This window comes from Sinocyclocheilus grahami, unplaced genomic scaffold (assembly GCF_001515645.1).
Source record: "Sinocyclocheilus grahami isolate Dianchi unplaced genomic scaffold, SAMN03320097.WGS_v1.1 scaffold17.1, whole genome shotgun sequence".
Lineage (NCBI taxonomy): Eukaryota > Metazoa > Chordata > Actinopteri > Cypriniformes > Cyprinidae > Sinocyclocheilus > Sinocyclocheilus grahami.
The window spans coordinates 3464567-3536655 of record NW_015505196.1 but is presented as its reverse complement, the minus strand read 5'-3'; the positions used below and the strand labels follow the sequence as shown (position 1 = coordinate 3536655).

The window sequence follows — 72089 nt, the reverse complement described above, 5'->3', positions numbered from 1 at the left end:
GTAATTTTGCTTCTCTGCTCCACCTGTGCGCTTATACAGTCCACTCGAATCTCTTGCATTGATTACTCTGACCCAAACCGTTTGGAGGAGGCGCGGAGCGCGCGCGAGCCGAAGTGCATTACCAATCACGACTAACTGATTCATGATTTATTAGAGATTTATTATCGAATGTCGAATTCAGAAACAATCGCTTTAATACATTCGGCAGGCAATTATATAATAACAATAATGTTAAAAAAAGTGGGCAAAATCAGCTGCCAGGCCACCGAGAATTGTCCCGGTTCTCCCGATGGCCAGTCCGCGCCTGATTTCCACAGAGTCTCGCAGAACATGCAGGATTCATATATTGTCTTTTTGCTGCTGAATATTTACAGACCCTAGTCCATATCGCGTTTTGATTCAAGTGTACTGACCTACTTTTGATTTATTCATCCAAATGTTGCAAATTCCGTGACATTCCGCGTTATAGGAGTTCCAACCAGTCCATGTTTTCCGCATCGCGGAAATTATAGGGCCGTATGTCTCATATTTTAAAGTAGTCAGAGCAATTGGGACAGAAATCAATTAAATCTGTATGTGGATGTGTGTAAATATTCAAATGTAACCCCCTATGTAATCGTTAACATTTTCATAAGTAACTGTAATTTAATTACACATTTTTTCTTAGTAACTGTAACTGATTACAGTTCCATTTATTTTGTAATTAAATTACGTAACGCTGTTACATGTAACTAATTACTCCCCAACACTGCTTGGCTGTGAATGTAAGCAATACAATTTCTGATAATTCTAAATAACCTCATACACTGGAAAGACCCGCAATGATTAGACTTATGGTTACCTTTAAAAGCAACTTAAAAGGCACTGGGTTAATTTGTCCTAAATGAAACAAATTAGGCATAGAAAGAAACAGCCTCCCGCTAACTTTTCTGCTTTTAATCTTAGCGGTCTGAAATTGATTCAAGCTGATAAATTTGTGATCGGTTATGATTGATTAGACCGCAGCCAGGAAAAGAAAGGGCTGGCGTCAAATTCACATTTCGTGAAAAACCAGTCACCCTGCATCCATCCATTATCATCCCTCCATTCTCCAGGGAGGGAGGAGGGACAAGAAGAGAAATGAAAGTCAACAGCGGTGTTTAACATCCATCGAAACAGATGCCTCTTCATTAGGGCTTGGTTCAAAGCCAAAATGGCCACCAGTTGCTGGAGGCAGTGCATTATGGGATGGGGACCAGATGCCTCTTCATTAGGGCTTGGTTCAAAGCCAAAATGGCCACCAGTTGCTGGAGGCAGTGCATTACGGGATGAGGATAGAGGGCAGGTACGGTGTGGGGTGATTAAGGCACTGAACAAGCAGCATAATAACTCGGAGAGGTTCCCAGCACTTGCACAGTCAAAACAGAAACATGTGGGCTAATGTTAGGGTTTCAAACCCCTGGCCATATCGCTGACACTACAGAGATCAAGGTAGGCACGGTGCTAAATCATAAACATGTTGCCAGGGATTCCCTAGGGGATTTCACAGAAACTATGGATAGTCTTAATCACTGTGTTTAAAGCCGTAACAACAAGACAGAATCTGACTCCAGAGGAATCTGTTTGAAGCACATGCTGGTAAATTGGACACTTTTTTAAATGCATGAAAACAAGAAACCTTTTCATTTTTTATTATACATCTCTTCACAAACTTCACAATGCATAGTTAACATATACTCTCCAATAAAGTAAATATTATTCTATGCTTGTTAACCCTTTAAAATCAAATGCAGTGTCCTTTTGGAGCGAGTTCATTTAAAATGTTATGACTTTACATTTACGTAGCCCGTCTTCTCTGGGCTTCAGAAAGACGTCGCTGGCAGACAGAAAGGAAACGCACAATCACTTTAGAGGAGCCACGCTGATTAAAAATTTATTTCATATTTTAGATGATCATGTTCTTGAGTTTTGCTTTTGGCGATAAAGTTTGCTGTGACAAAACTGTTAATACAGGAAAGTAAAAAATTAAACAACTACTGCTAATCCACCAAAGTTATTATACTTTACCTTTTATGTATAATTTTTTTTCCCAGTTGCTGTTGCCAATCTTAATTAATTTAGTTAACAACAGTAAAAAATAAATAAAATAAAGACTAAAAGACAGAATTGTAGACACGCAGCAATATAAAATTTTTGTCTAATGGCACAAGCAATATGAGTTGCATCAGCTTTACTCACGCTCCACTCTCCCTTTAAATTTTTAATTTACTCAGCTATATTCAACCAATGACACAAAAAGGCTACAGCAAGAGAAAGCTCAATTAAAGCCAATGCATAAATGTCTAAGTGCGTCAGGAGTAAAACAACACATTCCACAGGGTTAAGTTTCACCCACAAAGATTCTAAAACATGAAATCACATACATTGTTGGATCCCCATGAGGAAAATTAAATAATGCCTTAATGAAAATCTAAAAATGCAAAGAGGTTGAGGGTTAGGGGATAGAAAATACATTTGTTCAATGTAAAAGTGGAAAGTCACCACCATGATAGAAAACATGTGTTGCATATCAGCTATGTAAAAAAAAATGAGAGAAAAAAATTAGTAAGGATGGTAAAAAGACATATTGTGCATGGAATCATAAGTCAACAGAGACAATGAAAAGCAAAAGCAATGGAAATCCGGCGAGTGACATTGCTGGACTGAGAGAGCAGAATCTGAGCTGATGTGGTCAGACTCAGCTCATGCATTGTAATAAGAGTCAACAGCTCTTTTTTTAGTTTGCGCCGTGTGCATATGCGATTTATTTTCTTAGAGACACTTTAGACATCGAGTTGTCTGCAACAAAAAAAAAACTGATAAAACTTTTGAACCTAGATCAAAATAGAGTTATGCCACACTGTAAAAAGTGTAATTTTTAAAGAAAAATATTGTAAATATTCTACAGTAAAAAACATTTAATTGGTTAACGGTTACTGTTACCATACACTGTGAAAAATTGTAAATGGTTTAATTTCATTACATGTCATTTTATTGTAAAACACTAGCAAATTTATGTTTTTTGGAAGTAAAGACTATTTACGTGAAAAAACATAAAAGAAAATTCCCAGAAGTCTCTGTGTGACTCACCACATATGATTATATTTTATATAAATAACTTTATTTCTTTTCATTTTTGTGATCAGTAATGTACAGTAATGTGGTTTGTGTTTAGTTTAGTTATTTAATGCTTTTTTTAGTGTCATGTGTTACTCATCTATTAAGTGTCATGTGTGCATTGTCTATTTACTATATTACTTTTGGCCATGATTTATGGACAACGATGAACTCCATTTCATCATGTAGCTTTGTATTGTGCTCGTCTGTATGATTATGTGGTTATCAGTACATTTTAAGATGATAGGCAGATTTTGGTTGTTTGTAGATAGGTATATTAAATTAACATTATTTCATAACATGAAATATATGGTCCAGTAATAGCAGTAAAAATGACTATGTTTACATGCACCCTCACAATGTGCTTATAATGAGATTTTGGCCATATTTTGATTCAACCGTACATGTAAACAAAACTTCAATCAAACTGATGTGTTTAAGCTCATAATCAGAGTAACCATAATCGTATTAAAATATGTAGCATATGCCACATCCTAATCACAATAAACAGACATGTAAGGCTTTAACTGCACAATTTCTGCTCTGAGCAAAGTGCACATGTGCTCAGACATACACAAGTGATGTGTGTTTTTCATACAACTTCATGAATGAACTCTGTGACATTCAGACATTTTCCTTCAACTCTGAATCACTGAGTTTTATCAACACAACTTGCTGGCATCAGTCTCTGCTCCTTATTTTCATCGAGAGACGGCAAAGAACACGATGGCAGCACAAGCAACCTCAGCTGCAGCGGCATTGCTATCACATTTCGACGTTTGTCACGGCGCCGAATAACTATCCAATGCATCCATAGAAATGTAGTTTACATTTAATGTACGTAGATTAAAACAATGGCCAGTAACACTCCTACTGTACAGTATGTGGCTTCATCATTTGTGCTGTGCATTGGGGTATGAAAATAATTGCGTATTTGCTTGTGTCATTTTCTCAGTAATTTTTAGGAGTGAATTTCTGTCAACCACAGCTGCCAGTTTTATCCTGCATTTAACAGGATATTTTTACAGTGCATCTTAAGAGTCAAATAGCCATTTTAAAAACAGCAGTTATCTCTCTCTCTCTCTCTCTCTCTCTCTCTCCACCTCAATGTCTGTCAGCTTTTTCTCCCCACAGAGACACATGCAGCATTTCTAGCAGACACTTGGTGTGAGTTACGCCATGAATAAACTCACTAAATAAAAAATCATCCCAATCTGATCTACTTTCACTCACTAAACCTTTTCATCCAATCTGGGTTGCCATGGGGATGACCAATTGCATATGGTATGCATGCCTGAGCTTGGGCAAGCTCAGAGCGCAACACAGAAATGTGTTCTACTTAAAGTGCTAATTTTACATATTTAATGCCAGACACAGCCATTTCCATATGAGAGGGAGATGGAGAACAAGAGAAAGAGAGAATAAAAGACAGATTGTGCTTGAGTGTCAAAGTACTCGTCTCTATATTCTATTGGTGCACTTTGTGTCTTTTTTTGGCCACTTATGGCACTCCATTTTTAGCCTGTTCCATTCCTAGAAAATGACATTCTATATTTCTTTTGACTTGTGCCTTTTAAGAAGCAAAACCTGTGAAACAAAAGGAGGAAGAAAGCAATTTAGCCGAAATGAATCCAATCACATCCACAACCAAACCTCAAATGGTAACTTGAAATAAACACAGAAATTAACTTCAACATATTTTAGTGAACTATACCTGCCGCCCTGGCTTTCATGGTTGATTAGGGCGATTAGTGGATTTAACAATGTTATTTTAGGGGAGGTAAAGTGAGATTGGGGCTAAATGGGATGAGTGTAGTGAGGTAGAAGACGGAGGGGCCGGTCCCAGTTCTCTCTGCAAGGAGTTTGGGTGGTACAGAGCGTGTTAATGTGTGTTATTATCTCTATTCCAGCTGGGGCCCGACTCTCTCTTTCCCTCTCTCGGCATCTGCGCCTTATTCATACACACACATTTGATTTACAATGATGGTGGAGAATTTCCACTGATTTCTACGTTTTTATAATGAGCTGATGATATTTTCTATTCCCTAAACCGAACCCTCACAGAAACACAATAACTGGATTTTCACATTTTCATTAAAAGGGACACTTAACCCCCAAAAATAAAATTCTGTCTTCATTTATATCCTCATATCGTTCCAAACCTGTATGACTTTCTTTCTGAACATTTTGAAGAATGTTTAAGTTCAAACAACAGAGGATCTCATTAATGTTCATTTATGGACAAAAAGCACAGAGATGTTTTTCAAAATACTGTATCTTCTTTTCTGTAGCACAGAAGAAAGTCATACAGGTTTGAAATGGCACGATGATGACAGAACCATTGCTTTAAGACATTATTTGAAAGTTTAATAAGACATTTTCCTCATGGCGACTATTAGCTGGTCTCACAATGTAGCTGATTTTAAATTTTGCTATCCTTCCAAGGACTAAAAGTAGTCAAAATCTGACCACACATGCATAGACAAACACAATAAGGGGGCATTTATACAACATGATTTTCAACTAATAACGGGAAACTTTGTATGCATTTTTGGCCATTAATTTAGATGACAATTGCATTTTGCAAAATCACAAATGAAAATGCAAACTTTTGAATACGTGTTTTCAAGTTCAAGTTTTTGAAAATGATACCTTTATCATCTCTGTGTAAACTACAAAAAACACAAATTTGTGAAAACAGCGTCATTACGCGCAATGTTCACAGTGTTTCTTTACTACGAGACATCGCCAACTACTGGCCTGGCAAGCATAATACAGTGTTTTAAGTTATTTTTGCATATCCGTGTGAATGGATGTTGTCATCTATACACGAAAAATGCAAAGGAAAACTTTTCAGTTTTTAGTACATCATCACACAAGTGCTTATGTCTTAGTAGAAACACCTAAGTGATTTACTTGTGACTAATGAGTAAAAATGAGAAATATGGTTCAGCAAAATACTATCCGAAATGTCAGAATCACCTCACATTTTACACTAATGATGTCTAAATGTAAACCTTGAAAAGTATATTTAAAAAACACAGTCTGCTATATTAGTTAGGTCTTTCAAAACAGGTAATGCATTAGTAGTAAAAGCCAAAAACATAATTGTGTGTGTTCAGCCTAATGTAAAAAACAGCATCTGTTTCTACAGTCTCGCTCTGACAGTACGGCTGGGTCCAGATGCACAGATGGTGCACTGCCTTCCCCCGTGTGGTCATGTGGTCGTCTACTTGTTCCTAAAAGGATGCCAACTTCAGACCCACAGCCATACGGTTACACTAAACTGGGGGTCCCATTACAGAAACCCTCTCAGTTGTAGTAATTATATGCTTGTATATGCAGAATGGAGTCTGATTGGCTGATTGTTGAGCTCTTTGTTGTCTTTATACAAAGAACTAAAAAGTTTTGGTGTAAAACTAAATTAACATCTCTTTCCTGGAAGTGCATGTACACCCAGACTAATACAAAGCGGCTGATGCTGACAAAAGTAACAGGACATTTAAAGTACCAAGCCTGAGTTAAGCATTCCCAAAATGTTCCCAATGTTAACTCTCATAAGAGCATTGCATTTGTACTCTTTCAACCTACCTAAACTGCATTATTTTAATGGTTTAATGTGTATATTTCACTCTCCAAACACACTTCCACACTCCTCACCTCTGGAAAGCTTTGCAGTTGTTTAAATCTCCCTCTTTTCTCCATTTCAAAGCTGAGCACGGTGACTTTACACCACATGAATTTCAACTTCAGTGTAATTAGCTCACTATGTACTAGCAGAAGATCATCTGGAGATTTTCTGCTAGCTTACGGGTCACATGCAGGGGATTGGAGGGGTTAGAGTCTCAAAGGCGCTGGAATATGCTTTACATGCTCTGTGGTCTGCCAGTGATTTGGTACTTTCATTCAATGTCTGCATAATGGGCAGTAAAGAGATGGAATGTATTATAATTGTGTAACACTGTGTATCTGTAGTAATAAACATTGTTATCGCAGCAATGCTTATTTTACAACACTTCCACTTTGTGTGTTGGGTTTTATTGGAAGTGTCTAGGGATGAGTGACCCCACTTTCAATCCAATACACAAATTATACAAGTATTGCCAATGTCGGTATCAGACCCCAAAGATAACAAAGGAGTAATTCTCTCCATCTGAAGTTGTGATGAAACGGAAGTAGCAACAGATCTTGTCTTCAATATTGCAACGTACATACGAGTGTAACATTATCAAAAAGGGAAAAAAAATGTACGGGGCAGGGTCTTGGTTGTTAACTGTATGTTGAAATGCCGGCATTGCACTCAAAATAAATGCGAGCTTGCAGACTAAATTTGTGGAGAAGTTTGGCATATGTCAACAGACGGTGTTTCGTTTTCACCTGCAGATCCAGTTATGTCGTTTTGATTAAGCATTACAAAGGTCACATTAGAATAAAAAAAAGAAACATGCATGGACGAATTGTTCGCAATAAGATCTATAACATGCATTTACAAAATAGAGGCTGACTAACATCCAAACGAGCAGCTTGAGGAAATACTTTACACTTTTCACCCAGAGAGCAGAGCAATCAGGCAAACAGATGTGTGACAGCTGAGTGTCTTGGAGCTCAAAGAGGGACTTGCTACATGCATGGCAGAACTGTTTCTGGAACTCAACGTGATGCACACAGACAGAAAACGGCAAGAGAGGGAACAAAGCCCTGTTGCCTGTGCACTGCTCAGTTTAATGCAGCTTGATTCATCAGTTAAATCATCTATATAACAGACAGAGCAAGAGAGAGAGAATGAGAAGCTTGAATAGAATAGAAGAACAGATAAAACAAAGCAGCAAATGGTTACACAGTCATACCGTGTCACGTGACTTTTTTATGCACCATCACACTGATTTCCATTCAAGGGTTATGAAACCCTATTCTGGAACATGGTTAATTCACACAACGAATTGTGACGTCAAAGGTGTACACTGCGAAACTAAAGCAAGTTGTTTACCGACAGACAACCAATCATAAACTCTCCCAGCGCTCGCCTCATTAAATATTCATGAGGTTTGTACACTCACAGAAACTTTTTCTCTCATTAACTTCCTTCATCAACCAGCTTTCGACTTTTCTATACAGTGTAAATAAAGAGAATAAAAACTAGAGGAAGAAGAACACTAATATCAATAACACAATTAAAGGCAGAAAAAAAATTAAGAAAAGTAATATCTCGAGTTGATGAGGCTAGAGTATAGAGAAATATATGGCAACAAAATGGCCTGTTTTCAATATTATCAAAATTTTTGCAGGCCAGAGAAAGAACAAATAAGTGCATACATGATGCACGGAGTGAAAGATTTTCAGGGTTGGTTCAATTAAGGTGAACACATTCCTTGCTTAAGGCTCACCTCCATTACTAACATGGAAGTATTATATATTTAAGGTAACAGAATCCTGCTGAAGATGTAGCTGAGCGTCTTCTCTAGTCTGACCTGAATGGATACCATTGTGCAACTCCTGAAAGAAACAATCAGATAACTGATTCCTTCTATCGTTCACTGATGCGTAGACAATGGCCTCATGAAGAAACGGCAGTCTGTCGTTTCACTTTAATATCCTAAAACCATCTTATTTGCTGAAAAATAAATCATAATTCAATTTAATCACTAAATAGCCGGTAAGCCTCTCAATCAATAGCTCTTTTGATGGGCTAATTTGAACATTAGACATACGATGACAACTAAATCCAGAATCATAATCCTTGCTGACAGGAAAATATAAATCCCCCAACATAACAATACATTCAGGCAGCTATTTTACAAACACGCTGCCTTCAACCATCTTTATTTCTTATTCTCTGGGCCGAAGCACTTAAAAAGTGAGTGTGCAGTAATGCATGGACTAGTTTCTGTGAGTTATGTAAGATAAATATGTGCAATGGAGAGACGCAGGAACACTACAGGCCTGAGGGCAGTATCTAATTGAATTGCATTTACTTCACTTGTCCAGGCGTATGCCTGAGATACACAGATACACACACACATACTCAGAAAAAAATAAAAATAAAATCTGAACTGTTTTAAGCGAATGGTGTAGTTATATGAGGATGGAGTGAATGCAATGGAGAAGGGAAGATAGGAACAAAGAGAGAAGGCAGAGAGAGAAATAAATAGAGGCTTCACACAAATCCTGCCACCTTATAAGGCCAATGACAGAGAAATGCCACAGAGGATGGAGTCCTGCTCCTGCAATGGCCTTTTGGGAAATAGCCATGCTTCATCTGTAAAGACTGAGGTCATGTGACATTTACACTCAGAGTCATTCAAACCGCACTTCTCATTGCCATCCAGCTATCCGTGAAATCCCTACATCTGTTTTGGAGCAAAGATGAGAACACATAGAACCAGTTGAAGCATGGCTACTGTAGTATATAAGAAAATAATAAATTAAAAAGCTACATAATAATTAGTTTTAGGAACAATAAATCTTATATTTAGGCATTTCAACTGCTCAAAAATATTTACCCTCTTCTCAATGCCACAAAGAATGGAAGTTTTTTCTTTTTTTTCGTGGCATGGGTATTTTTTTACATTTATTTAGTGGCCTCTCAAACTCAGCTTTTACATGCTGTTGTCGTCTCAGCAGCTTGAGTTAGGTTTTACGTTTGTTTCACTGGGTTTCGGTGGCCTTCGGGCATCTAAACCATTAAGCTATTCAGAGGAGTTAATGCACCTAGAATGAGTCACTGCATTTCCTTACAAACTGTTCATCTGAGTTAACTTGACAAATGCACTTTGTGGTGGAGAGCAAAAGATTACACAAGAACACAGAGCACTCATTTTCCTTAATAATATCGCAAATTAAAGCTAATGAAAAAAACAACCATGAACTGCATTTTCTTTATATCTTGTAAACCAGGTGGATAAGGATTTCATAAGAGTGTCAAAATGCAGCCAACAAACTATAGGTCAAAGTGTGGCTGTATCATATTCGCCCAATAGACCTGCTGAGCATTATATGAACACCCAGATGACACACTAAATCCACCAGAATTTATAGTATATAACCGGTTTACTATTTCACAATGTGCCCATCTTTGTTTTTAGGACATCCAGTGATAATGCACTTGGTAGGTCATGTGATAACTAATGTAATATACTAAAGTTTACAACATGTTACAAACAGAAGAGTGTATACCACTTAAAATAGTAATAACATCATACATTACTTATTGGAAACGGACGAGATAAAAACACAAGAAGTGCAATCAGTCCGCCAATAATTAAGACAGCTTACAACAGAATAATTCTGTATCTGGTTGAACTTAACTTACTTGGGAAAATATCATCAGAGCCTCAGTTAAATAATCCCATAACAAAAGAAAAGGAGAAATTCCAGGAACTTCTTTTTTTTCTCCTTAAACCAACCACATCTAGGGGACTACAGAGTGTTAAAAAGAAATCATAACAAACAGAGGGAAAAAGAAGGGAAAATATAAACAAACACTGCTGGTTGAAACTACGACTATGAAAAGCCTTAAACTGTCAGATTATTTAGGGGTCAAAGCTTTAACTACACATGCTTTGTGTTGGATGACCTGTGAACGTCATGCCTCTACAGCCAAAATCAAATAAAACAATACCCACATTGCTGAGAAATCAGAGAAATTTCACTAAGCACTGTTGATGGCCATTGTGATTTAAGGATGTGTAACCACCAGTGTGTTTTTGACTAAATTGACTTGCACACACATACACATATACACACATATACACCACCCGAAACCATCACACGCACCTCTTGCTCTCTTTTGTGTTGGACACAGTAACATAACAAAGCCTCGGCATAACTAAATCTGTCTCAGTTAAGCCTCAGGAGGTTTGAACAATACAAGACCAGTGTGTGTGGTCAGAACCATGTTGTTCTATTTCTATTCGTGGTTGTATTAAACACACATCTGTGCAAGTGACCGTTTTCATCTACAGGTGCTTGTATGTGTTTCCATACTTAAGCTTTACAACACCATTTAGACAGAAAGCAAGCTGTGAATTTTACACTTTAATTAGTTAATTCATTTATGTAAATTAGGGAAACCAGACACCACTGTTTTTTGGGGACAGACCTGATTTTTGGTGTCCAATTGTGTAGTGATTATTTTCACTAACTGAGGGGGCTGCAAGCCACACTCATTACTTGGTCAAGTTCCTCTAATTTATGAAGAACTTTGCCTGGATGACAGCAGAGCACTATTACCATCAGTTATCAAAAGAGATACTGTTTTCGATTTCAAAGTAGTCACACATATTCATGTTATATTATAATACTGTTTGCATGTACTGTATAACAGGACCAGAACATGGCGTGGGATTCATTGTTTTGCACACAATTTTAACGAAATTCAAGCTTAAAATAACGTTAAATAACCCACATATTAGTGCAGTCAATTCTAGCTACATGCACAGAGTTCAGGGAGCTTGACTTTACAACAGGAAGAATTGCTGACAACTCTGTCTGGTCTGCAAACTACTTTTCATATAACTCCTCCCTGAACTTCCCGCTGCCCTGTATCTTGCTTTCTCATTGGCTGTAGGTCATCGCCAATGTATGTTTCAGTCAGAACTCATTTCACAGAGCAGGATTTCGAATCCCCGACAGGTCCAGATATTTAGCATGCCAAATATTTCACGGGCGTCGGCGAGGCGCCAGCGATTCTAGATCATGTCTTTGATAATTCACACTGCATGATTGTCACTCGCGTGAACGAGCACCAATTTGCCTCCGATTATGGGCATTTGTCAGCGATTTTGCAAAACCTGTCGGCGAGTGAAAATCGGGGCTAAAATCGTGCAGTGTGAACTCGGCGTTAGGCTTTTACAGAGTAGAAGCCCATCGCACCAGAATGCCACCATTTAATGTAGGCCTATGCAGATTCATAAATATGCAAAGTAGTCCCCGCCTCCACTCAATCACACTAGCATGGACCTGCTCCACTTTCACTCAATTAACCCTCTGGTATTGTTCATTTGGGAGTCACACTTGTGTTGTTCACGGTCAAAACATGGTTTGTCTTTAAGCATATTAAAAACACCAGACAAACATGTAAACAACATTCAAAACTTGATTTTTACCAAAGGGGGTTTTTAATTTTTGACTGGAATTAAGACAAGGCTGTGAGGGATAGAAGTCAAAGTCCCTTTAAGGCAAGTCATTTCACTTGGCGGCCATCTTTGAAACGCCTCTCAGGCCGCTATATTCAGTCATGCAAATACAGCTCCTGTCTCTTTGAATGGGAAAACATTAAATTCTCCAAAGCTCTCTCACCAAGCGTACGATTTAATTTCATATTTTTAATTCACCAATGAAATCTGACAACAACTGTCTCATAAATTCAGTTTAAAAAGAAACACTCAAAAAGTGTTAAAAAAGCCTATTTTACAGACTAGACCAGCCAGTGCGCATGTACGCTTTTCAAAAGCATGCGTTCTCCCATTCATAAGTAATATGATTGCGTCTTTGTATATCTAGAGTTTCTGATACTGTTTTGAACAGTTTTGAAAGTTGTGAGTTATGAAAATTATGTGACCTCTCTTGTTACCTAAAGTTTATCCCTCACAGCCTTGATTTATATGATTAATTGTGACTATCAGTATGTCTTTCCATCCATTGAAATTCTAATCAATTAACAGGCATAATTAGAACACTTGTCTCTCAGCATGAATTTGTATTTGTGTGCAAGTTTCTACGTGTCTTGCTTCTGCTGACCAGCATGTATTAGCATTAGCTCTGCATCAGAGCTCAGCAGGACCTTCACTGACGCTGAGAGAGGGAGAGAGGGGACCAAGAGAGAGACAGAGAAGGCCCCTGTAATTACTGCCACTGAGCAGCAGGACTCAATTGAAGACGACACTAGACCTTTATTACAAAATCAAGTGCTGTTTTTGCAAATTATGCTGGTTTGGCTGAACACAATGAATCAGACCCATTGAGACTTAAATCATTCACAAAGTGCAAAGGGCTCGCCAAACTCTGCACTGAACAATGGCCACTTTTCTTTTCTTTTCCTCCTTTTACACAGGGTGGGTAGAGAGTTTTCGGATGATGAACAAACCGCGTCTGAGTGACTGGAGTTAGGAAAGCTACTGTGATGTGAGGAATTCGGGCTCAGATCCAGACTTTTCAACATTTGCTTGTACAGAGAATAATGTCCTTGCCCAGGGGGATTATAATGAAAAAGAAAACAAATGACACATAATTGCTTATTTATATAAATATCCAAAAGTCACATATTTAATTAACATAGTTAATAACAAATCAAAAATGTGAAGAATAAATATTGTCATTTCATATTTAATTTCTAAAGCTGAATCAAAGCCAGTTTGCTTGTGAGATATTGCTTATTTCTGTCTTATGATATGAATAAAACATGCTATGTTCATATGTTAATATTCTCGATGTATGTCTAAAATATTTTTTATGTTGATCTAATATAACTTTTTTAATGACTTTTGTACATGTGAGTGATTTCAAATACATACTATTGCATGACTGGCCTATAATTCAAAATATTCACTGAGCTGTAGTGAGTTCTGACTTTCTATCTGTAAGCAAACAGACATTAATTCAACATGGCAGCCGTGGGATGGCCTCTGCAACTTTCTCAGCCTCCCCAAGTAATTGGTGACCCCTGAACTCTGGCTCACATGAGGGAGCAAGTGTGTGTGTGTGTGTTTGTGTGTGCATGTCTGTGAGAGAGAGAGAGGGAGAGTGAGAGAGATTTTGAGCTCTCTGTATAGCCGTTATGCACAGCTTTTTCAATAGCACATAATCTGTCTATTGTGTTATCAATAAACAAGTAATCAAATTTCAACAAACCTAACAAAAGTTGTACCAGCGTTTGGGTCACACTTTATTTTAAGGTTCAATTCTCGCTATTAACAAACCATTAACTACGACTTTTGCCTTAATAAACTCCTAATCTGCAGTTTATTAATAGTTAGTAAGGTAGTTGTTAAGTTTATGTATTGGGCACGATTAGGGATGTAGAATACAGAATATATACAGGAGGATATACAGAATATGTGCTTTGTAAGTACTAATAAACAGCCAATATGTTAATAATAGGCAACTAGTTAATAGTGAGAATTGGTCCCTACACTAAAGTGTTACCAAAGTTTGCTATTATTAGATTATTAGCTAGTTTGGTGTGTTAATGTATGTCTAACTTCAATGAAAATATTTGACACTTTCCATGAATAGAGGGGGAAAAAAGAGCCTAAAACTTAATTTTTTTTTTCTCTCACTCACTCTTTTCAACAAATTAGTAGTGAAAAGAGGTGCTTAACCCTTAAAAATGTTAACTGTAAACCTCAGGAGCTCATACATAAAAAACTATTTCAAAATTATATAGAGCTCACTCGCGTGAACGAGCACCAATTTGCCTCCGATTATGGGCATTTGTCAGCGATTTTGCAAAACCTGTCGGCGAGTGAAAATCGGGGCTAAAATCGTGCAGTGTGAACTCGGCGTTAGGCTTTTACAGAGTAGAAGCCCATCGCACCAGAATGCCACCATTTAATGTAGGCCTATGCAGATTCATAAATATGCAAAGTAGTCCCCGCCTCCACTCAATCACACTAGCATGGACCTGCTCCACTTTCACTCAATTAACCCTCTGGTATTGTTCATTTGGGAGTCACACTTGTGTTGTTCACGGTCAAAACATGGTTTGTCTTTAAGCATATTAAAAACACCAGACAAACATGTAAACAACATTCAAAACTTGATTTTTACCAAAGGGGGTTTTTAATTTTTGACTGGAATTAAGACAAGGCTGTGAGGGATAGAAGTCAAAGTCCCTTTAAGGCAAGTCATTTCACTTGGCGGCCATCTTTGAAACGCCTCTCAGGCCGCTATATTCAGTCATGCAAATACAGCTCCTGTCTCTTTGAATGGGAAAACATTAAATTCTCCAAAGCTCTCTCACCAAGCGTACGATTTAATTTCATATTTTTAATTCACCAATGAAATCTGACAACAACTGTCTCATAAATTCAGTTTAAAAAGAAACACTCAAAAAGTGTTAAAAAAGCCTATTTTACAGACTAGACCAGCCAGTGCGCATGTACGCTTTTCAAAAGCATGCGTTCTCCCATTCATAAGTAATATGATTGCGTCTTTGTATATCTAGAGTTTCTGATACTGTTTTGAACAGTTTTGAAAGTTGTGAGTTATGAAAATTATGTGACCTCTCTTGTTACCTAAAGTTTATCCCTCACAGCCTTGATTTATATGATTAATTGTGACTATCAGTATGTCTTTCCATCCATTGAAATTCTAATCAATTAACAGGCATAATTAGAACACTTGTCTCTCAGCATGAATTTGTATTTGTGTGCAAGTTTCTACGTGTCTTGCTTCTGCTGACCAGCATGTATTAGCATTAGCTCTGCATCAGAGCTCAGCAGGACCTTCACTGACGCTGAGAGAGGGAGAGAGGGGACCAAGAGAGAGACAGAGAAGGCCCCTGTAATTACTGCCACTGAGCAGCAGGACTCAATTGAAGACGACACTAGACCTTTATTACAAAATCAAGTGCTGTTTTTGCAAATTATGCTGGTTTGGCTGAACACAATGAATCAGACCCATTGAGACTTAAATCATTCACAAAGTGCAAAGGGCTCGCCAAACTCTGCACTGAACAATGGCCACTTTTCTTTTCTTTTCCTCCTTTTACACAGGGTGGGTAGAGAGTTTTCGGATGATGAACAAACCGCGTCTGAGTGACTGGAGTTAGGAAAGCTACTGTGATGTGAGGAATTCGGGCTCAGATCCAGACTTTTCAACATTTGCTTGTACAGAGAATAATGTCCTTGCCCAGGGGGATTATAATGAAAAAGAAAACAAATGACACATAATTGCTTATTTATATAAATATCCAAAAGTCACATATTTAATTAACATAGTTAATAACAAATCAAAAATGTGAAGAATAAATATTGTCATTTCATATTTAATTTCTAAAGCTGAATCAAAGCCAGTTTGCTTGTGAGATATTGCTTATTTCTGTCTTATGATATGAATATATGTTCATATGTTCATATGTTAATATTCTCGATGTATGTCTAAAATATTTTTTATGTTGATCTAATATAACTTTTTTATGTACATGTGTACATGTGAGTGATTTCAAATACATACTATTGCATGACTGGCCTATAATTCAAAATATTCACTGAGCTGTAGTGAGTTCTGACTTTCTATCTGTAAGCAAACAGACATTAATTCAACATGGCAGCCGTGGGATGGCCTCTGCAACTTTCTCAGCCTCCCCAAGTAATTGGTGACCCCTGAACTCTGGCTCACATGAGGGAGCAAGTGTGTGTGTGTGTGTTTGTGTGTGCATGTCTGTGAGAGAGAGAGAGGGAGAGTGAGAGAGATTTTGAGCTCTCTGTATAGCCGTTATGCACAGCTTTTTCAATAGCACATAATCTGTCTATTGTGTTATCAATAAACAAGTAATCAAATTTCAACAAACCTAACAAAAGTTGTACCAGCGTTTGGGTCACACTTTATTTTAAGGTTCAATTCTCGCTATTAACAAACCATTAACTACGACTTTTGCCTTAATAAACTCCTAATCTGCAGTTTATTAATAGTTAGTAAGGTAGTTGTTAAGTTTATGTATTGGGCACGATTAGGGATGTAGAATACAGAATATATACAGGAGGATATACAGAATATGTGCTTTGTAAGTACTAATAAACAGCCAATATGTTAATAATAGGCAACTAGTTAATAGTGAGAATTGGTCCCTACACTAAAGTGTTACCAAAGTTTGCTATTATTAGATTATTAGCTAGTTTGGTGTGTTAATGTATGTCTAACTTCAATGAAAATATTTGACACTTTCCATGAATAGAGGGGGAAAAAAGAGCCTGAAACTTAATTTTTTTTTTCTCTCACTCACTCTTTTCAACAAATTAGTAGTGAAAAGAGGTGCTTAACCCTTAAAAATGTTAACTGTAAACCTCAGGAGCTCATACATAAAAAACTATTTCAAAATTATATAGAGCCTATTTTCTTTTCTCTTCACTTAATATAAGGTTTGCATTTTAGCAGCCTTTTTATTTACTTTATTTTTTTTAATAAAACAATTTGTGGGGCTATGCTAATTGTATTGTAAGACAATAACCTATTCCCCTCATAAGAAAATTAAAAAATAAATAAAAATATCACAAATGAAGAAAAAGCAGGCTCCAATGAAGCCAAGAAAATTAGATTTTACTCAAAGAAACTAACAAAGGTAAGAAGAAGATAATTTTTACCAGTCTTGCTCAACTTACTGTTTAGAAACGCATGGTATAGGCTATTTAAATGACAATTTTTTTCTTAGAAAAAAATTATCAGATGCATGGTTTGTTATTAGCTGATAAATGGAAAGCTAAGTCTAAGCTAACTCAGTTACGCATTGGTCTGTTTATTGACTTATTCTGTCATGTAAGAACACAATCATGCGTACAGAGTACTCAGTACTCAGTGACTTTCATACAGCAAACAACAGTTCATATTACAACTGGCTGATTTTAGAGCACCACAGTCGTTTTCTCTCAAGTGCACCAACTACTGACCTCAACAGAGAGTGAATGACAGGACCAGTGCCATTGTCTGTCAGACTTTAGCATAAGCAAGTTAGCGCTGATCTGTCTGAGCTGCTTATAGTGCACTACACTCTCACTGTCGCTTTATGCTGTACAAATCAATTTGTCTCCACTGATGGAAAATAATTGCAAAGCAAACAAATTATCTCTGCCACATTGAGCACACCTCACCGCCGGGAATGCGAGAAAGAAGAAAGCAGGAGAGCAAGAGAGCTCTTTTACATGGATGCATAGGCCTAAACCACAGATTCCACGCTGACATGTTCCAACTGAAGCTGCATTGTTTATGTACTGTGCCTCCAATTATGGGGAAAGCATCCAGGGAAAGGTTTGAATTGCTTGCAAATCAAATGGGAAAATAAAAACTGAGAAAGCAGAGATTAATCTAAAGTTGGAGGAAAAGCGAAAGAGAAAAATGAGAGTTGATATCCTCACTGAGTGCTAGAAAAAGAGAAAGAAAGAAAGAAAGAAAGAAAGAGATAATTACAGATGACATAGGAAATTGAGCAAAAAAGTATTGTATTCTGTTAGAAAACATCTCAGAGATGAGCATGTGACAAACTGCCAGTAAATGGGAATGGCCCATTTAGCTTGAGGATAAATGTGCAAACATTTAGTTCATTAGTTTTCTGGATGAATCATTTGTGGTCTCAGCTCTTACAAAGAGGTTTTATTTAAGAAGCCACTCTATCATAAGGATGAACTGTGGGATGAAAAAAAACTAAGCTATAGAGTGCTTGCAGAGTGGTCCATTATTATTATATTACATCAATATAATTATGAAGAAGTTAATTTTATGCTTTTTTTAATTGTCTTTCATTCACAATTAGATGGCTGTCCATTACAGTATATGGAGGAAATTTTGTTTTCAATATTGAAAGCAAAGTAATAATTTGAGCACAATGATTAATTCCAAACTCGCTAACTTTTTGTGCCAAATGTTATATTTTTCTGTTATCTATCTATCTATCTATCTATCTATCTATCTATCTATCCACACATATATATATATGTTATGTATATATATATATATATATATATATATATAAAATAATAAATATTTTTTTTGTTTACAGAATATGTGTACTCTGTATATTTATTATGTATACACCCATACAGTACATACAGTATATATATTGAAAATATTTACATGTATTTATGTATATTTTTATATTCATATCATTTATATTATATATAAATACATTTAATATATACACTATATATATACATATATATACACTATTATAAACCTAGACCAAGGTTTATGCACGGGAAAGTCGTGATGGAAAAGTATTAACTAAATATGTTTAAAATTTGTCTTTAAAAACGTGTGCTGTAAGAATGAGTAAAAAGTAAGCAAGACCTGCCAAAGCCACAAATAGTTGTTAAAGTATATGTACCAAATCTTGACAAGCATATGGAGACAAGCATCTTGTAAGGCCAAATGTTGCAAAAATATGCAGCAAATCTTACCACCATTGCTTTTTTGTAATGGCAGTACAGGGGGTGCCACATGTTCAAATGTCTTTCTTTTGTTCTGATGACAAAGTCTAATTCAGAGGTGAAGTACATAGGCTATGTAATTATTCCTGAGGGTGTGCTGTCAGACTACTAATTGTAACTAAAAACCATTGAAGATGAACTGGCTGCAGGAAAGACGTGCAGTGACTGTAGACTGCAGAACTTGACAAAGCAGTGTGAAAAGGCACTTACAGAGGCGCCTTTGCTGTTATACTTTGACCCCTCTCAGATTATTATTCAGGCTAATGTGTCAAAATTGTTTGCTGCAATAAGGACGGGCAGTGTGATATGCATCCAGGGCACTTACAGCTGCGAGTTATGTTTGCTGAATATAAAATTCCATCAGCTTGTGTTTGGAGGATGTGTAGTGATGCAGTCATATTACAGGCCATTACAGACTTTCTTTACAAAGCCACTGGGACAGACACCTGCTCAGCTGTAAAGAATACTGCTGCAGCTGTCGTGTTACGACATCAGTTGTACTTCACAATTGACTTCTTAGTAGTAAAATTACAGTACCACTATAATTGACGCAATGAACCCTGTATCAAGGGTTATATAATTTACAAAAATCTACATGTTTATATATGCATATGGACATGCATGACATCTATATCCAAAAATGTATTCCAAATACATAAACAAACATATGTATCTAGCCCATACATATATGTACTAAAAAAATATTGTAAGTACATGTATTGCATTTGCGTATGGGTTAGCAGTATTTAGTCTGGTATATCTGGTATTAATTGGATACCCATGTTGTGTAGATATCTGTGTCAGCATCAGCCATATACAATTCTTATCAACTACCAGTTTAAAAACCTACATTTCTAAGTTTAAACTTGCGACATTGCCAGCGTTTAAGGAAAGCATTTTACAGCAACCAAAATACACTCAACAGGGGTTATGCGCAACAGACTTCCGTATTCTGTTAAGCGGGGGCAAGTTCAAGCTCAAACCGGTGTGCACCGTTTTGCTACGGTTTCCGGTTTGAACGACATGTTTCCTGGAAACGGTGTGCAACGGGGTTTGAGATGCGTTTTCTCTTGTTTGGTGGGTGTGTCAAACATGTCAGCCCAATCAGCATCAACATGTGTATAAACCACGCGGTATTAAAGAGACAACTAGCACAATGTAATTAACATCAAAATAAATTCACAAGAGCAAGTATATTGTTTGCACATGTTTATTTACATTAAAGGCAAAATAACTAAAATAGTAAGAGCACAAGTATAGATCTGGAACTTCTTTAAGTCTGTCTAAATATCATTTAGTAATTGCAATGTCTTCTGGTCCATATCCTTTCCTTAGGAAGGTGTGCTAAATACGGATTAATGTAACATAAAAATACTATGCATATTTATATATTTTGCTATTGTATTATGGAGTGACACTTTCATAAACTTTTCTATACCCCTCTGATTATATAATGGTAAATATTACAATATCATAGCACAACAACAGTGATCAGCAATAATGATAAGCCTAATACTCACAATAAAAATAATAAGGTCATATAGATCATAACACAGTCTTGGAGGTAAGAAGTGGATTATCCTTCACCTGAAATGTTTGTCTTTTCATCCTGAAATGCGAGGCAAATGTTGGATCACAATAATTAGGAACCACAGTTTCCACAAATCCCTTAATTTGATTGGGATGTTCTCTTTTATTCTGGAGGGCAAGGGCAGTGACTGTAACATTGAGCGTATTTTGCCGTATTAAACACGTATTTATACCAATTTCATCAGGCTCCGAAAATTCTTCAAAAAGAACACAAAGTTGGCCTTCTCAGCTGCCATAGTTGCAAGAACAGGGCGTTCAACGCACCACCGTTTCCGTTTAAAAAACGTTTTGCACCGTTTTTGTCGGGGCTGAACGCAGCCCGGGTCTCGTCGCTTCCGGTTCAAGCGTTTTGCATATGCTTATAGTTAAATATGAAGCAGTTTTACTCAAGATGCCTTCAAAGTAGATTCCAATGATGATCAAAACCGATGTCCATCACATATGCGGACTGATATTCAGAAGTATCGTATCGGTATCGATATCGACGATACTGCCTTGAAAAATATCGGTATCGTATCGAAAACAAAATAAGTGGTATCGCCCATCCCTATAACACGTTCTCCGACAAGCGGAAGCAATGAGTCCTGTTTTCCGGGTTTGGTCAGGTGATGTTCGACATATACCCTACTCAAACCAAATATGTACTCTGCAGCAGCCTGCACTTGTCCTGGACATTAAAGTTAGATAGAGCTGAAATTCAACATTATACAGACTTTGTTGCCATCTAGAGGTTCGAGAAAGAAAGCATTCTAACGGTATAAAGTATTCAATTCAAAGTATTGCTTAATACTACATTTAAAAGTTAAAAAAACAAACAAACATGACCTGAATACAACAACAGAAAAAAACCACCGAATACTACAACAGAAACTTTGAATAACACTTATTGTTATAGCCTACATTGTATGAATCGAGCCACGGCAGTGTATGTAATGGTAGGCTACTCCATAATTTGTATAATTTGAAATACTATATTTACTCAATATTTAAAATGTAATTACCACCATCACAACGTGATTTTTCATTTTTGGGTGAACTATCCCTTCAATTTTTTTATTATCTTCTTGCTGCAATTAGAAATTCCAGTTCTAATGTACACTGAATGGAATGTTTAAAAAAAAAAAAAAAAGAAATTGCAGAGAAGTTTGTTCTTTTATTTATCTTGCACACCTGATGTTCAGTCCATGTTTCAAGGACTATATATCCGCAAAAAAAGGGGAAAGACACCTTAATTGTTGTTATAGCTTAATTAAAACAGTACATTTACCAAATTGATGACAGCCTTAAAGGCACTGAACATCCCTGATGCGCTAGAAAAAGATGAATACATATACAAACGTGCCCTGATAACAGATAACAGACTGTAAAACCACAGCAATGCTATCATTTACTATTTATTATGCAATGCTATCCATCCTATGTCTAGCTGCCAAACTTCAGAATCAGAATAAGCTGTTTATAGCTGCAGTTGGGGGATTTGATCTAGTGCTAGATAAAAATAATAGAGAAAATAATAAATCTTTCTCTTACCTGTACAGGTGATACTATTATATCAGCCTAAAACTATAAAACTAGAATTATTTTTTATTTTTTATTTTTTATAAGTCTCTTATGCTCACCAAAGCAATTTATTAAATAATAATAATATTGTGAAATATTACTACAATTAAAATAATTGTTAATGTAATATATAAATGTAATATATTTTAAATTGTAATTTATTCTTGCGCTGGCAAATCAGAATTTTCAGGATCATTACTCCAGTCTTTAGTGCCACATGATCTTTCAGAAATCATTCTAATATGCTGATTGGGTGCTCAAGAAACACGTATTCAGTGTTAAAAACAGTTTGTTGCTGTATAATATTTGTGTGGAAAACTTTCAAAAGTTTAGGGTAAGTAAAAAAAAAAAAAAAAAGGAGAAAAAAACTTTTATTCATCAAGGATGCTTTATAATGTTACAAAAGATTTCTTTTTCAAATGCATGCTGTTCTTTTGAACTTTCTATTCATCAAAGAATCCTTAAAAAAACATATTATAGATCTCACAAAAATATTAAGCAGCAAAATGTTTTCAACAATGCTAATACTAAAAAAACATTATTAATAATAATTGATAATATTAGAATGATTATTAATGATCATATTGGAAGGATTTCTAAAGGATCATGTGACACTGAAGACTGGAGTAATGATGCTGAAAATTTAGCTTTGCATCACAAGGAATACATTACGTTTTAAATATTAAAATAGAACACAGTTATACTGAACTGTAATATTTCTTCACAATTTTACTGTTTTACTGTTTTACTGTTACTGATTTTTGATCAAATAAATGCAGCCTTGGTGAACATAAGAGACTTCTTTCAAAAAAAGTACTTATTCCAAACTTATGATGGTAGTCTATAAAATGCAATAGCAGTAAAGCCTTTACCATACCCTGTGGTTAGCTGCACATTTTTTGTCATAAGGAGATAATGTTATCATCACAATGACCATAATCAAGTAAGGCCTGGGTGCAAACAGTTAGGTATCAGGTTGCTTTCCAATGGTGTCCGGAGGGCCCCTAGTAGTTCCGCAGGAGCCAGGTAGGTGCAGATATACCTAACTGGCTGAAATAAGCCCACCACCAGGGTTTCTCAGTCCTCTCCTCCCCATTCTCTCCCAGCTCCCTCTGGCTGGACTGCTCAAACTGATTAAATGGGTCAAAACGCTCATAGTTGTCCAGCTCGGGGATGTTAAAGTAGTCAAGAGAGGGTGCTCGTGGGACCTTCTTCAGCACAAAGTCCACCCGGCCCACCAGTGTTTTCCTTGGCAGATGAATGCGCTTAGATACTTTAGAGTAGCCGGAGGCAGCAGCAGTCACAATGTGGACACCTGGATTCAACAGTCTCCAGTAATCACCATCCTCAGCTATAGAGAGAGACAGAGGCTGCAGCAACACTAATTTACATCTGCATGACTCATTTCAGGTCTCGAGGTTTGTAAAAGTGCGACTTTATATGACTTTATTATAAATAGTTACCGGAAGTGATGTCATGTCGCATCCCTCTAACAGATATCGTAGCTCCTTTTATGCCATTTCCATGTTCATCCTTCACAATGCCCTTTATACCTCTATGGACCTGCAAGTAATTTGACAACTCAGAGTGATGAAGATACTATTAAAAAGCTTGAAAAAAGTTGAGTTGTATAAATGTGAAAAAAATAAGGTCAATTCCAGGCATAATAACATTTAGCCAAACTAATTCACCCTGTGAAAAAAACAGTAAAAATGTAACTAACAGATATCATCATACCTCCATAGTTAATTGATTACATAAGAAATTGCAAACATATTTTGTATTACCAGTTTTCCGAAATGATATGTTAAAAATGCTAATTAGGCATTATCTAATTAAATATGCACTAATTTGCAGAAACTCTGCAGAAATATAAATATTGGATCAAAGCTAGGTTTCAAATTATTGTTGCTTTTTGTTGACAAATTAGAGTCAACGTTTTCAAGATTTTGGATATCTCTTTTTATCACTCCATAAATCAGAAAATACTGTCAACACCCAGGGGAAAAATAAATTTTCAGCATGCTTTTAGGTATAAAATGTTGTATAAAATCAAGTGAACAATATATCAACAAACCCCACTGTAAAAAAAAAAAACTTCAGAATATAGATATGAAATAAACTGGAACTGCTACTAAAATGGAGATTTCTTGCTAAATGCAAGGGGGGAAACATTTTGAGATTGTATTTCGACTGTATTACAAACACTTAAAAGTGTATTTTGGATTTTTTTTCCCCCACTAGTCTGAATTAACAACATGTTATGAAAAGCCAAAAAGCCCAAAATCACTCAATTGAACAGTGCATCAAAAAACAATGTTTCTGCCTATAGTGTCTTGTCTAAAGTTAAATAATGAAATAGCACAGAACACATGCAAATCATTAACTTCTGCTCTTCATTTGTGCTTCAATTATGCTTGCAAGAGTTCTGTGTAGCTCAGTAAAAATTAATTTGAAAAAATTTGATGAAATAAATAACAAAAATAAAAGTCCAGCCTGTTGCAATTTATGATTAGCTCCCAATAGAACCCAATAGAAACATGAACTCACAAACTCCATAAGGCTGAGCAGTGCCTCCTTATTCCTGAGCCACTCAGGATAGAGCTCCATTTCAGAGGGGAATTTATCACAGCCCAACTCCACAGTGATCTCATAACAGTTACTGTGCAGGTAGTTAAAGTCTGACATACCTGATACAACATATATGGGGAAAAGATGTGACATGTATGGACAGCACAACAATAAAAGATGCCAAAATAGTAATGTGTTTCAAACTGGACAGCCAAATGGAAATTATACATGACATAAATGGCTTGCTCAATTTTAATTTAGGTTATATTTCAGTTAAAGCTGCAGTCCGCAAGTTTTGCCTCTTTGTCGCCATCTCTTTTTGAAAAGCTGCAATTGCAGCTGTTTGCGGAATTATTTTCCTTGCGTAGGTTGTGCGCCGACACGGCTCCAGCACGGATGAATCTAATGTTTTGAGGAGTATGTGGCAGTCAGTCACCACACCGGTGTGGATATTTAATGTACTTAATCACAGGTTCTTGCCTACGTCTTGGAATATATGAATTTTCACCATATATTGTCATCTGAACAAGTAAGTAACAAGTCTGCCACGTTTGTTCTGACCAACTGAGGAAAAAAGCATTACACTAAATCACACTACCAATGGTGATTAAATTTAAAGATCGGTTAGCTCATATCACATCAAACCATGCTAATTATTATTATTGTTATACTTTATTCAAATTATTAATGTTAACAACGTCAACATTGCCACTAACGTAATAGTGTGTATTAGCGTGTAGATTTCAATTTCTGTACAGTCTAATCTCTAATTGTCATACCATTCGAATTTCATATTAAGACATTCTTTTAACCCAAAAAGCTAATTATGTGTAATCCCAGGCTATCTGTAATCAGAAGCACATTTAAAACTGGAATATAATTTCATTTCATTTACATGTGTTTCATAAACACATAATCCTTTCTGGATTACAATCCACCATCAAAATGATACATTTAATTATTCTAGCTGCTGTAAGAAAAGGCTATAAACGATCGGCCACCTGCAGGATCCTCACATGCGATAGCCTAGTAGCCGGGACAACTTCTTTATGTTCACAGACGTGATGTAATGACACAGCAGCATGCTCGAACTTCCCGCGAAAACCTACCCGTACCACTCAAATTAGAAAACATTATTATAAGCTAATCGTTGTGAATCGGGCTAAAGTATGGCGATAGTTTTGAACAATGGCTGGTTATGTACTTGCTCAAGGGCCCCGTGGCGAACGGACCGGAACGCGGATCACCACGGATCACCGGGCCCCGCGTCAGCTAAGGACGGCCCTGATCGACATGGTCTTCTTTCTTTAACAAAAGTGTTTACCTCCAGCAAAGCTATACCACTGTGCTCCATTGGTTATCCCTCCTTTATTGGCAAATGAGGCTCCACATCTCTCTGTGTCATTGTTGGACATAGTGGCATGGGCATCTGCATACGTCCTAGCCAACTGCCTAAAAATCTACACACACCAAATGACTCACAAAATGAAGTAAGTGCAAAAGAATGAAGTGATGGTGGAAGAACATTCATTTACTCACTTGTTCATCTGGTGTGGGGGAGTACATCCTATCTTCTTGTGGGTGTCTAGAGAGGTCAAAAGGGTATGAGATGACCAGTTCTCCACCATGAAGACTGGCAGATATAACAAAAGGAAAGGATCGTATCCACTTCATTACAGCATAGGTTTCTGGTGCAACTACCTAGAAAAAAATGTCTGAGTTATGAATAAAATAAATAAACATGTAATTATATGTAAAAAAAAAAAAAAAAAAAAAAAAAATTTTTAAAATTTTCTTTTTTTTTTCCTAAAAATCATATGGTGGAAGAACATTCATTTACTCACTTGTTCATCTGGTGTGGGGGAGTACATCCTATCTTCTTGTGGGTGTCTAGAGAGGTCAAAAGGGTATGAGATGACCAGTTCTCCACCATGAAGACTGGCAGATATAACAAAAGGAAAGGATCGTATCCACTTCATTACAGCATAGGTTTCTGGTGCAACTACCTAGAAAAAAATGTCTGAGTTATGAATAAAATAAATAAACATGTAATTATATGTAAAAAAAAAAAAAAAAAAATCAAAAATTTCGAAGTTTCTCTATGCTTTCCTCTAAATCATATTCTATTTGATTTTTCATTCCAGAGTAACATGGGTTTTCCAAATTTCCAAAGGTTATTCAGATATTCACACAGAACATGAATCGAGTGTATTTTTTGTTGCACAGCTGTATGTTTGATAGAAATGGCTGTGCATTCCTACTTCTACCTTATTTAACCAATAAGACTCAGGGATTGGGATGTGGTCACTACGGAAATGTCTGAAGCGACGGCGATTGTAGAAGATGGAGGTGAGGTCAGGGAAGTTGCGGTTCAGATCGAGATTCTGTGCATTGGCCCGACCGCTGGTCCACCCGTTGTACTCATGACCCTAAATGTAACAAATCTCATCAGTCTAAAACCATGGACAAATTTGAACAGGGTTTCAAAAAGAGTCACTAAATATTTAAAGGTATAGCTCACCCAAGCATGAAAATTCTGTCATCATTTACTCACCCCCGTGTCATTCCAAACTTGTATGGCTCTTCAGTGCAATGTAAAGGAAGATATTTTTGAAGAATTTTGGTAAGCAAGCAGTTTTAGTTCCCATTGACTTCCATCATATGGGCAAAACCACCATGGAAGTCAAAGGGCAAAATTAAGAAATAAATGCATACAGGTTTGGAACAACATGTGGGTGAGTAAATGATGACAGAACTTTCAATTTTGAGTACATACAAATTACTTTTTTGTAAGTCGCATGTAAAATAGGGCTGTCAAAAAAAATTTGAATTTCGAATATTCGTCGAATTTAAAATAAAAATCCACATTCGAATGCAAAAACATTGCATTCGAATTGTAGGTGTGCGTTAAGGAGGCAGCCTTATCAGTGGTGCACGAGCTGGGATGACAATGTAGGTGTCATTGCATTATAATGTTTTTGTTAGCCTATCCAGTTGAAGCCACTAGATGTGGCGCTGCTGCGTTGTTCATTAAAAATATAGAGGAAAAAGAGAACATCAATGCGGAGAAGATCTTGTTTACATCAAAGTCGAAACCAAGCCGTTCACACAGAACGCATATTTCACGCATTTTCTAGAGGGAAATCTATTACTGTTGCACTCGCGTCTCGCACAAAAGAGCCGCATGTTTAGAAAGTCATGTAAAATGAATGCAAGTTTAACTTTGAAAAAAACATATATCGAGACTTTATGGCTGGTTTTTCCCCCATCCCACTGCAACTCATATTTTTAAATGAAAAATGTACTCTGTGTGATTGGCTTTCCCCCCTTTGTATTAAACTATGCATACATACATGATGCTGTTTTGTTTATAGTTGTTTAAGCAACTATATTATTAAGCAATTATAATTGGTTTATAAACATTATTTTAAACATTATGCACTTTTTTCGCAGATAGTTATGTTATCTTATGCGTTGAATGATGTGCCCTCTTGTGGCCTCAGGAGAGAAGCCAAAAGCTTTTCTTCACCCTAACTGAAATTATGCATTTTAAATTCGAATATAATTTTTCAGCCATTTTGACAGCCCTAATGTAAAACATTTGCTACACATCAAGTTTAACACATTGGATGGATCAGAAAGTCAAAATGAAGTCAGATATTACGAAAGAATGTCAAAAAGAGGGCAAGTGTTAAAAGACTACAGATTGTAAATGAAAATAAATCAATAAAAAGACAGAAAACATCAGAACCAGGCAAAGTTATGACTGTTAGTGGTAAATTAATGGACCAACACGGTTTTATCCTCTTATTTAAGATTCAGTTCATTTTTATGTTATCTAATCTAACATAATTTCATATTTTATAAATAAACAAACAATTGTTACTAATTATAAAAATATAAAAGATTATTTAAATTTTATTGATTAAATAAACTGTCTTACAATTGTTTCCAACACAACCCATTATATTCTTCAGCATCACCCGTGGTGCTCAGTAGGCTATACATTTTAGAGGATTTAGATTAATCTACTATTAGTTTAGCAAGATAATGTTACTGCTGTGTTATATGACCAAGAAAATGCGGACAATTGTCTATTAGAGTGGTTAGTCAAGGCCTCCCTCTACCAGTTGTCTTTTTTAGTTCATAGCTGTATCACTGGACAAATTGTACCTTTTTATGCTTGTTTTGTTATGGTTTTTATATCATAGGCAGTTAAAAAAAACTGTCTCAACAATGAAACAATTGTTCCACAGTAGCAAGGGCTGTGGTTTGCCTGACATGGACTTCCTCCGAGGTCTGACCTGTTCCGGAGGACACTCTCTGGTGCAGGGAGCTTGATATGGTCAGTCAGCCGACAAACAGACAGGCAGACAGACTCAGACAACAAAATATTTACTTCCTGGTAGATGTTTTCGGGGTCGTTCCTATCGGCTACCTCAGAAGCGGCAATCTCATAGCCGTCAGGATTCATGGAGGGTAGGATATGGATGCGTGTGGTGTTGATGACGGTCTGAATTCGCTCATTGCCCAGCAGATACTCAGAACACAGATACTGAGCCAGGTAAATCAGCAGCTGCCGGCCGAGAACCTCGTTTCCATGCATGTTCCCAATTAATTTGATCTCTGGCTCCACTGGAGGGCAGTGAAGAAACAAATGCTGAATTTAGAACAGTTTATTACACTTACTGGTGTGTATGGCAGAAATAACAAGAAAAGTATGCTATATGACATTACAAGTTAAAACCAAGGAGGTCGAATAGGTGTTTTTCACAGTTCTTTTGTAAAAACTAGTATTAAAACATACACTACCATTCAAAGGTTTATTGTCAGTATTTTTTAAAGGGTTTTCTTACCAAGACTGCATATATAATTTAATAATAATTTAATATCTGATCAAAAACAGTAAACTGTAATATTGCTGAATATTATTACAATCTTCAAGTTTTCTGTGTTAATATATTCTAAAATATAATTTATTCCTGTGATGGCAAAGCTGAATTTTCTCTTCAGTGTCATGCTATCCTTCAGAAATTATTCTAATATTCTGATTTGCTTCTCAAGAAACATTTCCTATTATTATGAATGTTGAAAACGGTTGTGATGCTTAATATTTTTGTGTCAACATTATACATTACATTTTTTCAGTATTCTTTGATTAACAGAAAGTTCAAAAGGCATTTCTTTGAAATATAAATAATTTGTAACATTATAAATGTCTTTACTTTCACTTTTCATCAATTTAATGCATCCTTGCTGAATAAAAGTATTAATTTTGTTACATAAAAAAATCTTACTAACCCCAAACTTTTTCTAACAATAATGTTCCTCATACTCACATAGATCATGTTGTCCAGGGTTATCGGAGAATTCAATAGCCAGCAAGTCTTTTCCTTCCACACTGCGCCCAATGCTATACGTTTGTGAGATATGAGAGCATTTTGATGCTGTCTTCTTCAGGATGCCATACATCTGAGAGTTGGTGTGGTAAGTGAACTGAATGATAGTGAAAATACCACCATCAGATATGTTGGCAAAGGCCACTTCCTGCTTTTCTGAGGGGAGAAAAGTACGTGAAAACATTATAGATTTTAACTATGTCATTTAATCCATATCCCTGAAGATAATAAAACATCATGAAGTTATGAAAGTCAACCTATTTAACATCTTCACAACTCTTAGGATGATCTGCATTTAGGTGATTTTTATGTGAATTTCATTAATTAAATATGTAATAATTAATAATTAAATAATACTTTTTAAGCATAAATTAAGCATTTAAGCCTATTAGTTAATAATTTATATTAACTCTAATTTTACTTTAATTTCTTCACAACTCTTACCTCTTAACTCTGACAATGGGTCATAACAGCCCTCCTCATCGCCAACAAAGAATCGGTCGCAGTCCAGAAAGTAAGGCCATGCCATTTGGATGGCCTCAAAGGCATGAATACAGCTCTTTTTCACCATTTCACACGAGCTGCGGCACGGCTTCATTAGCTTGTTGTCTTGACAACGGGGAGCCAACACTGAGCAGCCCAACAGACGGATGTCTGGAGAACACTCTCCATTCAGCAGGCCGTGGATCACGCTCAAGAGCAGGTACTCTGCACCCATCTCTAAATCCTGCCGTGAACGATGGCCCACGATGTTGGGGAATGTGGTGTGGCTGTAGGGCACATCCTGACAGTAACCAAGCACCATCTCCATACACTGTGCTAGGGACGGGAGAGAAAGAAATGCATTTAGAAAGAATGTATCACAGACAGTGGGGTTTAGCATTACTTTAATTTAATATGGAAACTGTAATAGTCAAAGTTTATTATATCTGCTCCCAGTTCCTGGACTGGAACATTTTGTGGAATGTCATCTGCAGTGGAATGTTTTAATACAAAATTTTGAAGGGAGGGCCTCATGTATCAAATATATGAATTATATTAGTTTCAAGAAAGAAATGCACAAACACTTCACCTATTATATAGTAATAAATGCAGTACCTCCTTACAATAACAGTATGAGTATTGAGTATTGCTTGTTTGAAGCAATAGTTTGCCAAAAAAAAAAGCTGAAAATTTACCCTCAGGCCATCCAAGATGTAGCTGAGTTTGTTGTTTCATAAGAACAGATTTAAATAAATTTAGCATTACATTACTTGCTCACCAATGGATCCTCTGCAGTGAATGGGTGCCGTCATAAGCCCCATGACTCCAATCCATCAATTAACGTCTTTTAAAGCGAAAAGGGGTGTGTTTTTAAGAAACAAATGCATCAGGACTTTTTTTAAATTTCAAACCATTGCTTTCAGCTAAAATGTGATCGGTCCTCTATAAAATTGCTTTCTTCAGTAAAAAAAAAAAAGTGCACATATCAAGCACTGTTTACAAGCTAAAACAGTCCAAAATGGTTCTAAACAAATATATTGGTGGATTTTGATGTGAGAGGACAACAAGGGATGGACTTTTTCACTGGAGGAAGCATTATTATGGATTATGGACTCATATTTTGGCCAGAAGTAACAGTTCAAAATGCCTTAATAATGTACGTATTTGTTTGTTACAAACACAGCTTTTTGCTTCACAAGACTGGTGGATTGGAGTAATGTGGATTACTTGAGGACTACTGTAATGTTTTTATCAGCTGCTTGGACTCTCATTCTGACGGCACCCATTCACTGCAGAGGATCCAATGATGAGCAAGTGATGTAATGATAAATTTCTCCAAATCTGTTCCAACAAACTCATCTACATCTTGGCCTGACGGTAGTACATTTTCATATTTGAGTGAACTATTCCTTTAATATACCACATTAATTAAGTTGGCCCTTTTAAAGTAATGATAGACTGTACCTTTGTATATGCTATCTCAAATCTTTCATTAATTTAGCCTAAGGTCTTTGAGAATATATCATGTCTTTCCCTTTCTACAGTGATGTATAGACAAGTCCCATCTTGCAGTGATGTTTGGTATTCAGAGTTCTCCCCCATACCTTACAGGCTAGAGCTGTGAAACACTAGATGTTTTTGCAGTCTAAATTTTAGAAAACCAAGCAACAAGATATAACAATTGCATATTTGGTAGTCCGTAATCTGGCCCAGTATGCACAGCAGAATAAAAAGAAAAACTTACGCCTCTCTTCTGCAGGTGTTCTGCATCTTCCTAAAAAAATACAAATAAATTATTCAAAGAGGATGTTTTAAAACCGTTGCAAACTCTGGTGTCTGAAGGCTAGATGGCAGTAGAGTACACAGTGGAAATAAAGCCATCTTTCTGCTGGAATATTGCATGACGATTTCAAATCATCACACACTTGGTGCATGCATTTGTAAACAAGCAAAACATTTTTTGACCCCTGAGCATTCATATTGCCAATCAAACGTTTATACACACCCACTCATTCTTTATTAAACTATTTACTTTTTATTTTTTTTTATTTTTTTTTTACCAATATAAATATTTAAAACAAATACTTTTCCTTTTTAGTAGCCAAAAGCAACGAGCCGTTGCCTAGATTACATTTCTGGGCATTCAACCAACCAGCTTCATAAGGTGCATCTTGGGATGCTTTCTAAACAGCAGACTATTTAAAAGTGCTGTGAACTTTTTCGAGTAAAAAAATATACTGATATATGAGTAAAATCATATATTAATAATATTGTTTGCACCATGTAATAATAATAATAATAATAATAAAAATAATAGCAACAACAATAATAATTCATTTTCGTCGAAATGTTAGGCATATAACTTTTAAGCATTTAAACATAAGACACATATTTAACAAATGTATTTAAGATCAGGAGAAACCTATTTCAACAGAGCGTTCAAGACTTGGACTAAGTAGTGAAGCTATATTGTAAACCTCTGAGCATTAGTTAACTGTAGCCTACTAAAGTTGGTGCAACACTGAATGAATAACGTTACCTATTGCTGCTTCTTCCGGAGTACATTTTCTTGGGACGCTCCAGCATGTCGCCAGCGAGCTTAAAAGTATTAAAACCGTGAGCATTTTGCTGTCCATAAACTGAATGATGTGGCAGTCGCTACGACGTACAAAGTTGATCATCTTCCGAAAAGTCCCGCTACCCCCATCGCTTAAAGGAGAGCCTGCACGAGCAGCGCTGCCAAATGATCAAATTACAGCAAAAAGTTTCTCCGCGGTAGGCGGCCGCTCTTCTGCTGTGTCTGGGACCCACTGTAATTACAGTCCTTTAGGAAAGCCTGACTTCACATTTACCCCCTTTGTGGCATAGACTTAGTTCAAAACCACTGAGGGTTTTTTAATGTGAATTTCTTGTCATCTTCAAGAACTCCCAGTCTCCCAGTGTGAGGTAAATTCCCTTGCCTGGATGGTTTTCAGAAAGGCCTGTGTCCACCTGGCTATATAAAGCCCCACTCTTCACTGTTTCAGACCAAAATCTATGTAGCAGCCTATATGAGACATAGGAACTTAACACAATATGTAAAAAGCAGTAGGTTATTTGAATAATAATCCACTCATTATTCACTGGGGCTGTTATAAAGCTGATAAATGGAGCAGAATTGGCTCTTTTAAGTTTAAATTCTAGGACAAGAAGTTGTTCCTTTTGTTTTCAGTTGTATAGATTTTCTTGTTTGTTGTTAGTATGTCAGGTCAAAGAACACAGTGGTCAAAGGGCAATGCCGTGGATGTCTGGAAATGTGTTTACTACACACCTGCACATTTCTTTATGACTTTGTTTTTATAAAATTCCAAATATACACTGTAAAAACTAACCTAAACTGTATGAATGATTGATTCAAGCTGACTGTATTTCAATCATGACAACTCTCTGAAGATTTTAGCATGGTAATGGATATGACAATGTTAGTGTATTTGGCCTTGGGGGAATAGATCTGCTATGCTGCTGCTGCTGCTGTTGGTTATTGCTGTAGTTATAGATTATTGCTGCTGCTGCTGCAAGCAAGTACAGGAACTTGCTACTACCAATGCATACGGCGATACAGTGCTGTGAGTATTTAAGATATACTGCTGCCGCATATAAAGCATATAAAATAACCCGTAGCAGATCTATACAGGTGGAGCTGGGGAAGAGGGTTTCAGAGGAACTCTGAAAGCGTGCTGCAAAATGCACAAGTGGATGCTAACCAGCCATTTAAATGTAAAGCAGTAAGCTCATTGGCTGCATAAGCAACATGAACCAATCAGCTTGTGCCAAGTCGTTTAACGCTGTGAATATCATCAGTTACATTAAAAACCCATCAGCCTGCACCGTCTAGAGTTTCATGAAAGAACTTGACATTTGGTTACACCAACTTGTAAAAAAAACTCTTTAACTGCATTTTAGTGTTAAAAAGCCGTGCACTTCAGTATGTCTTGGTATGATTGATGTTTCATAATATTTCTTTCACATCATGTGACTGTCAACTGTAATTTACTTCTAAAAGACATATAACTTCTACAAGATAAATGACTGTTGCAACCAGAGTTTGCCAAATGGCAATTCGATGAGGTCAACAGATGAAAAGAATACAGAATCAAACAGAAACAGAATATTTAAACTATAGGGCTAAATAGCACCTTTCAGCATGACAACTCATTGCCAAGACAACACTGGAGTGGCTTTAGGACAAGTTTTAATGACCCTGCGTGTTGAGCCAATGGCTGCACTTGGCAGAATAAAGTTCTTAATATGTAATTTTTTAATGGCATGAGAGATGTAGATTTGTCTTCATGCTATTTAATGTAATTTTATGGTTTGTGTGTGTGTGTGTGGTCCTACTATTCCTCATGCTACAGGGACCAAGTGTCCCCACAAGGATAGTAAATATCAGTATTTTTTTGTCTCCATGAGAAAAACAGTTTAAAGGTCATATAGAGTTACGTTTTTTGAAAATCTAAAAAATGCAGAATGTTTTCTGTGAGGGGTAGGTTTAGGGGTAGAGTTAGTGGAAGTGTCCCCCTCAAAAAAAAAAAAAGGTGTGTTCTGCACTGTAAAAAATACGTGTAATTTTAACTGTAACATTTTGTAAAAACGTTACGGAAAAAAACTGTTAATAAGTTAACAGTAAGTTCCCGTACTATATACAGAGAAAAACTGTAAAATATCTAACCAGACATTTCATGTAAAATGTAGAGTAAAATGCTGTTAATTTTACAGTTTTTATAAGTAAAAATAACAGATCAATGTATAATTTACAGTCCAAAACTGTAATCAGATATTCCCAGAATTCCCTGCATGACACTCCACATTTGAAAGTATTTTGTTTAAATAATCATGGGTTTTTTTTAGTTTTTGTTATTAGTTATGTATATTTGGGCTTTATGTTACATCTTCTGTTGTTTAATGAAAGTTTAATGCATCATTTAAGTATCATGTGTGTTACCATGATGGTGTTTTGTGTTTGCATGAATGACTCTGTGCACCTTCCATATATTAGTATATACTTCTGCTTGTGGCGAAGCTACTTGTGATGAGCTTTGATTCTTCATGTGGCTTTCTCTTTTACCACCTGCATTATTATGGTGGTTGTCAGTATGTTAAAGGTACAAAAGAGATTTTAATAGCAGTGTGCATTGTTGAATTTATTGGTTTACATTCAAATTTTCTTGTTTGTAAATTACAGTTTTATACTGTAAAATTTACAGTTTTTGGCCGTAAATGTGTTTACAGTTTTCTGTATTTTTTTACAAAATTTTTCTGGCAACCACAGCTGCCAAATTTTTTTGTAAAAACTACAGAATTTTTTTTACAGTGTGGACAGATTGGCCACTTTAGTACTGAATCAGCCTACAGTAAATATATTAATTTACAACAAAACTAAATGTTATGGGATTAATCAGGTAGAATGAGCTCTTTAAAGTAAGTGCAGGTCATCACTTCTTAATGATAAATACCTTACTCTTCTACTATAATTTTATTTCAGAATGTACAATATAATACACATTACAGTACTATGTTGTGAATAAAGAGTCATACATTTATAGCAGATGAGTGTGCAAAACTTCATGGTCTGAACTCAATAAAAGAAAATCCAGTGATTGTCAAACATTTTGACCTACCATGGTTTTAACAGACAGAAATGATACAGTGTACACACCATTATTTCAGAAATTATAGGCAGCTTGGTGTGGCATTTAGCCACTGACTAACCAGTCCAATGCTGAGCACATATTTTTGAGGGTGTCAGCCTTTTTCACCTGCTCTAGTGACAGTTATCCTCCATCAGCTTGTTAACCCTTTGTGAGTAGCATTCATTTTCCAGGCCTGAGGGACTGCTGTGACCAGAAAGTGTGTATAAGTTCCGTCCCAAAATCCTGTTGCAAATTCCAAAAAGGGCCTTCTTATATTGTTGCCGTAAGAGGGAGTAGACGAAAGGGTCAGATGCAGCTTTGCTGTACACCAAGCACTTGCTCATGATCCCCCAATAACGGGCGATTTTTACTGAAGGAGCCAGTTCAGTCAGTCTAGGACAAAAGAATCATCTATATTAATAAAGAAACATTTAATATGGCACTGTATTGGAGGAATTGAACATTTATGACCATGCTGTAAACAAATGACAATAAACTGGTGTTTTCTAGCACCTAGTATAGTAGTCGGATTAATACAGAGGTTTATTTAAAAATCATTAAATAACAGGGCCTTCTTGCAACAAAGTGTATTTTTTCATAACAATGTTCAATAGCTTTATTGTATCCAGTGCTTTAAGGTATGTAAATATACATATATTGGTCTTCAAAAATAAACCCACTCTGAGAAATATTCACTGGGTTAAAAAATGTGACAACTAGCCCCAGTCTCTTTTGTACTATTATACAGTGCGCTTACTATTGCGATTGAAGTACTGTCATATCTGTTTACATATGGAGAGTATGTGTAAATTATTACATATTATTAATTATTATGTATTATTATTACTCAGAGAAATATTCCCTCTAGTAGAAAAATGTGACAACTAGTCTTCCCTGTACTATTAGGCCTATGCATATAAAACACACTATTGTTATTTAAATAATATCTGTTCTCATAAATCATAATAACTGTTCTCACCGCATCATGCTAAAAGTATCTGCAAAATGTTTACAATTGTTTGTATTATTTTACGCGCTCCATTCTACTACATAAAGTAATTGAAATAATCACAATACTGATTACATTTGAAATAGGGTAACTAGCACTCTGTAACGTATTACATTTACAACAGTGGTCTTGGTATGATTGATGTTTCATAATATTTCTTTCGCATCATGCAACTGTCAACAAGAGAATACTGAATCAAACAGATAATTATTTGTATTATTTTATGCTCTCCTTCCATTCTACTAAAATTTATTGTCATACTGCAATACCGTGTTATGACATAGGGGGCGAAGCACAGGACGAACGACCCGATGAAAATGCCAATTTTCTTAGTGGCCCTCTGTCTCCTTTTCTTCTGCTCCAGTAAGCACCGTTGTTTTACACTAAAAAGTTTCAAAGAACACGTCACGAATACACATGCTTATAATATGTACTACAATGTTGTAATCGTTGCTATATAATGTTTTAAATGTACCTCGGATGAATGTCGACAAGTAGTAAAATTATCTGCACCGTTATGACATCTATCCTCTTACAATGGAAGCGCGCCACTTGTAGCACTTTCAGGTAGGCAAAGCATAGGATGAAAAGCGAGAAGACGAAGGTACACGCGTGGAAGACCGCGGTGAACACCATGAAGTGACCGCGGCTCTCAGCATCTTCTCTCAGGTGCATGGTGCAAGACGCGTACGCGGGACTGTAATCGACCCAGGACAGCAGGAGAGCAGTGAGCGAGAATGCGAGCGAGTGAAGCCAGGCATAGCTGACCATTAGCGCGGCATTCTTGAGTCTCATTTTGCTGGGATAAGTCAAAGGAAAAACCACGGCTATCCAGCGGTCTATGCTGAGAGCTGCCATGCTCAACATCGTGTTGGCTGTCAGAAAAGTATCCATAAAGCTCACTGTATAACAAAAGTGGTCGCCGAAAGGCTTTTGGTGTTTTACGACCCCAAGCAGGGTAGAAGGCATGTTGAGAACAGCGATGAGGATGTTGCAGAATGAGAGGTTCATGATGAAGATCGCTGGCACCTGTGCACGAACTTGTGCGCTGCAGGTGAAACATAGCAACACCAGCAAGTTCGCCACGAGTGACACCACTGCAATTACAACGATGAGTAATTCTAGAAATATATCCAATAAGTTCATGACTCTGTCCAAAGTCAATAGCAGCTGATTTGTTGCGAGTGTTTGTCCGTGATCTCCCTTTGGGTCCTCGGTGGCTCATCTTTGCTGCTTTCCATTCTGCTTTGGTAAAAATGACGGCCGTTAACTGTCGGTCACTGTCGATGAGTGCTGTCCAGTGTGCTGAAGAGATCTTTGATTTGATTATCGTCGCTTCATCGCCTTTAATTGAACTGTCGTCCACATCGACGGAGTTAATATTTGTATGGTTTGAATTAGGCACCGTAATGCAAAACGTTCGACTGCAAGGTGCGAGCGCGCAGTTCGGAGCGCATGCTCATGCGCATTGAATTCTTCTTTTCTGAGCGCTCCCGGCTCACGTGCAGCCAGTTTATTACATGTGACGTTTGCTTGACAAATTGCAGTTTGGCCAGTGGGAGGGATTGTCGATGGAAGATATGAATTCTTTTAAGCCCAAGGAAGTTGCCAAAAAGTACAAGAATTCATGTTACCAAGTATCGTTTGCACTCTGTGACATTTAAAAATGAATATCCCAGAAAATACAGAAGCTTGATTATATACACAATAGCGAGAGAAAAAGCATCACACGAAATGGCCCATCAGTTAACGTCTTGAGAACCGAAAAGATACGCGTTTGTAAAAAACCAAATCCAAATTAACGCGTTTAACTTTAAACCTTCGCCTCTGGCCAAAATATACCAGTCCATAATCAATAATAACTCTTCCTCCAGTGAAAAAGTCCATCCCCTGTTGTCCTCTCACATCAAAATTCACCGACTTAGTTGTTTAGAACTGTTTTGGACTGTTAACGCTTGTAAACGATGCTTGCTATGTGCACATTTCTCTCCTGATTCAAATGGGAAGCCAACGCAACGGTCTTAAATTAAAATCATTTTACAGTGGGTTTGTTTATTAAAAACATCCAGCTTTTCACTTCACAAGACATGAAATGGAATGGACTGGAGTCGTGTGGATTACTTGTGTAGGCTATTATTGTGATGTTTTTATCAGCTTTGGACTCTCATTCTGACGGCACCCATTCACTGCATAGGATCCACTGGTGAGCAAGTGATGTACAGTAATGCTAAATTTCTAAATCTGTTCTGATGAAGAAACAAACCGGTCTACAATTTTTTTTTTATTATTTTGTGTAACTATTACTTTTAACGGACTGGAAACGAATCAATTGGAAATAAAGAAGTAACCGAGTGGAAATAAACAACTAAAGTTAGCCACTGATCAGTGAAAGATTAAGAGATAAGCCTACTGTAATTTTTATACTGCATAGCATCTCGTGATAAGTAAATAGTACAGTAAAGACTTTATTGATATAGGTACACAACATTTTCCATTTCCTTCTGCATTTCTTTCCTTCTTGGGAGAACAAATGCGAAACACGTGTTTATTTTACAAGCACATGCAAACACACACACGGCTGCCCTCAGCAGGTAAAGCCAGGGCTATTTTTTCATCATTACCATGGCAACTTGTAAAGTTATTTTGGACTCTTTCTTTTTCCAACTTTGAGGGTTTTTTTATTCTTCTTCTACTTCTTTAATCACTGAGGACAATTTTTGAAACACACCTGCCTCTGTGGTATTTTGCGGCTGCTGGTGTGTGTACAAGTGTACAATGAGACTAAAGATTCCTCTTATTGATTTTCTTTCTTTCACAAAATGGCAATTGGAAAATTATGAAAGTGAAGTGTGGCCAAGTACTCGGAATTTGTGCTCTGCATTTAACCCATCCAAGTGCACACACACCCGGAGCAGTGGGCAGCCATTGCTGCAGTACCCAGGGAGCAGTTGGGGGTTTGGTGCCTTGCTCAAGGGTCTCACCTCAGTCGTGGCATTGAGGGTGGAAGAGAGCACTGGTTATTCACTCCCCCCACCTACAATCCCTGCCGGACCTGAAACTCGAGCCCACAACCTTTGGGTTACAAGTCCAACTCTCTAACCATTAGGCCACAACCATTGAGGTTTTAAGATGATTTCAAATAAGAGTCCTCTGTATTCAGAGCCAGATGATGATGATGATGGCCATGCAGTGCAGGTTGAATAAAAATAAATAAATAAAGACTGTGTATTCCTTATTTGACGGCAAAGTGATACCAACAAGTTTATCACGTCATTTAAACTTAGCTTTGGTAACACAACATGGTGTAATCATACTGTATATTATATTATGCTGTGACACAGAATACAGCTGAAAAATGTCTCTATTGTGATTAAACTGGTAGAAAAAACAACAAATAAAACAGATTACAACACTATGTTCAGAGGCTCTGTCATAATAGGTGTAATGCTCATCATGTGTTTAGTTATTAGCTCTGATCATAGTTATTTTAAGGTACGTTTGATGGAAAACCTCTTCAAAATGTGCAGAGGAAGTGTCCTGTGGTAAAGAAGGAAACCTTTTTGTGTTCACATATTCAGACCCTGGGTGGACGTTACGCAATAAAGTGCTGATGGCAGAGCCACTTAAGATGTCAACAGTCAGGGTATACCTTGCTCTTTCTTTCCCTCTCTCTATTTTCATATATAAAGAGAGAGAGAGATTACATAACAGGATGTCTAGAAGTCAGGATGAGGTTGTTTATTTTGCATAAGGAGGTACTGTACACTGTGAGCCAGAAAACTGAATCACATCCACATGGACACCTCTAGGCATTTTTCCCCCTACGTAAACAAAGCAGGTTACAATAAACAAGTTTCTCAAAAAAAAAAAAACATTTGTTTTTCTGTCATCATGAGGAATGTCCATATCCATTTTATACCAAGATAATGAAATTTTCTATTCCCTACTCTTTCTGCATTTGCATTAAGAAAAATATAGTATGTTTAATAAGCCATTTTTCCCATGCCAAATGATTGGTTGGTTCCCACAATGGTGTTTTCAGCTTTTACCATCCTTGTGGGAATAGTAGGAAAACGTGACATACACACACCATATTGTCATTTATTGCATCAACAACAGTAATAAACCCACATTTGGTCTGATCCAGGATCACATCTGCTGCTATATTTAGGTCTTTATCAAATTAAGTGGCCTAATAAAATGCCATAGAATCAACAGACTGTTTGCTGTATCTAACCAAAGTAAACCATGACTTCCAGTATTACACCCCATTTTTATCAAAGGTACGATAGTGGCATTATAATTATGTTTGAATTTACTGCAAACAGACTTTTTCAGACATTTTCTTTGTGTTTTAAAAACTAGTAATGTAAACATACATGAAAACACATAAGAACAAGAGGAAGAGAAGACTGGCGGTTCTGCTATTGCTTCAGTGATGTTAATATGATAAGACAGGGTGACCATCCACCCCCTCCAGCTTCCCTGCACCACAGGCAAACGCACAGCAGGCTGGCTAGCATTTGAAAATGTTCCTCCATGTATAGATGTAAAATAATGCGCTTTCAGTTAAGATCAACAGCCATAATGTTTTTTCACCAATAACATTAAAAGTTATTGTGCATAGTGGAGGAACAGTTGATTTAGTAATGTTGTAAATGGCTCTAATTTATATAAATAAATGAAATGGACATTGTAATGTGTAATGTGCAAACACATAAACTGAATCTCTGTGGAATTACTCTACTGTACACATTTCAAAAGGAGGTGTTCACAGTGATGCCATAGAAAATCCATTTTGGGTTCCCTCAAAGAACATTTAAAGGGATAGTTCATCCAAAAATGAAAATTCCGTCATTAATTACTCACCCCCATGTCATTCCAAACCCGCAAGACCTTCGTTCATCTTCGCAACATAAAATAAGGTATTTTGGATGAAATCCGAGAGGTTTCTGACCCTGCAGACAGCAACGCAACTGACACGTTCAAGGCCCAGAAAGGTCGTAAGGACATTGTTAAAATAGTCCATGTGACATCAGTGGTTCAACTGTAATTTTATGAAGCTAAGACAATAATTTTGTGCACAAAGAAAACACAAATAATAACTTTATTCAAAAATGTATTCTCTTTCCTGCCAGTCGCCTGTGTCAAAGACTGATAAGGAAGAGAAGAAATTGTTTTGTTTTGGTTTTTTTGCATCATTTTAATAATCTGAAGAATCCTTTTCCACTGTAAAGAACCTTTTGTGTAAAGGAAAGGTTACTGCTAATAAAGAACCTGTAATTTTAAGAGTGTATGCTACTGTATATTTTATATATACTGCATTTTCCTTATCAGATACTGAAATCTGAACATTTAGGTACACAAACCACTTAAAAACAACATGCTTTTTTCCTCTGCACTGCAGGCTTTAGTAAATAATTCACTAAAACTGCTGTCGCTGGAAGTTCAGCTGAGTCTAGAACTGGGCTCATTGTGTGCGGTTCTTGTTCTTCTGTGTGATGTCACGTGTGTAGGCATGTTTACTCAATCATATCAATGTGTAATTGTGTTTTAAAGATTAAATATTAATGCTAAGTATTATTTTCAAATGCTTTAACTCCATAATCTCCCCCCGTCCAGTTTGGAGAAGTTTGAGGGTGGAAAACAGTTTCCTCTGTTCCTGTATATAAAAGGGTTGCACCTGAATTGTTCATCACGTGTAATATTTATTAGACGCCCTAAACAGCATCTTTCCCACAGACAACGACTCTAAATTACCTTAACAGATCCGATATCTAACATACAAGTAAAAATACCAGGTCATAAAATGTAAAGAAAGAGGCACTAAAAACATTCCATAAATTATTCAAGTTCAATATTAGACAACTATAGGATGTATTCTGTCACTAACTGATAGTGTAAGCATCTAAATGTTGTACTACATGTTTCTCTCAGGAAAACTGCCTTGTTTGCATTTCTTATCTTGTTTGCTACATAATGTTGTGGGTGCTGATTAACATCTCATGTGACTATGGTGGCTGAAAACACCTCCAGATGGTTTATGCCTGAAAGTTGAGGCTGATTGGTTTATTATCTCAGAGGGTAAGTTCACAAGAATAATGTTGATGAAATAACACAAAATAAGATTTAATCACACTGAGTGAAAGTGTACCCCGAGCCAGGCTAGCCTGGAGTGAACCCAAAGCCTGTTGTGAAATACGCTACTCCTACACAAAAATCCCATTAATTTCCCAGCTTCTCAAGCACTTTGGGGTTTAAAGGAGTTCACTGCTATGGGCTATAGTTCCTGTTTAATTCCTTTGTTAGCAATTTATTACACGAAAATGACTGGAATTTCAGTTTTGCAATGAGCTTGTTTTCCTTTTTGATTTAATGGGCTACAGTAAGATATTATCAACACTTTATTATCTGTCGAAGTTAAAGCACATAATATTTATTCCTTTTTTTTTACAGCAGAAAGGCATGTTTTATTAGCATAATTTCAGCATAACTTCCCCACATTTACAGTAACTTTAACAATTATGTATTCATAACAGCAGGTTGCGGTTAATTTTTATTTACTTTGGCTCTTAATTTAATCCGTGTGACTAAACTATTCTCACCCTGCCTTAAATCTCTCATCGTTTTTACAAGCCACTTAGCTTAATTTTGCCTTGTTTATAATGGAATTGTGTAAGCCCCCCCAGATCAGTCCAGTTTGAAATTAATCATTCAGACTGTATTGCATCAATTGATTCATTAAAGATTCTTTGAAATGTTCTTCACAAAAAGTTATGGTATATTTTGAGAAGACATTGAATGTGCATGTCATATGGACCACTTTTATTAGCTGGTCCGTGACATTGTTTTTAGAGAATTTGGTAACACTTTAAGGTTTCAGTTAATTACATTACACTCGTAAAAATCAAAGTTCTTTATTGGTATCAGTCATTCCATGAAGATCCTTTAACATCCATGGAAACTTTCCATTGCACAAAAGGTTATTTAAAGTGGAAAAAGTGTCTTGATTATTAAAATGTTCTTCACACTATGAATGAACTACAATTCTTTTAGAACCGAAAATGGTTTTTCTATGGCATCACTGCCAAATCATCTTTAGGAACCTTTATTTTTAAGAGTGTAGTGAACATGAACCATAACATTAAAAAAAAAAAAACATTTATCTGTTAACATTAGCTAGCGCACTGTGAACTAAAATAAGTTAACAAAGGTTAATAAAAGCTGTAATATAGTGATCATATTGACTAATGCATTAACTAATGTTAATTTTTATTGTAACTAAAAATGTTTGATTTTATTTCTCTTTATTTAATTAAACTAAAATTGAATGTAAATAACTAATGAAAATAAATTTAATGAACCTGAATTGAGATATTAAAGCAATGATTTTATTATTTGCTTTCATTTAATGTAATACATGTATTACTCATTCAATGTGCACACCCACACACACACTGCAGCGGTCTGACTATGTCTAGCACTCCACAGCAGTCTGAGTGTGACAGGTGAGAGTGAACCAGTCGACAGATAGTTCTTATCACCCACAAGCACCTGCTGCTCTGAGAGACGGTGGGTCTGCTACTGCTGGAGTGACATAAATAAAAAACAAAGCAAGTGCTCTCGTCCTCTTTCCATCTGCTGGCAGATCTGTAGAGTAGAAATAATTGAACGAATGTGAAGAATGCAGTTGGAAAGACGTTCCTGGACAAGGACAAAAGGAGATAATGCAGAATGACACAAAAGGAAAACAGAAACATTGAAAGAAATACCATCATAAAAAGCATTAGAGAGCAAATATGTGGGAAAAGTATGTGAAAAACATATAATATGCTTTCTGGAAGGCCTTTAATCTTGGTGAGTGCTAAGAGAAAATGTGTCTGCTATTTGAAATCTTCAAACACTGCCAGTTTTCAGCCAGGAAAATAAAACACATCCTATTTGCTTGGTTTCATCATCTCCATCACCTTTGCTATTTCATTTTTCATAATGGTTTTACATAACATGTGTTCAGATTAGCTTCAAAGGTGATTTACCTTGGCTTAGATGCTCCATTTGTAATAGTGTTTAGTGTGTGTCTCTGTGGAGCTGGGATTCAGTAAGTAATTGCCAGAGTACAATTGTGCAAAAGCACTCTCTGCAGTTCTCTCTCCCCTATCAGTCTGTGTGCAAACTCTCTAGCGAGGCGGGCTGCATAAATGGCCACATGTGCTTACTTCAGCCTCCAGAAATAGAACTCTGAAGGAGTGCATGATTAAAAGTCTGTTCCTCTGAGGTTATGAGGAAAATTCAACAGTGGACAACAACATACGCATAGACATTGGGTCTCATTTACTAACCGTTTGTATGCATTTTCACGCAAAAATAATGATTCATCAATATATTCACACTAAAATGTATACTAAATTACAATAAAATGCAAAACCAACTGAAACCACATCTACACAAAAATGTAATTTGAAAAAAAGAAAAGTAATTTGTCACTGTCACAGTCATCAGTTGAGCCGCCTCTGCACTGCATTTCCCAGCATCCCTCTTGCCACTCACCTGCACTCCCTTGTCAATCACTCACACCTGAAATCTATCAGTGGATCCTCCTCACCTGTCACTGCCAATCAAGCTCCCAATAAGAACATGCTCACTCCACACTCTCATTGTCTGGTCTTGCAGTTGCTATGTGTTATCACCTACCCAAGTCTATGTTTACTTACCCGCCAGTTCTCCAGTGATCCACTCCATGTTCTCCAGCACTCCTACAATCCTCTGCTCCAGTGATCCCACCTGGAAGAAAGGAAGGGACACGTGACTCCAACAAACTAAGCTGCTCTACCTAATACTCTACCTGGATACTTCCCGTCTCACTGGTGTCTTGTCTTCTCCTGCCACTGCCTTCAATAAACCTGCTGTTATACTGACTTACCCTTGTGTTCCCATTGGGTTTGCTGACAGAAGACCAGACCCACAATATACAACACAGCAGGATGAGCTCCATTTTATTTGATCCTGCTGAACTACTCTATTCCCATACTCAAGACGGCCGCCCTATCGAGGAGTATGTGGAGGAGTTTATCGAACTCTCACTTGGTGCCCTGGAGTGATCATGTGTTTTAGACCCCTTTCTGGCTGGGACTCGATGACAATCTTGTTGGTCAGGTACCTACAGCATCTATTTCATGTTATCTCGCTCCGTATATAGACTGTGTGATGTTGCTGTGTGGTTCCTCCCTCACCGTTGGTGAGGTGGATGACACCCCCATCACCACTCTGTCAATAGCTACCCCATTCATGTCTGTTCCAGAGTCCACTACAGTCCATAAGTGTACTCCAGCTTTCAACCCAGAATATGCTCCTGAGACCATGCTCCCAATGACCTCTGCCAAAAGGAGCAAGCAGTCAGTGTCTGCTCCAGCATGTCTTCCTGAGTCAGTTCCTAAGCGGCCCCCAACTCCAGTCCCTGTAGTCAGTAAATAGTCCATTCCGGTTCCAGAGTCCAGTTATGAATCCGCTCCTGCCTCAGAATTCCATCCGGATTCCCTAGCCAAGATGGCTGCCACGCCTGAGGCTCTGGCCAAGATGGCTGCTACTCCAGAGGCTTGGTCTACCACAGCGGCCATGCCAGAACCCATGAGCAAGATGGAACTTGGACTAAGGCAGACTAGACTAATGTCCAGTGTGGTGGATCCACCGTTGAGGTCGGTGCGATCAGCAGGCATCCCAGTAACCCCAGTCCTCAAATACAGACCTTGTAAGGTTCCTGCTCAGAATCTCAGCCCCGTAAGGATGCAAGCTTCAGACTCCAGTCTCCGACCTGTTTCTGCCCCAAGATCTGCTCCAGTTTTCAACCAACTGCCCGTTCTAGAGGCCGTGCCTCATTTTACCTTTGCTTCAAAGAGGAGGCAAAGGAAGAATCACCGGCCCCCCATGAGTTCAGCTCCTAATCCCGAGTCTAGCCCAGAGAGGGCTCCAGTCCCCGAGTTTAGCACAGAGAGGGCTCCAGTCCCCAAGTTTAGCCCAGAGAGGGCTCCAGTCCCCGAGTTTAGCCCAGAGAGGGCTCCAGTTCCCCAGTTTAGTCCAGAGAGGGCTCCAGTCCCTGCGTTTAGCCCAGAGAGGGCTCCAGTCCCCGAGTTTGGCCTAGAGAGGGCTTCTGATTCCAAGTTTGGCCCAGAGAGAGTATCGGTTCCAGACCAGGGTCCAATGCAGGCTCCAGCCCACAAGTTCAGTCTAGTGCCCGCTCTCACCTCAGAGCTCTGCCAGGATCCTTCTCTAGTACATGGATTCACTCCAGAGTTTGCTCCTAGTCCAGAGTTCACTCCAGAATGCCCTCCAGTGTCCGCTCCTCCAGAGTGCACTTTAGTATTCCCTGCTGCTCTACCAGAGCTCAGCCTGGATCCTGCGTTCGTCATAGAGTTAAGCCAGGGGAGCTTTCCAGTTCCTACATCTGGTACCGTCCAGGAATCCGTCCCAAGGAATGCTGTCCCTAAAGTCATTCCAGAGAGTGAGAGGTCTGACTCTGCTCCGGAGAAGGAAGGCACTAAGTTCTCTCCTGGAAGTAGAGAGCTCACTCTAGCCTCGGACCTGCGTCAGGAGATGGCTCCAAATCCCGAGGTCTACCCTGAGAATGTTCCAAGTCCTGAGTCTAGCACAGAGAGGGCTTCCATTCCCGAACACCGTCCGGGACCAGCTTTAATATCTGAGCACAGTTCAGTGCCGACTTCAGCCTCGGAACACAGAACTGTGTCAGCTTTCTTCCCAAAGCTCAGCCAAGATCCCGCTCTCAGTAATGAGTTCAGCCAATATCCTGATCATGCCTAAAATTAAGCCAAGAATCCGCTCAAGTTCATAAGTTCCCCCAAGAGCTTGCTCCTGATCTTGAATCTGCTCCAGAGCCTGTTCCAGTTCACGAGTTAGTTCTAATAATTACTTATGTCCCGAAGGCCAAGGTGGCCAATCAAGCTCCCTATAAGAACATGCTCACTCCACACTCTCATTGTGTGGTCTCGCAGTTGCTATGTGTTACTCACCTACCCAAGTTCATGTTTACTTACCCTCCAGTTCTCCAGCCATCGACTCCACGTTCTCCAGTGCTCCCACGATCGTCTGCTCCAGTGATCCCACCTGGAAGAAAGGAAAGGACACATGAATCCACCAAGCTAAGCTGCTCTACCCAATACGCTACCTGGATACTTCCCATCTCACTGGTGTCTTGTCTTCTCCAGCCACTGCCTTCAATAAACCTGCTGTTATACTTACTTACCCTTGTGTTCCTGTTGTGTTTGCTGACAGTCACCATTCAAAAGTTTTCAGTGGGATCTGTTTGTCTGAAAGAAATTAATACTTTTATTGAGCAAGGATGCATTAAATTGATCAAAAGTGAAAGTAATGATATTTCTAACGAACAAAAGATTTCTTTTTTTTTTTTTTAAATACTGTCCTTTTCTATTCCTTACAGATTCCTAAAATAAAATTACATAATATTTTCCACAAAAATATGAAGCAGCTCAATTGTGTTCAACATTGATAATGATAAGAAATGTTGCCATTACTGGAATAGATAACATTTTAAAACAGAAAATAGTTATTTAAAATTTAATATCGATCAAATATCCTGCCTTAGTGAGCTTAAGACACTACTTTCAAAAGCATTTAAAAAATCTTAAGGACCTCCCCAACTTTTGAATTGTAAGTGTATATTATCATAAATAGAATAACTAAGCAAAGTATTGCTTTTTCCAAATCACAATAAATAAAAATGAAATGACAAAATGTAGCTGCTGAAGCTCCTACCCAAGTTCATGTTTACTTACCCTCCAGTTCTCCAGCCATCGACTCCACGTTCTCCAGTGCTCCCACGATCGTCTGCTCCAGTGATCCCACCTGGAAGAAAGGAAAGGACACATGAATCCACCAAGCTAAGCTGCTCTACCCAATACGCTACCTGGATACTTCCCATCTCACTGGTGTCTTGTCTTCTCCAGCCACTGCCTTCAATAAACCTGCTGTTATACTTACTTACCCTTGTGTTCCTGTTGTGTTTGCTGACAGTCACCATTCAAAAGTTTTCAGTGGGATCTGTTTGTCTGAAAGAAATTAATACTTTTATTGAGCAAGGATGCATTAAATTGATCAAAAGTGAAGGTAATGATATTTCTAACGTACAAAAGATTTCTTTTTTTTTTTTTTAAATACTGTCCTTTTCTATTCCTTACAGATTCCTAAAATAAAATTACATAATATTTTCCACAAAAATATGAAGCAGCTCAACTGTGTTCAACATTGATAATGATAAGAAATGTTGCCATTACTGGAATAGATAACATTTTAAAACAGAAAATAGTTATTTAAAATTTAATATCGATCAAATATCCTGCCTTAGTGAGCTTAAGACACTACTTTCAAAAGCATTTAAAAAATCTTAAGGACCTCCCCAACTTTTGAATTGTAAGTGTATATTATCATAAATAGAATAACTAAGCAAAGTATTGCTTTTTCCAAATCACAATAAATAAAAATGAAATGACAAAATGTAGCTGCTGAAGCTCAAGCATGAGTAATACATGAGAGAGAGCATGAGCAAACAGGAGAGGGATCAGAAAGCACTTACAGACATGGTTGGAGTGTGTTTTATGCAAATTACTAGCTGTGGACATACAGTACATTCTCTTCTAGAATAAGTCGAAATCATCAACATTACAAGGAACATAACAAATACAGTATGTGTGTAGAGTACACACCTGCTGTGTATTCATAAAAAATTATCAGTGAACCAGGCCCATTGTCTAAAATTTCATCAGAACACCACAGGGTGGCCTCAGTTGTTGAAAACAAATAACATCTGGAAATAGTGGGTAGTATTGACAAAAGGGGAAAATAAATAAGAAAAAAACTGCTGTAAAAGGAAGAAACCAAAGATAAAGGGATATATTAACAGTCTAGATCAGGTGTTTCAAACTACCGGCCCTTGGACTACATTTCATGTTCAAGATAGTTGTATACTGTACATCTCTCAAGTGTTTAGTTTATACATAAATCCGGTCTTAAATCAGTTTTCGCTTCCTGGATTTTGGTTTGGCCTTTAATGTTGTTTAATGTAAACAGTAGCCTAATATATAATTTTCCAAATGGTTTATTACAGGCCTAAAATACAAACATAAACCTGCAGCCTACATAAAGCCAACAAACAAGATGCTTTCATCAGTCAAAAACGGCTTGTACGTGGGTGTGCTAAATTGTATGTCATACAAATGTTTATTTTAAGATCAGAAAGAATCTGTAAAGAATTATATATCACCTTATAATTAACATGGCAAAATCACTTTATATAGGGCAATTCATGTCATACATTACATTGCCACATGGGTTAAATTAAATCTAAAAACTAATGTGAGCAGATCTAATCCAAACTAATAAATTAGTTGTTTTTTGTAAGCAGTGTCATCACTACTACTGCAAATGACATTCTAGGCCTAAAGGAAGCATTAGTCAGCAGACCAACATATATGAATCAGGCTCTTTTCTGAGCTGTAGCTTACAGACACAAATACAAACTCATGCACATACAACTCAGCCCCTATAGTTTTAAACAAGATACAGCTTTAGTTAATAAAATCATGAAATTACCTTATAGTTAGTCTCGCCATTTTGATGCTGCTTAGTAACAGCTGTAACTAATCTCTCAACTGTCAGTGCCAGTGATTAGAATGATTATCTGTTCCTGATTTGTAGATTATCCCTGATTGCACAGTTTCTTGTTTCTGGGTTTGACCCTGTATTGTCTCCTCGTGTGACCTTTACCACATAATCACTGTATGACTGACATACATTACAGATGGCAAGTTTCACATCTATCAAGTATATACTGTGAGACAACAAAATGTCATCGATAGCTTGTGAGCTTTTTGGGGTCGACTCAGGACTCATTAAAATGTAGTTGCCATGTGGATGACTTTCTGACAGATGGGTCATTTACATATCACAGCCATGAACCCGGCAGATCGACCAAAAGATTCAGTGTTTCTACTCAGTGGTTTCTTTTAGCATAAAGTTTTAATAACTGACCAATCAGATTATTTTAACTGGTGTTTTGAATAGCATTAAAGGTAATATAATTATATTTTGAGTCACAGAGGTAGTTCGCATCAAGCTAGCAAACAAACTAATTAAAGCAAATCATCTTTGTTTGACATTGAGACAAAAGTTTTCAAAGACAGTAACTGCCATTACAAATTCTGGCAAGTCATCAATTGAAATGACACAAAGAATCTCTAAATGCTGCAGTATTATGGCCACAGATGAGCTAGAAATGATAACATTTGCATGCTGGCTCAGGTTCAGAGGTTCAGAGGATGACATCATCCCATAAATTTATGCATGTATCTGTGCATTTGAGGTTGGGGTTTTTGAGTGTATACAACATCACTGGTTGCAATAAATTAAATATATATAAAGAAAATGCTATGAGTTTAACTTTAATTATCATCTAAAAATCATCTTTTTTTTATCCATAAACCAGATGTCATAACATGAGTATTAGCACAGCGTGTGCAGGAAACAGATAATCTGTATTGGCCAAGTGACAGTAGAGCAGATTCCAGTGTGTCTGTGACCGGCGTTTAACTGCTTTTGTCTACTATGTGTTCCAGAGGTATGAATCCCCAATGCTTTTTTACCGCTTGAAGAAAAAAAAATCCATGCTAAGGTAGGGTGATCATACATCCTATTTTTTCCTGGACATGTCCTGATCGGGATTTCTACATAGTCCAAACTGTCCAGGATTTGGCATTGTTTACAGTCCTCATACATTGTATATTTATATGCATTGTTTTGACAGTTCTCTGTAGATCCCACTTTCTCACACACCCTAACTGATTATGTACAATGCCTGCATGCATGCTATTGGTCAAACTACTTTTCAGTATAAAACAATAGGAAAACAAAGCCAAAACCCAGACATTTTAGGCAACTTAGAAATCCTGGCCAGGACATGACCAGAAAAAAAGAAGATGGATGGTCACTCTAGCTAAGGATCCTCTGTGGGAGGGCCCCTCTGGAACAACTTAATCTGTAATTGTATGTTTCTGTGAGTGATGCTCAAAGGTGCAAAAGTAACAGGAAGAGAAAGAAAGAAAAAAAGAGACCTAAATCACTGGATTATAAATGACAGGAACATATAGATGACTTCTGGCTTGCCTTCCTATTATAACGCTCTGTTAGTGTGAAAGAGAGAGAGAGTGTTTGTTGGGACATTAAAATATATCACCATGCATATTTGTGTAAACAAATAATTTAAAAATTTTTTCTTAATCATTCATTTAGTGTTGTTTTTCAGTAGAAATTTCTAAACAAGTTCATATGGGAGGCAAAATTACATATGGCAATAAGATTCTCCTTTTCAGAGAATATATACTGTACATATTTAATTAATTTTAAAGCTAAGAAATGTAGGAATGTGCAGTGATGTTAAAACATTAAACAACTAAACAACACAGAATGACTTTTCATTAAATCAACAGATGGATTAATATGGATTGTTACTTGTTACTAGATGTTTCAGCTGTAAACAAGATGAAAAATGTTGATTAAGAACATTTTTGCAAGATGAGAATTAAGCAAAAATCTGGTGGAAAAACAACTCTGTTACTCATAACTTTCACTTCTTTTGGACTGAAGCACTGCAACACCCGCTGACTGCAATGATAGAGCTTGGAATAGCCAGGACAATTTTTTATATAACTCAGACTGGATTCGTCTGAAAGGAGAAAGTCAACTAGGATGCCTCGGGGGGTGAGTAAAACACAGCCTATTTTCATTTTTGGGTGAACTAATCCTTTAAAGTTACTGTGCACTGTGTCAGATTCTTTTGGTGTGTAACACCAAAGATTCTTTTGTGATTCTTTTGTAACACCTTTTGGGTGAGGTTCCAAACCCCATTTGAATTAGACATCGTTTTGTTTGTGTTTTTTTAATCTTTTGTTAGGGCTGCACGATAAATCAAAAATAAATCGAAATCACGATTAGACAGAAGCTGCGATTATCATGCGTATCTTTCAGTGAAGCACGGTTCTGTGATCAGTAGTAAATCTCCATCCGAAGGCCAGAGGGTGCTCTCGCACAGAAAGTCCAAATACGCCCGCAGAAGAAACCCAGGAAATCCCTATAGCAGTTGCTGAATAAACTGAAGATTTAAATGCTTTCGTTGATTCAACGGGACTAATAAACACACGACTAAGGCAATATATGGTTTATCTGAGTTCGTATTATAATTTTCAGTATAATAAAGTATAATACAATGCTAATCGACATAGCCTTTATCACTGCATAGAATACTATAAAACAGTTGCGTGCCTTATTCTGTGTAAGAAGCCACATCATCTCACAGAAGGATTTATTTCAAACACACGACTAACATTATGAAGTGAGTTTGGAGTGAAAACGTTATTAAATGTGGTATTTTCACAGGCTTTCAGATGGAGAAGCATTCACTACACAGAGCTGTAGTTCACTGACAAGCTACGCAGACAGCTGTCATTATCCCGAACGATTTCTTCGATTTCATAAGCATACGATTAGCTATATCGTGTGTGAATTATTATTATTTTTTTGTGTAGCATGTCAGAGAACTATGGCTCTGTGTAGTAAATGCTGCTCCATCTGAAAGAAGGTGATTGAGATTTACTACTCATCACAGAACTGGCTTTACTGACAAGATGTGCATGACAATCGCATTCGATTAATCGTGCAGCCCTATCTTTCGTTACATTAAACTTTGCTCCCATCGACCGCTGTCATTTAATCAACACAGCAGTCAGAATAAACCCCAAGAAAAACCTCTTTTGTTTTCGGGGGGTTCTTGGTAGTTCACACGGTTACATATAGCTGCAACTTTTTTACACTACTGATTCAACTTTGCCATTGAGAGGACTGGAAAAAAATTACCAATATAAACAACCAGAATTTACTCTAACTATTGCTTTGTCTGTTACCAAACCAAAAATAGTTCCAACCAAAGCCACCATTGCCACACAAGCAACAAAAAGTGGTGTTTTGTAGCTGAACGATTCAGTGTTCTTGAACAAAACGGTTAAGTAAATGATACAATGAACCATCTAAACCATTACATTTTTGAATGAATTGGTTGAATAAATGATTCAAATGACTCGCTCACAAAGATTTTCACTTGTCTTCATCTACTGGCATAATCTATAAAGCCAATCCCCACAAGATTGTCATCACTCTGGAATATGAATGAATAAATAAATATAAACATAAAAATAATATATGTAGCTCTTTTTATTTATTCCTCTGTGTAGGATGTTACAGGACTGAACTAATGTCACAAAGTCTGGATTTATTCTGCCTGGCTGTTCCTGCTCCAGAATTCACTGTGTGATACAAATAAGTAAAATAGTTGTGACAATTCTAAACATTTGATTACAATCATTAAAGTCCTTGTAAATTGTAAAACAGTGTCAGACACTTTGTCAAATAAAAAAAATTATATCTGAGTCACTTATCAAAATACATATTCATTTTACAAATATTATGCTTTCAATAAAACTAATAAACAATATCAGCCGTTGCCTTGACAAAAGCTGTGTGCAAAGAACACTGTGACTGATGTTATTTCCTGTAAGCAACAGTATCATATACATTTAAAATAATACACTTCGTGTGCCAAAAACATTCAGTAGCCTATGTATAAAGTGTATCGACAAATGGCCTATTTTATTTTTCTAAATGATTACTGATCTCTCAGTCAGTTCAACTCAGGCTTGAAGGAAATTCAGTTTACGAGACAAATTTTTTTTTTTAATGGTCAAAAGTAGTTCGGTAGGCAATTGTTCTTTTTTCCTTCATTTGTCCTTTGAAACCCAGATGCAATGACATCTGCTTCTCTAACATTCATCTGTAGAAACTCAAGCACACTTAGGTCTCTAGCAATCTGCTTCACTTGTGCTTGTCCTTCTGATCACTCCTCTGGTTCCCCATCTCTGACGTTGTCACTGCATGAGGATATTAGGCTCAATGTTAAATAGTAGGTCATCATTACCACGCCGCACTTCCAGAAGGAGGGGCATGTCTTCCTGAATCGCCTCCTGTAGTTCTCCAGTGTTGACCAAAGGATGGCCGTTTAGCTTCACTATAATATCACCTGTTTCAAGCCCACCTCTGTGAAAATGAACAGATGAAAGGAGAATGATATGTGATTTGTTTTGGGTAAATCAGTGCATGATGTTTTCTAAACATAACAGTGTGATTAAAGTTAAATCTTAAAAAAGCATTTTAAAGAGAATCTGAGATGGACAGAAGTTATTATTTGGCTGAGACATACTTCTGAGCTGGGGAGTCTGGGACAACTTCATGGACAAGAATTCCACTGCCGATATCTGGAAAGTCTGGTTTATGCCATTTTAATCCCTGGACTAGGCTGAGGAAAAGAAGAAAAATAGAAAACCTTAGATCTGAGGAAAAGAAAGCAGACACAGATGGCTCCTTTTAAGAAAGGTTACTTATTGAACCTTGATATTTAAGCAATGCAATCATCTTATGTTGGCTTTATTTTATTAAATTTGACACTATTAAATGAGAAAAAAAGCATTGATGATGAAGCATTGATGATTGATTGACACAACATACTTCTCTGTTAAAGTGACCATTTTGATTCCAATAAATCTTTTCTTTGGGACTTTTACATCTGGAAGAGAAATGATTAGTTTTAAAAATGTGTACAATTTCATGGTGCATTCAAGTTATATCAGAAAGATCGTATTTAAGAGCTGAATGCACATAAACACTACAGCCAATACGACTTTTTTAAGCCTCGAGATTCCAGGTTTGGGGCATGTCAGTAAGAAAACATGGTGAACGTAATGGATGGAGTACCTGTATTGATGGTAAATTTGTTGAAATTAATAAAAGTATTTTAAAGCTGACTGTATAAAATATGATAACACTGTACAATTATAAAAGAATAAATAACGATTCAGTTAACAGAAGTTTTATAAATTGAATGACAAGGAAAAACACTCCTGATGTGCATTTTTAGTCATCTTTTATAGTAGAGTTAAAAACAAAATCTTGCTCTATTTTTTGTAGTATATAGGTACATCAGCATCTCGCTTCAACCAAAGTGATTTGAATGCATCTGACAACTCATAAATACAAACTTCCCAGGAGGACTTTAACACACACAAACAATAGCATTGAACAAATAACAGCCTTTTTATTCGTTAACTCCAAAGCAAAGAGTTATATTGACTTGCAGTTAGCTAACAGCAGATTACTGGGACAAATTCATGCAAAGCAATTTTATATTAGATTTGATAAACCGTTATCAACCCAATTTAGCGTTCTGGCCTAAACATCTACAATGTATCTTCTTTAGTTCCTCTCACAGTAATTTAACTGCATGACAGACCAGTTAAATATTGATTCTGTTGTAGCTTGCATGTTTGATGTCATCAGGCGGGTAAGATGACTAGCCGCTGGCTAGCAAAGTGAAATTTGCTAGCAATTACCTCACCTGAGGCAGTCTTCATAGCTTGAGACTGTGTGAAGTTTGTCCTGACTACCCTTTGTCTGACTGAAATCAAAGTAAAGGACACCAAGGATGTAATAGACAGGGCTGTTTCACACATAATGTATTTGTGTTTTGTAGCCATTTTGTTTCAATTGGCAGACCATTATTTTGAGGTGGCACTCACAAAAATGTAATCTCAGGTTAATATGATCGAATGAAAATGAACATCCATTGACAGTTCAGCTTTTTGCGTGCTATCATTTATGTTGATGAATTAATTTTGGAATTGCCGACAAAAAATTTAACTTTTGCAATTAGTGCATTACCTCTGGGCTTGATGCTTACCTTTCTGCTCTTTATCGTTAGATTCATCAAGGAATTTATTGATTCGGTCTGATGGAATTGCAAAAGAGATCCCTGCAGTCACTTTTAGTGTGTTTATTCCGATCACCTCACCGTCCTAACATGACAGAAATATCATATAAAAAGCTAGCACTATTAAATGTATCTAACCCGATTTAAAACTTCATTCACACTCACCAGATTAACAAGCGGACCTCCTGAGTTTCCATACTTCCCATTGTTGATGAATAAAAAGGGAAAGAGAGAATCAAATTCAGCCAAAACAATCTTTTAAACAATTGTTGTAGCCTGCAAGCAGCATTCTCTTTTGTCTTACATTGGTGATCGCGTCAGTTTGGATGTAGTCCATGTCAGAGTCACGGATGCCGAGCTCTTTTCCATCTCTCTGTGTTGTGCTGACGATGCCTGTTGTGACTGTGTTCTGAAGCGCAAACGGACTGCCAATGGCAACCACAAACTCACCAGGCCTCAGGTCAGCAGACTGACCCAGTGATAACACTGGCAATTTTTTCTGCAAGAAAAATAACACTAACAACTGATGCAAATTAAATCAACTGAAACATGATTCAGTCGATCTGTGCACCACTAATGGATTTTTTTCTTCCTTGACACTTCCTACAGGTTGCAGTTTGCGCCAATAGGTGGCGATAAGCCAGTAAATCTTTGTGAGTCTTTGAATCTGTCATTCAAAAGATTTATTAAGCATTGAAAAAAACAAGTAACTGGCTATATTTGGTGTAACCTATTTATATGTCATATCTTAATGTTTTTATACAGCTGAAATAGTAAGAGCATTATGATGCTTTTCTGAACTAAGCCACTGTCTTAATGAGTGAGTCTTTGAATCATTCACTACTTATTTGTTCAAAAACAAAAAATACCAACCAGCATGTGACTGACATTCAATGTTTAATGTTTTCACATTAACTAAATTTCAACAAGATCTTTTGAAAAAAGATGCTGAAACGGCGTCAAAATATCAACGTTGATTTGATCTGCAAAATCTAATCAAAATTTAACAGCGATTCCATGACGTTGATTCACTTGAGAATAAACATCGAAATCCCAACTGGGATGGGGATATGAACAACTTTTGCTCAAGGAATATTGCTTAATTGATAACACTGTCATGTTTTTCCTGTCCTTATGTCCTTTTTTTGTGGTCTTTTAGTTTATAGTTTTTTTTCTTGGCTCTTGTTCCTTTCCAATTGTCATTAGTCTCATTGTTTTCCTGTTGTGTCAAGTTAATCTGGTTTGTCCTGTGTATATTTGCCTTTGGCTACATCCAAAATAGCACTCTCTTGAGTAAGTACTTTGCATAAGTAATAATTTAGCAATCGCTAAAAAGGTATGTTTTATATAGTAGGAGTGTGTGTAATGTGAATGTAATCTGGACATACTACATTCGCCATGTTTTCATTATCACATGACCTTCTAGGGTCAGTTACATCCCTTCACTCCCATTCATGAATCCTCTTGTGGCCTCATGGGACAGTAAAATGTTCATCATATGCACACTTCAGAATCTCGCCAGAAATAGTAGGTCCTCCGGGTAATTTTTGCCTACTCTGTTACGTATACAATGAATTCAGACATGCTTCTTTTATCAAATTCAGTTTTTCACCCTACTAGGGATGTATGCACTTTTTGGATGCAGCCCTTGTTTCTTGGTTTTTGTTTCATTCTAATAAACTGCTTGCATAAGATCTTATGCCACTCCGTCACTGACTTGGCCAACATGACACTACCTGAGCAAACTGAACTTATTCTATTACTTGCAAAAACATATGGGCAGTCTGTCCAAAAGATCAGATATGAAAAACTATGGAAATATTGCACTAGACCATTTATGCATCTCCATAATCAGATCCATATGCATCAGGAAACAAAACACCTCTTATAACACAACACCTCTTGAATTTCCTCACACAAATGTAGGTCAACATGTGCAGCAGACTACCATTAACGTGTCCAAGTGTGTCTAGACGAGGTGGATTGTGTGATATAAACCAATCTGCCTCTGGAGTCATACATTTAAGAGTCAAAGGTGTAGCCATTTTTGGATGATTTGTGCTGAGGTTTTATACTCTGGAAGTTTATGAAAGAAAAAACTGAACTATTGACTAATAGGTTTTGTGTCGGGAAAATCTACTGTAAAGAAATAAAGCGACACCAAGAAATGTTGAAGATTAAAACTTTTCAGCCTCGAGGCTTTGTTCCACATTTACAGTACAATAAAAATAAAGGACACCAGGGAAACACTATAACATGTTAAAAAATGAAATAATGGTCTTGTTATTTTGAACTGTTTTAAACACATAAAGTCATTAATGCCTGTGAAATGATTCTTACCTTTGGGTTAATTTTGATCGTGGCAATATCAGACTTCGTGTCAATGTCTCTGATGGAGGCTTCGTATGTCTGGCCATCGTGTAGCTGCACTCGTAGATGCTGGCGGCCTGTGACTGGTGCGCTGCTAGCAACCACATGAGCATTGGTCACAATCAGACCGGATTGTGTCATTATAAATCCAGAACCACTTGATAGAGGTACATGACGGCCATACAGCGGATGGCTGGACACAAACATTGAAAACAGTGGTTATTGCATGACTAGGTGAGTATTTATTTTCTAGTAGTGCTTGAAAGAAAAAAAAAACAACTGTTGCCAGATTATAATAATGTAGATTGCAACATTATTAGATTATATAAAAACACCTTTCCTTGTGAATCTTCAATCAGGTGCAAAAATGAATATATACAAATATATTCAGCTCTATAGCTATCGCCAGAACAAACATTACCAAATCAACATCATGAAGACCGGAATGGTATTTACTTGAGGAAGAGCTCAACATGTACCACAGCAGGGGCAATCTTCTCCACCACATCAGCGATGAAGTTAAACTTGTATCTTGGGCTGTTCAGATGTGCAGGACCTATACTAGCAGAAAGAGCCATTCACGTCAATAATAGTACATGATATGTCAGATATGAAGACTACTGGAATGAGACTGTCATTACTCCAGTCTTCAGTGTCACATGATCCTTCAGAAATCATTCTAATACGCTAATATTTTAGTCAAATAAATGCGGTCTCCAGAGTTCTTTAACTGTAACTATCAGTGGCCTCCACCGTACTTAGAACTAAATGTTCTGTTAGGTTCATGTGCTAGTGACACTCCCATTGAGCATATAACAAAGAACAGATATAAGAAATCCATTGTAATAATTTGGATCTCTGCTCATCTGTGACTAGGTGTGTCACATTTATTACTTCCCTCGATTCTGTGGGCTGGACACAGATGGTATTCTGCCTAGGTTGTTTCCTCTTTTCCAAAGCTTTAGTACAAAAGGGCTAACAGCTGCATTTAGATGGTGTTTATGTTATCTGACTCTGAATGAAACTCCAGTTGGCACTGGAATAAGAGGAACTAAGAGTCTACATCTCACTAAACATCCAAAGTCACACTGATGTTTCTGTCTTGTATGCAAATCTTAGCACTTTCTCCAGGGTTTAAGTAATTGTCTTAGTGGAGACTGTGAAATTCCAAGAAGTCTCAATCAGACAAAATCAGACATCACACAAGAAGTCTAAACTAGTGGAGATATAACAACTGTCCCACAGCTGACTGACTCAGAACTATTGTGACTTCATGCTTCATTCATAAAGAAACACAACAGTGGTCTTGGACTGACAATTATCGGCATGGATGTAGCATCAGGCAAAAGTTAAAATATTTGCAGGTGTATTAGTCACCCACTGTTGTCATTTAATCTCAACAACCACCAAGAGAAAAACCCTTATATAAGCCAACAATTTGACTGGAGTCTTAAACATATTTGCTTTTAGCAAACTACTGCAACTTTCTGACAGGAAATACAGTCAAATACTGTCATTTGTGAAATTTTCTGATAGTGAACATAGGATTGGCTACTAGTTTTAGTTACCAGTCCAAATCCACTGTGCGGCACCAATTCTACCCATAAGGAAATGTAATGAAATACTTATGCCATTTATGTTGCCTATTAGGTGATATATAGTTTTCACATACATGCATTCTCTGGGCAGATAAAGCCATAATATATATAAAAATCCCCATAGTAAAATGTGTATATGTACATAAGTTAATGATATAGGCTATATGATTATTTGAATATGGTATTACAGAATGTAACAACCATATATGCCAACAATTTAGGCCTATATTTAATTTATATATGAAACCTTATTTAAACAACATATATACAAAAAACTATGTTTATTTAGGTTTTAAAAATAAATGTTTTAAATACATTGCTATGTTTTATACTTAGCCTACAGTACTATCTACTTGTATTGACGGGTATTAGCATGAATATACATGTGCATAACATACATATCTAAAAGTATATTGCACAGACACATAAAATAAGCAGTTGAAGTGATCAGTGACTGACCTGAGCTTGATGGTGCACATGGACCCTTGTGCGTTTGGGTTATTTCGGGGAGCCCTCGCTGTTGCGCTTTAAGCGCGGCTACCCTCATCTTGCACACATTCCCGTAGGTCTTCCCGTCGCTGCCACACACTCTGTGAGTTTTCTTACACTGGCAAACACCTTTGGAAAGTCGCTTACCGGCTGGAAATCTACATTCCAGCCCGTCGCCACACGGAACATCATCCTTCCGCCCGCACGGCGCGCCCTCGCCCAGGCTGCACACCAGACAGCAGCTGCAGTGGTCGGGCACATAACCGCTCGGACAGCTCGGGCTCGGACATTTACTCACATCACACTTGGATGGACATTTCGTCTTCGGCTCAGCCACGGCGAGGTCGTGCGTAAAGAGCACTGTAGCTGCAAACAGAATTACCTGCATTCCGTCGGTTTCCAGAGTACAGTTCAGGTGTCTTAGTTTGTTCAATGACCTACGACTTTAATTCTCTGTGAGGTTTTTCCATAGAGTGCATCACGCGCTGATGTAGGCTAATGACCTGTATGCGTTTGATATGACAATTCCTGAGGTTAAAAAGTAAGTCTCGTATACTATTCCTTGTGGTCTTATCATGTCATTTTAAAATACAGTGCTGGATAAATCTCCCTGATTTCTCGTACTCAGACACGCACTTAGGCTACTCCCTCCACCCCACTGTTTTTGAAGGCTAAATATACTCACACAGTGCAAGGTATGAGAGAAGAGCAGAACACACAGTCATTAGGCTACTCGAGTACAGATCAGACACCTCAGATTAGAACAGTATTCGCATAGCCTAAACATTTTATGAAGTGGATGTAAAATGCTTTGCAACAGCCAATCCTATACAACGCTGTTGATTGGGGTGTCGATCTGCACAATACAGGATAATATACTCATGTACAGAGATAAAATCTTAGTTAACTCTGCTGCATTTATTGTATTCACTGTAAAAATTCATGTGAAATCTACAGTAATTTACTGTGTTTGTGCACAGGAAATGAGTGTATACTAGTTCACAGTAGAATACCGTAGTTTCAGTCAAAATTGCAGTAATTTAAGAAATACTGTGTGTCACAGTAACCAGCAATGTCTTGTAGAAAATCACAGTAACTTCCAATGTATTGTAGAAAACAATAACTAATTATGTACTGTAGAAAATCACAGTAATTACCAATGTATTGTAGAAAACACAATAAGCAATACAAATAAAAAATAAAAATCACAGTAACCTGTTATATCCAGCTTAGTTTTCACGAGAAAGCGGGCGTGACTATTTGTAACTTGACAAAATTGTAATAATTATCATATTATTTTAACTTCAGTATCATAATCATAAATTCACGATTTCACCATACTGCGATACACTAGGGTTTTCTGAAACCCAGCCACTGGGATAGAGAAGGAAAACACAGTACACTGGCAGCTGGGTTTCCAGCCAATGACTGCATTTAATTGGACCTCACTGTAATTCAATTACATTTTAGGTTTGAATAGAGAATACAGGAAGCAAATGTATTCTTTAATAATAAAAAAAAGAAATTACCAGAAGGTCATCAAGATTTTATTGTTTTCAACACATCTAGCAATAAATGAAGAATGATTAATGAAGCTTGTTATAATGATGAGCAGTTAACTGTGACTGTTGATAAATGAATATTTATATTTAAATCATGCAACATGCATTATTTCATTCATTTTTTTTTATTATTATTTGGGCTAAATCAGTATAACTAAACATCAATGGAACCTGTCGTTAACGATAGTCTAGTGTTAGCACACTGACATATAGTGCAACTGTGTCTCTGGGGACCCGTGTTTGATTCCTTGCTTTGACTCTGATATACAGATAAAAAAGAATGTGTGGAAAGATGATAAAATGACACATTTTCCAGCACGTCTCTTTTCCGATGTTGTATTGCATTTCTTGATGTCTTATAAAGAAGAGAGAGAAAAAAATGCTTTTTTTTTGGTCACAATCAAGCAGACAATCAATGATAGCCAATCAGAAAATTTTATTAAAGGAATAGTTCACCCAAAAATAAAAATTCTGTCGTCATGTACTCACTCTGAAGTTGTTCCAAGCCTGTATGAGTTTCTTTCTTCTGTTGAACACAAAAGAAGATATTTTAAAGAATGGCAATAACCTAACAATTGGTGGCAGCCATTGACGTCTACTGTATGTAAAAAAAATTAAAATAAAATCTTCAAAAATGTTTGCGTTAAACTGAAAAAAAATAATTTATACAGGTTTAGGACAATCATGAGGGTGAGTAAATGATGACAACATTTTCATTTTTGGTGAACTATCAATTTAACGCTTATAGCAATCAAATAATCAGTATATATAGAGTTATGAGTGAATATGAAAATACATAATACCTCTTTTAAATTGTTAAGCCCCCCTTTAAATCGTTAAGTTTTTCTGGTTTCTCTATTAAAATGAAAAGAAACACACACACACACAGTCACAACCTTAATCACATCCAATTTTGGATTTAATACATAATTTTGAATGCTTCATTTAATATGTTCTTTGTTTGGATTATTATGTACATACTTTTTTCTTCTGTGTGATCTGGACATTTACTCTTTTCTTTGATGAAGTGACCATCGTTTTCATGGTACATTGCAGAAATCTTTTCAAGCAGTTGGTTTACTTGAGTCTGATCACTGACATCCTTGTTATTCAGTGCATGAAATCTTTTGCCGTACAATTTTACACGATTTTCAATCTCTGGATTCTCCTTAATGTATTCTTCAATACCTTTGTTTTCTAGACCATCCTTTCCAGAGAAAAGGATCATTGTGTGTTTTCTTGATTTGTGAAGACACGCGTGTATGCAATCTATTATTTTGACGTTTTCTGTGGCAACTTGTCCCACTCTGATTACAATCATAATGACATGTGGCCCTGGAGCAGCATATGACAAAGACTGAGAGATTGAATCATTCACTTCTGTTTCTTCCTTAATGCCAGGAGAATCAATCAACACTAAATTAATCCCAGGCCTTCTGGTTTTATTAATAGGTGATTGGCTTCTTTCAGTTTTGTTATCATTTCCTAAAAGTGTCGTAATGGTTGAGGTCTTTCCTACCCCAGCCATTCCCAAGACAACAACTCTGACTTCTTCATTTGTCTTGTCCAGTGGTTCTGTAGTGTCTTTCATGTGCCTCTTCATATGTGCACCTGAATGTCCTATTGTTTCATCAGATGTGACTTGATCTGGTTTTCCACTCATTTTTTCATCCTGCTTTTCACCCTGGGAGCTCTCCATAGAATTTTCATTCATTCTCTGTGTTTCTTTTAGATCCTCTAACAACTTGTTCAAATTCTTCACAGATGAACTATCTTTGTTGCTCCAGGTGTGCACTCGATTTCCACAGCACTGAATAATACTCTTCAATGCTCCCTCTTCTTCTGTAATGAACTGATCAAATGATTTTGACTCAAGGTTATCATGGTATGAAAACAGAAGTGTAGTATGAGTAAAAAATTCTTCTCCTAGGATTTTACGTAATTGTGAAATCATATGCATCTCTTTTGCTGTATAGGAACCAATGGGGATGACCATGAGAAAAGCATAATGCCCATTAAGCGACGCAGTGGCTGCCTTTATTTGTGACGCGACCTCATCCTCAGAGATTTTAGTACAGTGCCATCCAGGAGTGTCCACAACTGTGACTTCCATTCCATTAATTCTCGCTGTTTCAGTCTGGTTTGATACTGTGACTGACTGAGTAGATGCATAAGATTTAAAAACCTTTTTACCAAGTATGGTGTTTCCTGAAGCACTTTTACCAGACCCTGTCGTGCCAAGCAGGACAACCTGCAATTTATCTTGGGCTTCCATTCTCAAGGTAGTATGTCACACTGTCCAGAAAGCAAATATAGGCTACAGTATGCCCTATAGAAAGAGTAATACAGATTAATGTCATATTAATTTTGTGGAATAAAAAGTATTTGCAACAACATATTTAATTGCCAATGAGAAACTATGAAACTCTATAGAAACTATGTAATCGTTTGTTATGGTGAATATGATTGTAGACTGTCACTCCGCTTGTCTTTATTTACATGTTCAATTCAGACTGTCTGTCTGCACATTAGTAGTAGGGATGTTTCAGCACCTATTTTTATCCACTTTACATCATTACATCAGTAGGACGTGATAAGTGACTTTATGAGTCATATTGATTTAAAACAAGTGTATGTTTGAAATATAACTTTCAACACCAATGACTTTCCATGCTCCCCTACTTGTTCTGGGAGTAGACCTCCTATGTTTGGCAAATACGAAATTCACGAAATGGCGATTTGGTTTATGAAGCAAACGCTTCAGAATAATTTAATGCTCTACAAAAAATAGAGAGAGCTTTGGTGATGCCTAAGCAAATGGTTAAATACTGCAATACAAATTTCTCGCTAGAAATTACATCAAGTTGTACAGCCTATATTTACGACATTAAATTCCAGTCACTTAACTGTAGGGGGCTCCAGAGTCTCAAAAATATAAACTAGCCTACATACAGTTGCTTTAACGTTTCTCTAATAAACGCTGATTCATTCAGAAAATAAACAAGTGACTGAACCTTCCATGTATGCTTTTGGGGAGTAGACCTCCTATGTTTGGCAAATACGAAATTCACGAAATGGCGATTTGGTTTATGAAGCAAATGCTTCAGAATAATTTAATGCTCTACAAAAAATAGAGAGAGCTTTGGTGATGCCTAAGCAAATGGTTAAATACTGCAATACAAATTTCTCGCTAGAAATTACATCAAGTTGTACAGCCTATATTTACGACATTAAATTCCAGTCACTTAACTGTAGGGGGCTCTAGAGTCTCAAAAATATAAACTAGCCTACATACAGTTGCTTTAACGTTTCTCTCATAAACGCTGATTCATTCAGAAAATAAACAAGTGACTGAACCTTCCATGTATGCTTTTACTCTTTAATAGGCAAAACAAGTTAAAAGAATAGTGTATATAAATTAACAGTATTCATAAAAAGTAAGGTAGGCTACCTGGATGACCATACTTCTGGCGAAATTCTGAAGTGCCAGCTTGTGAGATATAAACATGCAATTCCTGAGAAATTATGTCAGAATTGTGAGATACAAACGTGCAATTCTGAGAAACAAATTCAGAATTGCAAGATATAAACTCAAAATCCTGAGAAATAAAGTCAGAACTGCAAGATAAAAATGCTGCAATTGCCTTCTTTTACATTTGATTCAGTGGTGGAAACGGGCTTTGGAACACTGGGAAAATTAAAATAAACTGGAAAGTTCTTTGGCAGAATATCTCTACACCGGCAGAGATAAAAAGTAGAGAAGGATCCCCCAAACTCTTGTCATTACTTTTTCAATCTCATGAAAGTGTGTATAAATAGTACGCCAAATAAAACGAAAACTCGTGGAATTGATACGCAAAAATGGACTTTGGCGTGTATAGGCCTATGCTACGCGATGGGTAGGTTTAGGGTTTTGGGGTAGATGCGTATCATATGTACGCGAAAACTGCACGCCAAACACATGCGTATCATATGCACGCCAAAGTCCATTTTTGCGTATCAGTACCACGAGTTTTCGTTTTTATTTGCCATACTATTTATACGCATTTTCATGAGACCAGGCACAATGACAGCAAGTCTAGTGTAGGTTTGGATTATGAATGTTAATCATTAGTCCAGCCAATTAACGAGGGTTAAGAATGAAATGTGTGCATGTCACAGTTTACCACACTTATTCAGTGAGCCTGATAAACTTCTGGCAAAAGGCCAAAACTGTTAAAATTCACTCATCCAACATATATTTGGCTTATCGATACTCTTATCAACACTTGTTTGAGCCAATCACCTGAGATATAAATGTTGTGTAAATAAAAACTCTCTTAATCTTAACTCTTAATCTTCAGATTAAGAATGTGCGTGCAGTTCCATACGTTCACCAGCGACTATTTTAGTAGTAGTGCATGTAGAGCAGGCAGCTAACACTGAGAAATACATATTTTAAAAGCATAGTTCATCCACAAAAATAAAAATCAAGTTGCTCCAAACCTGTATGAGTTTCTTTCTTCTGCTGAGCACAAAAGAAGATATATTGAAGAATGTGGGCAACCAATCAGTCAAGTCACCAAGGACATTCAATAGTATTTTAATTTTTTTGTGAACTATGCCTTTAACACTTTAAATGCGCCCTACAATCTATATCTACTATATAGATAGATAGATAGATAGATAGATAGATAGATAGATAGATAGATAGATAGATAGATAGATAGATAACAGTCATGGTGCTTAAAATACTATAACACTGTGCCTAATGCTTTATTAGAAAGATTATATATAATGTCTAAAATCTTAGGTTTATTTCACGCATTGTAAGTACTAAAATCCATTTTAGTCAACTAGCTTATATCTTCTTGTAAGTAGGGCCATAAACACTTACCTTCAGAGTCCAGATCTCCTTTTGAATCACTTCCTCTCATCTCCCTTCCTAAATAGTTCAAGTAAAAACCTATCCAATCATAAAACTCGTGTGCAAAAGAGGTTGGGCTTAGGAAATTACTAAAAACAGAAGGCAATAAACAGAACTCTGTATTGATGGCTTCAACAAACCCACTGCCACCTGATCTTCTGAAATCCTTGAAGGAGCAACGCAGCCAGCAGAAAATCATTAACAGAACTACAATGAGTAAGTTCTTTATCAATCCACCGTCTTATGACTGCTAACAGCTGTATTTAATCCTAGTTAATATTAGTTAAAATTATCAAATGTTTGTTAACAAATACTTCTTAAAATGTCAGCAGGTCAGGACATACGCATAGTTTTGGTTGGTAAAACAGGAGTTGGCAAGAGTGCTACAGGAAATACCATTCTCGGTGAAAGGATATTTGTGTCAGAGCCAAGAGGTACATCAATCACTAAAGAGTGTGCATTTGAATCACGAATGATAAACAGAAGGCAGATTTGTGTCGTGGACACTCCTGGTCTATATGACACAAATCTGTCCAATGAAGAAGTCTTAAACGAGGTTGTGAATTGCATCAGACTCGCAGCTCCAGGTCCTCATGTCTTTCTTCTTGTAATTGCCATTGGGCGCTTCACTAAAGAAGAGAGAAACACAGTTGGATTGATTCACACAACCTTTGGCCGAGAAGTGCTCAGACACATGATGGTCTTGTTCACCAGGGCAGATGATCTTGAAGAAAGGAGAATTGAAGATTACATTGAGGAGGCACCAGAGCTAAAAGAAGTGATAAATGCATGCACAGGGAAATACCATATATTCAACAATAGAGAGAAGTCAGACCGTACACAAGTTGATGAGCTCATGAGGAAGATTTTAGTCATGATAAAACAGAATCATAACAGCTACTACAGCCACCGCATGTTTACAATGGCAAATGAACTCAATAATGCTTGGAGATCCATGAAGGAAAAGGATAAAATTATTGCTGACCTAAAAAAGGAAATAATAGCATTACAAAAAGAAACAGATAAGTCATCTTGCAGCATACTATAGCATACTTGAGTATTTGATGTCAGCATCTCATAAAATGTATAAACGGGGCATTACAAAATTCACAAGTAAGAAGATAAACATTAAATCAATGTTATATTCTAACAATTCATGTTTTTATTAATCTTTTTGTTTTTCTTTTTGATTTTTTAAAACATATATGTATACTTTATGTATTCTTGTAATTACTTGACTGAAAATGTACAGATAATCTGCTTAATCCTTATAGGAATTTGGTTGGGGTTAGAAGTTTACAGACACTATTATTGCATATTGACAGTTTTTAACACAGTAACCATTGTCCTTTTATGTGTTTGTTTTGCCATTTTTAATTTTGTTATCTCCAATTACATTTTAGATTTTTTATTTTAGATTTATTATTATTATTATTATTATTATTATCAGCCTACTACCACCATCTCTAGATTCATGTGTTTCACCCTTACAGTTTTCCTTTAACTGCACTTGCACATACATGCATATGCACAAATACACTGTATACAGAATGTATGTATGTACAACTGATGAATTTTGCACAGTCAATACTGAACTGACTTGAGCTGTATAATGACATTATTGACTTTTTAGAGCTGCTTTACAGCAGAATTTGAATTTGTTACTATTGTGAAGCTGCTGTGAAACAATCTATATTGTATAATGTGTTTTAGAAATAAAGTTGACTTTCTGACTTTACCGACTTTCTGTGTACTTGTTTATGCTACATTGCAGGGACCAAATGACCCCACAAGGATTGTAAAACCTGAAATAAAAGAATATACGGTCTGTACAGTATAAAAACCATTACGCCTATGGGATGTCCCCACTTTTCACAAAAACAAACCTAGGTTTGGGGGCAGGTTAAGGGGTCTAAAAATCGAAATCGCTTATTAATAAAATGATAAAAATGCATTGATATGAATATCTAAATGATATAAAAGATACGTAAATATTTTTACGTTTTTTAGCTAAAAATACGTAGCGATTTGTACGTTTTAAACGTTGAAATACGTCTAAATTGTACGTTTTAGCATGACTAAAAACGTACAAAAGTGTACGTTTTGTGCTTGTAAATGTTACGTATTTATACCTACGTATAAACATGAGACCAGGCTGTACAAGGATAAGGTGACTTTTCAGGACATTACCCCATGTCACCACTTTTCAAAACGCTTATAAATCACACAGAATGGAGTGTATCGAAAATCTGAAATAGCACAAAGTCTCCTGTAAGGGGTAGGTTTAGGGGTAGGGTTGGTAAAGGGCAATAGAATATACGGTCTGTAGAGTATAAAAACCATAACGCCTATGGGATGTCCCCACTTTTCACAAATGTAAACCTGTGTGTGTGTGTGTGTGTTGGGGTCCTGGTAAACCCTACGTCATGGAGACAAAATATCCCCACAAAGATGGCAATATCCAAAATCCTTGTCCGTCACTCTTAAAAATAAAGGTTCTTCAAAAGGTTCTTCAAGCGATGCTATAGAAGAACCATTTTTGGTTCCACAAAGAACCATTCAGTCAAAGGTTCTTTAAAGAACCATCTCTTTCTTACCTTTTTGTAATCTGAAGAACCTTCTTTCACCACAAAGAACCTTTTGTGAAACAGAAAGGTTCTTCAGATGTTAAAGGTTCTTTCTGGAACCATTTAGACAAAAAGGTTCTTCTATGGCATCGTGAAGCACCTTTATTTTTAAGAGTGTTGTGGGGACATTTTTTGATCACCATGAGGAAATAAGTTTATAAATCATATAAAATTTTGTTTTTTGAAAATCTAAAAATGCACAAAGTTTCCTGTGGGTTGGTGTACGGCAATAGAAAATACAGTTTGTACAGTATAAAAACCATTACGCCTATGGAATGTTCCCATATAACATGGAAACCCAACGTGTGTGTGTGTGTGTGTGTGTGCACGGGTTAAATGCAAGGGGTTAAAATAATTTCTTTCTCAAAACACTGAGTTTTGATTTGTAAGTGAACAAATTATGTAAATGTGTTTTCACACATGATCACTGTGTGTAGGTCATCAGTAAATGAGTGTGGCATTTAAATGGCTTAAGTGTTTCCCAAATGTAACAAAAGAGCTGTTAGTTTTTAATGATGTGTGTAATGTAGAAAACAGTGTTTAGAGTTTTGCAAAAACATGTAATGTGCTTGTAGTTTTGCAGACTTGGTGTAAAGATATATAGTAGGTATATGAGTGAATGGTTTCACTGAGTGGGCCTCAAGTACCACTTTTAGTGTCTAAGCAATTATAAAAACAATTATCAGTAATTTCATAGCCAAGTATACTGTGAAATATAGCTAAATGATTTTTTAAATATAATACACAGTCATGAGTGGCTTAATGCTTTTATGAATCAACTGCAATATAATAAAACAAAGACATGTTGTAAAAATAACTACAGTTATTTGCTTTTTTGTTTGTTTATTGATTGATTATGTCATTTGGACATTAAGTAATCCAGAACTGCTACAGAATTTATCTGCCATATTTTAGTGAATCATGAAAGCCTTCTAAATAGGAAAGATTTTACTAACTGAAGCAGAATACAATTTGGTACAACCTGTGTGACCTTTTTGTTCATTTTGTGTGACTGTAATACATTTAAAGGGCTATATAATATATGGACCATGATATGATATGCATGCATTGAAAACTAAGCATTAACATCAATA

At 36.8% G+C, this 72089-nt stretch overlaps 4 protein-coding genes across 7 annotated transcripts; 1 reads left to right on the top strand and 3 right to left on the bottom strand.

Annotated features, from left to right (window-relative positions):
- Nucleotides 1–23260: 23260 nt before the first annotated feature.
- Nucleotides 23261–33596, bottom strand: cpz (carboxypeptidase Z). Of its 4 annotated transcripts, none has more exons than XM_016234457.1 (11): nucleotides 33414–33596; nucleotides 32619–32648; nucleotides 30836–31210; nucleotides 30332–30547; nucleotides 29392–29627; nucleotides 27254–27421; nucleotides 26837–26998; nucleotides 26317–26452; nucleotides 24972–25111; nucleotides 23885–23984; nucleotides 23261–23772 (listed from the first exon to the last, which is right to left on the bottom strand). In XM_016234457.1, exons 1-11 carry the CDS (start codon nucleotides 33553–33555, stop codon nucleotides 23426–23428), a joined length of 2052 nt encoding a protein of 683 aa, XP_016089943.1. In that variant the 5' UTR covers nucleotides 33556–33596; the 3' UTR covers nucleotides 23261–23425. The 4 variants fall into 4 exon arrangements, with proteins under 4 accessions (XP_016089943.1, XP_016089950.1, XP_016089954.1 ...); XM_016234464.1 differs by having other exon boundaries at nucleotides 27260–27421; XM_016234468.1 differs by having other exon boundaries at nucleotides 29431–29627.
- A 2842-nt stretch (nucleotides 33597–36438) lies between these two features.
- Nucleotides 36439–39020, bottom strand: LOC107552545 (G-protein coupled receptor 26-like). The gene is made up of 3 exons (XM_016234447.1): nucleotides 38028–39020; nucleotides 37822–37935; nucleotides 36439–36936 (listed from the first exon to the last, which is right to left on the bottom strand). The coding sequence occupies exons 1-3, from the start codon at nucleotides 38696–38698 to the stop codon at nucleotides 36675–36677; spliced, it is 1047 nt and encodes a 348-aa protein (XP_016089933.1). The 5' UTR covers nucleotides 38699–39020; the 3' UTR covers nucleotides 36439–36674.
- A 15816-nt stretch (nucleotides 39021–54836) lies between these two features.
- On the bottom strand, nucleotides 54837–62456 carry htra3a (HtrA serine peptidase 3a). The gene is made up of 9 exons (XM_016234438.1): nucleotides 61871–62456; nucleotides 60270–60369; nucleotides 59784–60006; nucleotides 57748–57942; nucleotides 57609–57641; nucleotides 57414–57528; nucleotides 56186–56243; nucleotides 55881–55976; nucleotides 54837–55717 (listed from the first exon to the last, which is right to left on the bottom strand). Exons 1-9 carry the CDS (start codon nucleotides 62286–62288, stop codon nucleotides 55549–55551), a joined length of 1407 nt encoding a protein of 468 aa, XP_016089924.1. The 5' UTR covers nucleotides 62289–62456; the 3' UTR covers nucleotides 54837–55548.
- A 6234-nt stretch (nucleotides 62457–68690) lies between these two features.
- LOC107552139 (GTPase IMAP family member 7-like) lies at nucleotides 68691–69416 on the top strand. The gene has a single exon (XM_016233973.1). It carries the CDS (start codon nucleotides 68691–68693, stop codon nucleotides 69414–69416), a length of 726 nt encoding a protein of 241 aa, XP_016089459.1.
- The last annotated feature ends 2673 nt before the right edge of the window (nucleotides 69417–72089 follow it).

What these genes read in the sequence shown, in the direction of transcription:
- LOC107552139 (XM_016233973.1), top strand. Translation starts at nt 68,691, where the DNA reads ATGTCAGCAGGTCAGGACATACGCATAGTTTTGGTTGGTAAAACAGGA.
- cpz (XM_016234457.1), bottom strand. Translation starts at nt 33,555, where the DNA reads ATGATCAACTTTGTACGTCGTAGCGACTGCCACATCATTCAGTTTATG. An exon ending in TCCGGAAGAAGCAGCAATAG is followed by an intron (nt 32,649 to 33,413) that starts GTAACGTTATTC and finishes GTATTTTTTTAG; the next exon opens with GAAGATGCAGAACACCTGCA. An exon ending in GCGACATGACATCACTTCCG is followed by an intron (nt 23,773 to 23,884) that starts GTAACTATTTAT and finishes CTCTCTCTATAG; the next exon opens with CTGAGGATGGTGATTACTGG.
- htra3a (XM_016234438.1), bottom strand. Translation starts at nt 62,288, where the DNA reads ATGCAGGTAATTCTGTTTGCAGCTACAGTGCTCTTTACGCACGACCTC. An exon ending in ATGTGCACCATCAAGCTCAG is followed by an intron (nt 60,370 to 61,870) that starts GTCAGTCACTGA and finishes CTGCTAGTATAG; the next exon opens with GTCCTGCACATCTGAACAGC. An exon ending in CCAGACTCCCCAGCTCAGAA is followed by an intron (nt 55,718 to 55,880) that starts GTATGTCTCAGC and finishes TCATTTTCACAG; the next exon opens with AGGTGGGCTTGAAACAGGTG.
- LOC107552545 (XM_016234447.1), bottom strand. Translation starts at nt 38,698, where the DNA reads ATGAACTTATTGGATATATTTCTAGAATTACTCATCGTTGTAATTGCA. An exon ending in CTTGTCGACATTCATCCGAG is followed by an intron (nt 37,936 to 38,027) that starts GTACATTTAAAA and finishes GAAACTTTTTAG; the next exon opens with TGTAAAACAACGGTGCTTAC. An exon ending in GCCCCCTATGTCATAACACG is followed by an intron (nt 36,937 to 37,821) that starts GTATTGCAGTAT and finishes CTTTTGTCCTAG; the next exon opens with ACTGACTGAACTGGCTCCTT.